This window comes from Aristolochia californica, unplaced genomic scaffold (assembly GCF_029961685.1).
Source record: "Aristolochia californica isolate CCGP_79_NKW_82.1479 unplaced genomic scaffold, dmAriCali1.0.hap1 SCAF_8, whole genome shotgun sequence".
Lineage (NCBI taxonomy): Eukaryota > Viridiplantae > Streptophyta > Magnoliopsida > Piperales > Aristolochiaceae > Aristolochia > Aristolochia californica.
In genome coordinates this window covers 10013853-10085941 of record NW_027182279.1, presented here as the reverse complement: position 1 = coordinate 10085941, position 72089 = coordinate 10013853, and the positions used below count along the sequence as shown (strand labels likewise).

General features: G+C 33.9%; 2 protein-coding genes and 1 pseudogene across 2 annotated transcripts; 2 read left to right on the top strand and 1 right to left on the bottom strand.

Moving 5' to 3' along the window:
• The first annotated feature begins 35015 nt into the window (after window positions 1–35015).
• On the top strand, window positions 35016–35738 carry LOC137938299 (uncharacterized). The gene has a single exon (XM_068783279.1). It carries the CDS (start codon window positions 35016–35018, stop codon window positions 35736–35738), a length of 723 nt encoding a protein of 240 aa, XP_068639380.1.
• Window positions 35739–40210: 4472 nt separating this feature from the next.
• Window positions 40211–40714, top strand: LOC137938297 (uncharacterized). The gene has a single exon (XM_068783278.1). It carries the CDS (start codon window positions 40211–40213, stop codon window positions 40712–40714), a length of 504 nt encoding a protein of 167 aa, XP_068639379.1.
• A 9973-nt stretch (window positions 40715–50687) lies between these two features.
• Window positions 50688–64473, bottom strand: LOC137938296 (uncharacterized; annotated as a pseudogene).
• Window positions 64474–72089: the final 7616 nt, after the last annotated feature.

Below are 72089 nucleotides of genomic sequence, written 5' to 3'. Positions count from 1 at the left end.
TAATTTTTTCTACTCGAAATTTTTTTATCATTAGGTCATTGGTATCTTCAACATGTTTCGGGCATGCATATCCATATTTAAAACATGTTAGGATGAATTAGAAATCTCTTTTTATAAAATTCCACCAAGCTATTAGGGGATGTAATAGTGAAATTTCCCAAACATGGATAACAAAACATTGGTGTTCATTTTTAGTACATGAAATAATTTTCTTCACTTAAATTTATTATAGTTTTCAATTTTTTACAAACATAAACTCTTAAATTTTCATTTTGTTTTGATCTATTTGCCTTGTCTTTTTGTTTACGAGAAAAATGGGTGAGTGAAAACTCAAGTTTGGATTTGAAAAAAAATTGAACATCCAAAATGGAAATGCACAAATGCTAAGAAAGATAATTCCGAAAAGTATATGTAATTTTCAAGGATTTTAAATTCTTTTAGTTTTTTTATATATTAGGTTTTGCAATCATCGAAAAAGGGGGGATGAGGCATTTTTAACTGAGTGTTGACTCCCGAACCATAAGTCATTTCTAACAAAAATTATAGCTGTTACACATTATTAATCGATCAAAATATTTACGATGACCTATGATGGTTTGGTTCGCTTTTTTTAAATAGGCAAAAACTGGGTTGTTTGGCTCTGGTAAATATCCCAGCGCACGTTAACTTGAGAATTAAATTTTTTCTACACCTTGAAATTTTTGGAGCATTAGGTGATTTGCATCTTCAACATGTTTCAGGCATGCATATCCATATTTAAAACATTTTTGAATCAATTAGAAATATCTTTCTTATAAATTTCTACAAAGCTATTAGGGGTTGTACTATTAGAATTTGCTAAACATGGTTAACAAAACTTTGGTGTTCATTTTTAGTGCATGAAATAATTTTCTTCTCTTAAATTTATAATAGCTTTCAATTTTTTGCATACATAAACTCTAAAATTTTTATTTTATTGTGATCAATTTGCCTTATCGTTTTTCATTTGAGAAGAATGGGAGAGTGAAAACTCAAGTTTGGATTTGCAAAAAAAATCGAACATCCGAAATGGTAATGCAAAAAAGCTGAGAGAGATAATTCCAAAAAAGTATCTGTGATTTTTACGAATTTTAAAATCTTTTAGTTTTTTATATATTAGGTTTTGCAATCATCGGACAAGGAGGGGGAGGCATTTTTAACTGAGTGTTGACTCCCAAACCACAAGTCTTTTCTAACAAAAATTATAGCCATTACACATCATTAGTCGACCAAAACATTTACGATGATCTGTGATTGTTACATCCGCTTTTTGTAAATAGGCAAAAACTGGGTTGTTTGGCTCTGGTAAATATCCCATCGCATGTTAACTAGAGAATTAAATTTCTTCTACACCTTGAAATATTTGGATCATTAGCTCATTTGATTCTTCAACATGTTTCAGGCATGTATATCCATATTTAAAATATTTTAGGATCAATTAGAAATTTCTTTCTTATAAAATTCTACTATGCTATTCAGGGTTGTACTAGTGGAATTTCCCAAACTTTGGTGGATAACAAAACTTTGATGTTCATTTTTAGTGCGTGAAATAATTTTCTTCTCTTACATTTATTGTAGTTTTCAATTTTTTTGCATAAATAAACTCTAAAATTTTCATTTTGTTGTGATTTATTTGCCTTATCTTTTTGTTTACGAGAATAATGGGAGAGTGAAAACTCAAGTTTGGAAAATCCAAAATGAAAATGCACACATTCTGAGAGAGATAATTCCGAATAGTATCTGTGATTTTTAAGGATGTTATACTCTTTTAATTTTTATATTTTAGGTTTTGCAATCATCGGAAAAGGGGGGTGAGACATTTTTAACAGAGTGTTGACCCCCAACCATAAGTCATTGACCGATTAGCCTTATCTTTTTGTTTACGAGAAAAATAGACGAGTGAAAACTCAAGTTTGGATTTGAAAAAAAAATTGAACATCCAAAATAGAAATGCTCAAATGCCGAGAGTAATAATTCCAAAAAGTATCTGTGATTTTTAAGGATTGTAAACTCTTTTAGTTTTTTAAATATTAGGTTTTGCAATCTTCGAAAAAGGGGGAGCGAGGCATTTTTAACTGAGTGTTGACTCCCAAACCATATGTCATTTCTAACAAAAATTATAGCCGTTACACGTACTTAATCAATCAAAATATTTATGATGGTCTATGATTATTAGGTCCGCTTTTTGTAAATAGGCAACAACTGGGTTGTTTGGTTCTTTTAAATATCCCACCCCAAGTTAACTTGATAAATAATTTTTTTCTACACCTTGAAATTTTTGGATCATTAGGTCATTTGTATTTTCAACATGTTTCTGGCATGCATGTCCATATTTAAAACATGTTTGGATCAATTAGAAATCTCTTTCTTATGAAATTCCACGAAGCTATAAATGGTTGTACAAATGGAATTTCCCAAACATGGATAACAAAACATTGGAGTTCATTTTTAGTGCGTGAAATAATTTTCTTCACTTACATTTATTATAGTTTTCAATTTTTTGCATACATAAACTCTTAAATTTTCATTTCGTTCTGATTTATTAGCCTTATCTTTTTATTTTCGAGAAAAATGGGTGAGTGAAAACTCAAGTTTAGATTTGAAAAAAAATTGAACATCCAAAATGGAAATGAACAAATGCTAAGAGAGATAATTCCGAAAAGTACCTGTGATTTTTAAGGATTGTAAATTCTTTTAGTTTTTTATATTTAAGGTTTTGTAATCATTAGAAAAGGGGGGGGGGGGGGGGGGGGGGGGGGGGGGGGGGGTAGTATTTTTAACTGAGTGTTGACTCCAGAACCATAAGTCATTTCTAACAAAAATTATAGCCGTTACACATCATTAATTGATAAAAATATTTACGATGACCTATGATTGTTAGGTCCATTTTTTTTAAATAGGAAAAAACTGGGTTGTTTGGCTCTAGTAAATATCCCACCGCATGTTAACTTGAGAATTAAATTTTTTCTACTGCTTGAAATTTTTGGATTATTAGGTCATTTGGATCTTCAACATGTTTAAGCCACGCATATCCATATTTAAAATATTTTGGATCAATTAGAAATCTCTTTCTTATAAAATTCCAGCAAGCAATTAGGGGTTGTACTAGTGGAATTTCCCAAACATGGATAAACAAACTTTGGTGTTCATTTTTATTGTTGGAAATAATTTTCTTCACTTTAATTTATTATAGTTTTCAATTTTTTGCATACATCAACTCTTAAACTTTTAGTTTTTTATATATTAGGTTTTGCAATCATCGGAAACGGGGGGGGGGGGGAGACATCTTTAACTGAGTGTTGTCTCCCAAACCATAAGTCAATTCTAAGAAAAATTATAGCCATTACACGTCATTAATCGATCAAAACATTTACGATGATCTAAGATTGTTAGGTACGATTTTTTTAAATAGGCAAAAAATGGGTTGTTTGGCTAAGGTAAATATCCTAATGCTCGTTAACTTGAGAATTTAATTTTTTCTACTGCTTGAAATTTTTGGATTATTAGGTCATTTGGATCTTCAACAGGTTTAAGCCATGCATATCCAAATTTAAAACATTTTGGATTAATTAGAAATCTCTTTCTTATAAAATTCCAGCAAGCAATTAGGGGTTGTACTAGTGGAATTTCCCAAACATGGATAAACAAACTTTGGTGTTCATTTTTATTGTTGGAAATAATTTTCTTCACTTCCATTTATTATATTTTTCAATTTTTTGCATACATCAACTCTTAAATTTTCATTTTGTTGTGATCTATTTGCCTTATCTTTTTGTTTACGAGAAAAATGGGTGAGTGAAAAGTCATGTTTGGATTTGAAAAAAAGTTGAACATCCAAAATGGAAATGCACAAATCTTGAGAGAGATAATTCCAAAAAAATCATTGATTTTTAAGGATTGTAAACTCTTTTAGTTTTTTATATATTAGGTTTTGCAATCATCGAAAAAGAGGGGGAGAGGGGGGGGGGGGGGGGGGGGGGAGACATCGTTAACTGAGTTTTGACTCCTGAACCAAAAGTCATTCCTAATAAAAATTATAGCCATTACAAATCATTAATTGATCAAAACATTTACGATGATCTATGATTGCTAGGTCCGATTTTGTAAATTGGCAAAAAGTGGGTTGTTTGGCTAAGGTAAATATCCTAATGCACGTTAACTTCAGAATTAAATTTTTTCTACACCTTTAAATTTTTCATCTTCAACATGTTTCAGGCATGCATATCCATATTTAAAACATTTTAGGATCAATTAGAAATCTCTTTCTTATAAAATTCCACCAAGCAATTAGGGGTTGTACTAGAGGAATTTCCGAAACATGGATAACAAAACTTTGGTGTTCATTTTTATTCCGAGAAATAATTTTCTTCACTAACATTAATTATAGTTTTCAATGTTTTGCATACGTAAACTCTAAAATTTTCATTTTCTAGTGATCTATTTGCCTTATCTTTTTGTTTACGAGAAAAATGGGAGAGAGGAAACTCAAGTTTGGATTTGAAAAAAAATTGAACATCCAAAATAGAAATGCACAAATGCTAAGAGAGATAATTCCGAAAATATCTGTGATTTTCAAGGATTTTAAAATCTTTAATTTTTTATATATTAGGTTTTCCTATCATCGGAAAAGGGAGGACGAGGCATATTAAACTGAGTGTTGACTCCCCGACCATAACTCATTTCTACCGAAAATTATAGTCGATACACATCATTAATCGATAATAAAATTTACGTTGATCTATGATTGTTAGGACCACTTTTTGTAAATAGGCAAAAAGTGGGTTGTTTGGCTCTGGTAAATATCCCACCACACTTTAACTTGAGAATTAATTTTCTGCTCCTTGGAATTTTTGGATCATTAGGTCATGTCATCTTCAACATGTTCTAGGCATGCATATCCATATTTAAAACATGTTTGGATCATTTAGAAATCTTTGTTTTATAAAACTCCACCAAGCTATTAGGGGTTGTAGTAGTGGAATTTTCCAAAACATGGATAACAAAATTTTGTTGTTTACTTTTAGTGCGTGAAATAATTTTCTTGACTTACATTTATTATAGTTTTCAAATTTTTGCATATATAAACTCTAAAATTTTCATTTTATTGTGATCACTTTGCCATATTTTTTTTTAATGTGAAAAATGGGAGAGTGAAAACTCAAGATTGGATTTGAAAAAAAATTGAACATCCAAAATAGAAATGCACAAATTCTTAGAGAGATGATTCCAAAAATTATCTGTGATTTTTAAGGATTGTAAACTCTTTAAGTTTTTTATATATTAGTTTTGCAATCATTGTCAAAGGGGGGGCGAGGTATTTTTAACAGAGTGTTGACTCCCAAACCATAAGTCATTTGTTACAAAAATGATAGCCGTTACACATCATTAATCGATCAAAACATTTATGTTGATCTATGATTGCTAGGTCCGTTTTTGTAAATTGGCAAAAAGTGGGTTGTTTGGCTAAGGTAAATATCCTAATGCACGTTAACTTCAGAATTAAATTTTTTCTACACCTTTAAATTTTTCATCTTCAACATGTTTCAGGCATGCATATCCATATTTAAAACATTTTAGGATCAATTAGAAATCTCTTTCTTATAAAATTCCACCAAGCAATTAGGGGTTGTACTAAAGGAATTTCCGAAACATGGATAACAAAACTTTGGTGTTCATATTTATTCCGAGAAATAATTTTCTTCACTAACATTTATTATAGTTTTCAAATTTTTGCATACGTAAACTCTAAAATTTTCATTTTCTAGTGATCTATTTGCCTTATCTTTTTGTTTACGAGAAAAATGGGAGAGTGAAAACTCAAGTTTGGAATTGAAAAAAAATTGAACATCCAAAATAGAAATGCACAAATTCTAAGAGAGATAATTCCGAAAAGTATCTGTGATTTTCAAGGATTTTAAAATCTTTAATTTTTTATATATTAGGTTTTGCTATCATCGGAGAAGGGAGGACGAGGCATATTAAACTGAGTGTTGACTCCCCAACCATAACTCATTTATACCAAAAATTATAGTCATTACACATCATTAGTCGATAATAAAATTTACGTTGATCTATGATTGTTAGGACCACTTTTTGTAAATAGGCAAAAAGTGGGTTGTTTGGCTCTGGTAAATATCCCACCACGCGTTAACTTGAGAATTAATTTTCTGCTCCTTGGAATTTTTGGATGATTAGGTCATGTCATCTTCAACATGTTCTAGGCATGCATATCCATATTTAAAAGATGTTTGGATCATTTAGAAATCTCTGTTTTATAAAACTCCACCAAGCTATTAGGGGTTGTAGTAGTGGAATTTTCCAAAACATGGATAACAAAATTTTGTTGTTCACTTTTAGTGCGTGAAATAATTTTCTTCACTTACATTTATTATAGTTTTCAAATTTTTGCATATATAAACTCTAAAATTTTCATTTTATTGTGATCACTTTGCCATATTTTTTTTTTATGTGAAAAATGGGAGAGTGAAAACTCAAGATTGGATTTGAAAAAAAATTGAACATCCAAAATAGAAATGCACAAATTCTTAGAGAGATAATTCCAAAAATTATCTGTGATTTTTAAGGATTGTAAACTCTTTAAGTTTTTTATATATTAGTTTTGCAATCATTGTCAAAGGGGGGGCGAGGTATTTTTAACAGAGTGTTGACTCCCAAACCATAAGTCATTTGTTACAAAAATGATAGCCGTTACACATCATTAATCGATCAAAACATTTATGATGATCTATGATTGCTAGGTCCGTTTTTGTAAATTGGCAAAAAGTGGGTTGTTTGGCTAAGGTAAATATCCTAATGCACGTTAACTTCATAATTAAATTTTTTCTACACCTTTAAATTTTTCATCTTCAACATGTTTCAGGCATGCATATCCATATTTAAAACATTTTAGGATCAATTAGAAATCTCTTTCTTATAAAATTCCACCAAGCAATTAGGGGTTGTACTAGAGGAATTTCCGAAAAATGGATAACAAAACTTTGGTGTTCATTTTTATTCCGAGAAATAATTTTCTTCACTAACATTTATTATAGTTTTCAATTTTTTGCATACGTAAACTCTAAAATTTTCATTTTCTAGTGATCTATTTGCCTTATCTTTTTGTTTACGAGAAAAATGGGAGAATGCAAAGTCAAGTTTGGATTTGAAAACAAATTGAACATCCAAAATAGAAATGCACAAATGCTAAGAGAGACAATTCCGAAAAGTATCTGTGATTTTCAAGGATTTTAAAATCTTTAATTTTTTATATATTAGGTTTTGCTATCATCAAAAAAGGGAGGACGAGGCACATTAAACTGAGTGTTGACTCCCCAACCATAACTCATTTCTACCAAAATTATAGTCGTTACACATCATTAATCGATAATAAAATTTACGTTGATCTATGATTGTTAGGACCACTTTTTGTAAATAGGCAAAAAGTGGGTTGTTTGGCTCTGGTAAATATCCCACCACACGTTAACTTGAGAATTAATTTTCTGCTCCTTGGAATTTTTGGATCATTAGGTCATTTCATCTTCAACATGTTCTAGGCATGCATATCCATATTTAGAAGATGTTTGGATCATTTAGAAATCTCTGTTTTATAAAACTCCACCAAGCTATTAGGGGTTGTAGTAGTGGAATTTTCCAAAACATGGATAACAAAATTTTGTTGTTTACTTTTAGTGCGTGAAATAATTTTCTTCACTTACATTTATTATAGTTTTCAAATTTTTGCATATATAAACTCTAAAGTTTTCATTTTATTGTGATCACTTTGCCATATTTTTTTTTTCTGTTAAAAATGGGAGAGTGAAAACTCAAGATTGGATTTGAAAAAAAATTGAACATCCAAAATAGAAATGCACAAATTCTTAGAGAGATAATTCCAAAAATTATGTGTGATTTTTAAGGATTGTAAACTCTTTAAGTTTTTTATATATTAGTTTTGCAATCATTGTCAAAGGGGGGGCGAGGTATTTTTAACAGAGTGTTGACTCCCAAACCATAAGTCATTTGTTACAAAAATGATAGCCGTTACACATCATTAATCGATCAAAATATTTATGATGATCTATGATTGCTAGGTCCATTTTTGTAAATTGGCAAAAAGTGGGTTGTTTGGCTAAGGTAAATATCCTAATGCACGTTAACTTCAGAATTAAATTTTTTCTACACCTTTAAATTTTTCATGTTCAACATGTTTCAGGCATGCATATCCATATTTAAAAAATTTTAGGATCAATTAGAAATCTCTTTCTTATAAAATTCCACCAAGCAATTAGGGGTTGTACTAGAGGAATTTCCGAAACAAGGATAACAAAACTTTGGTGTTCATTTTTATTCCGAGAAATAATTTTCTTCACTAACATTTATTATAGTTTTCAATTTTTTGCATATGTAAACTCTAAAATTTTCATTTTCTAGTGATCTATTTGCCTTATCTATTTGTTTACGAGAAAAATGGGAGAGTGAAAACTCAAGTTTGGATTTGAAAAAAAATTGAACATCCAAAATAGAAATGCACAAATGCTAAGAGAAATAATTCCGAAAAGTATCTGTGATTTTCAAGGATTTTAAAATCTTTAATTTTTTATATATTAGGTTTTGCTATCATCAAAAAAGGGAGGACGAGGCATATTAAACTGAGTGTTGACTCCCCAACCATAACTCATTTCTACCAAATATTATAGTCGTTACACATCATTAATCGATAATAAAATTTACGTTGATCTATGATTGTTAGGACCACTTTTTGTAAATAGGCAAAAAGTGGGTTGTTTGGCTCTGGTAAGTATCCCACCACACGTTAACTTGAGAATTAATTTTCTGCTCCCTGGAATTTTTGGATGATTAGGTCATGTCATCTTCAACATGTTCTAGGCATGCATATCCATATTTAAAAGATGTTTGGATCATTTAGAAATCTCTGTTTTATAAAACTCCACCAAGCTATTAGGGGTTGTAGTAGTGGAATTTTCCAAAACATGGATAACAAAATTTTTTTGTTTACTTTTAGTGCGTGAAATAATTTTCTTCACTTACATTTATTATAGTTTTCAAATTTTTGCATATATAAACTCTAAAATTTTCATTTTATTGTGATCACTTTGCCATATTTTTTTTTTATGTGAAAAATGGGAGAGTGAAAACTCAAGATTGGATTTGAAAAAAAATTGAACATCCAAAATAGAAGTGCACAAATTCTTAGAGAGATAATTCCAAAAATTATCTGTGATTTTTAAGGATTGTAAACTCTTTAAGTTTTTTATATATTAGTTTTGCAATCATTGTCAAAGGGGGGGCGAGGTATTTTTAACAGAGTGTTGACTCCCAAACCATAAGTCATTTGTTACAAAAATGATAGTCGTTACACATCATTAATCGATCAAAACATTTATGATGATCTATGATTGCTAGGTCCGTTTTTGTAAATTGGCAAAAAGTGGGTTGTTTGGCTAAGGTAAATATCCTAATGCACGTTAACTTCAGAATTAAATTTTTTCTACACCTTTAAATTTTTCATCTTCAACATGTTTCAGGCATGCATATCCATATTTAAAACATTTTAGGATCAATTAGAAATCTCTTTCTTATAAAATTCCACCAAGCAATTAGGGGTTGTACTAGAGGAGTTTCCGAAACATGGATAACAAAACTTTGGTGTTCATTTTTATTCCGAGAAATAATTTTCTTCACTAACATTTATTATAGTTTTCAATTTTTTGCATACGTAAACTCTAAAATTTTCATTTTCTAGAGATCTATTTGCCTTATCTTTTTGTTTACGAGAAAAATGGTAGAGTGCAAACTCAAGTTTGGATTTGAAAACAAATTGAACATCCAAAATAGAAATGCACAAATGCTAAGAGAGACAATTCCGAAAAGTATCTGTGATTTTCAAGGATTTTAAAATCTTTAATTTTTTATATATTAGGTTTTGCTATCATCAAAAAAGGGAGGACGAGGCATATTAAACTGTGTGTTGACTCCCCAACCATAACTCATTTCTACCAAAAATTATAGTCGTTACACATCATTAATCGATAATAAAATTTACGTTGATCTATGATTGTTAGGACCACTTTTTGTAAATAGGCAAAAAGTGGGTTGTTTGGCTCTGGTAAATATCCCACCACACGTTAACTTGAGAATTAATTTTCTGCTCCTTGGAATTTTTGGATCATTAGGTCATTTCATCTTCAACATGTTCTAGGCATGCATATCCATATTTAAAACATGTTTGGATCATTTAGAAATCTCTGTTTTATAAAACTCCACCAAGCTATTAGGGGTTGTAGTAGTGGAATTTTCCAAAACATGGATAACAAAATTTTGTTGTTTACTTTTAGTGCGTGAAATAATTTTCTTCACTTACATTTATTATAGTTTTCAAATTTTTGCATATATAAACTCTAAAATTTTCATTTTATTGTGATCACTTTGCCATATTTTTTTTTTATGTGAAAAATGGGAGAGTGAAAACTCAAGATTGGATTTGAAAAAAAATTGAACATCCAAAATAGAAATGCACAAATTCTTAGAGAGATAATTCCAAAAATTATCTGTGATTTTTAAGGATTGTAAACTCTTTAAGTTTTTTATATATTAGTTTTGCAATCATTGTCAAAGGGGGGGTGAGGTATTTTTAACAGAGTGTTGACTCCCAAACCATAAGTCATTTGTTACAAAAATGATAGCCGTTACACATCATTAATCGATCAAAACATTTATGATGATCTATGATTGCTAGGTCCGTTTTTGTAAATTGGCAAAAAGTGGGTTGTTTGGCTAAGGTAAATATCCTAATGCACGTTAACTTCATAATTAAATTTTTTCTACACCTTTAAATTTTTCATCTTCAACATGTTTCAGGCATGCATATTCGTATTTAAAACATTTTAGGATCATTTAGAAATCTCTTTTTTATAAAATTCCACCAAGCAATTAGGGGTTGTACTAGAGGAATTTCCGAAACATGGATAACAAAACTTTGGTGTTCATTTTTATTCCGAGAAATAATTTTCTTCACTAACATTTATTATAGTTTTCAATTTTTTGCATACGTAAACTCTAAAATTTTCATTTTCTAGTGATCTATTTGCCTTATCTTTTTGTTTACGAGAAAAATGGGAGAGTGAAAGCTCAAGTTTGGATTTGAAAAAAAATTGAACATCCAAAATAGAAATGCACAAATCCTAAGAGAGATAATTCCGAAAAATATCTGTGATTTTCAAGGATTTTAAAATCTTTAATTTTTTATATATTAGGTTTTGCTATCATCGGAAAAGGGAGGACGAGGCATATTAAACTGAGTGTTGACTCCCCAACCATAACTCATTTCTACCAAAAATTATAGTCGTTACACATCATTAATCGATAATAAAATTTACGTTGATCTATGATTGTTAGGACCACTTTTTGTAAATAGGCAAAAAGTGGGTTGTTTGGCTCTGGTAAATATCCCACCACACGTTAACTTGAGAATTAATTTTCTGCTCCTTGGAATTTTTGGATCATTAGGTCATTTCATCTTCAACATGTTCTAGGCATGCATATCCATATTTAAAACATGTTTGGATCATTTAGAAATCTCTGTTTTATAAAACTCCACCAAGCTATTAGGGGTTGTAGTAGTGGAATTTTCCAAAACATGGATAACAAAATTTTGTTGTTTATTTTTAGTGCGTGAAATAATTTTCTTCACTTACATTTATTATAGTTTTCAAATTTTTCCATATATAAACTCTAAAATTTTCATTTTATTGTGATCACTTTGCCATATTTTTTTTTTATGTGAAAAATGGGAGAGTGAAAACTCAAGATTGGATTTGAAAAAAAATTGAACATCCAAAATAGAAATGCACAAATTCTTAGAGAGATAATTCCAAAAATTATTTGTGATTTTTAAGGATTGTAAACTCTTTAAATTTTTTATATATTAGTTTTGCAATCATTGTCAAAGGGGGGGCGAGGTATTTTTAACAGAGTGTTGACTCCCAAACCATAAGTCATTTGTTACAAAAATGATAGCCGTTACACATCATTAATCGATCAAAACATTTATGATGATCTATGATTGCTAGGTCCATTTTTGTAAATTGGCAAAAAGTGGGTTGTTTGGCTAAGGTAAATATCCTAATGCACGTTAACTTCAGAATTAAATTTTTTCTACACCTGTAAATATTTCATCTTCAACATGTTTCAGGCATGCATATCCATATTTAAAACATTTTAGGATCAATTAGAAATCTCTTTCTTATAAAATTCCACCAAGCAATTAGGGGTTGTACTAGAGGAGTTTCCGAAACATGGATAACAAAACTTTGGGGTTCATTTTTATTCCGAGAAATAATTTTCTTCACTAACATTTATTATAGTTTTCAATTTTTTGCATACGTAAACTCTAAAATTTTCATTTTCTAGAGATCTTTTTGCCTTATCTTTTTGTTTACGAGAAAAATGGTAGAGTGCAAACTCAAGTTTGGATTTGAAAACAAAATGAACATCATAAATAGAAATGCACAAATGCTAAGAGTGACAATTCCGAAAAGTATCTGTGATTTTCAAGGATTTTAAAATCTTTAATTTCTTATATATTAGGTTTTGCTATCATCAAAAAAGGGAGGACGAGGCATATTAAACTGAGTGTTGACTCCCCAACCATAACTCATTTCTACCAAAAATTATAGTCGTTACACATCATTAATCGATAATAAAATTTACTTTGATCTATGATTGTTAGGACCACTTTTTGTAAATAGGCAAAAAGTGGGTTGTTTGGCTCTGGTAAATATCCCACCACGCGCTAACTTGAGAATTAATTTTCTGCTCCTTGGAATTTTTGGATCATTAGGTCATTTCATCTTCAACATGTTCTAGGCATGCATATCCATATTTAAAACATGTTTGGATCATTTAGAAATCTCTGTTTTATAAAACTCCACCAAGCTATTAGGGGTTGTAGTAGTGGAATTTTCCAAAACATGGATAACAAAATTTTGTTGTTTACTTTTAGTGCGTGAAATAATTTTCTTCACTTACATTTATTATAGTTTTCAAATTTTTGCATATATAAACTCTAAAATTTTCATTTTATTGTGATCACTTTGCCATATTTTTTTTTATGTGAAAAATGGGAGAGTGAAAACTCAAGATTGGATTTGAAAAAAAATTGAACATCCAAAATAGAAATGCACAAATTCTTAGAGAGATAATTCCAAAAATTATCTGTGATTTTTAAGGATTGTAAACTCTTTAAGTTTTTTATATATTAGTTTTGCAATCATTGTCAAAGGGGGGGCGAGGTATTTTTAACAGAGTGTTGACTCCCAAACCATAAGTCATTTGTTACAAAAATGATAGCCGTTACACATCATTAATCGATCAAAACATTTATGATGATCTATGATTGCTAGGTCCGTTTTTGTAAATTGGCAAAAAGTGGGTTGTTTGGCTAAGGTAAATATCCTAATGCACGTTAACTTCAGAATTAAATTTTTTCTACACCTTTAAAATTTTTCATCTTCAACATGTTTCAGGCATGCATATCCATATTTAAAACATTTTAGGATCAATTAGAAATCTCTTTTTTATAAAATTCCACCAAGCAATTAGGGGTTGTACTAGAGGAATTTCTGAAACATGGATAACAAAACTTTGGTGTTCATTTTTATTCCGAGAAATAATTTTCTTCACTAACATTTATTATAGTTTTCAATTTTTTGCATACGAAAACTCTAAAATTTTCATTTTCTAGTGATCTATTTGCATTATCTTTTTGTTTACGAGAAAAATGGGAGAGTGAAAGCTCAAGTTTGGATTTGAAAAAAAATTGAACATCCAAAATAGAAATGCACAAATGCTAAGAGAGATAATTCCGAAAAATATCTGTGATTTTCAAGGATTTTAAAATCTTTAATTTTTTATACATTAGGTTTTGCTATCATCGGAAAAGGGAGGACGAGGCATATTAAACTGAGTGTTGACTCCCCAACCATAACTCATTTCTACCAAATATTATAGTCGTTACACATCATTAATCGATAATAAAATTTACGTTGATCTATGATTGTTAGGACCACTTTTTGTAAATAGGCAAAAAGTGGGTTGTTTGGCTCTGGTAAATATCCCACCACACGTTAACTTGAGAATTAATTTTCTGCTCCTTGGAATTTTTGGATCATTAGGTCATTTCATCTTCAACATGTTCTAGGCATGCATATCCATATTTAAAACATGTTTGGATCATTTAGAAATCTCTGTTTTATAAAACTCCACCAAGCTATTAGGGGTTGTAGTAGTGGAATTTTCCAAAACATGGATAACAAAATTTTGTTGTTTATTTTTAGTGCGTGAAATAATTTTCTTCACTTACATTTATTATAGTTTTCAAATTTTTGCATATATAAACTCTAAAATTTTCATTTTATTGTGATCACTTTGCCATATTTTTTTTTATGTGAAAAATGGGAGAGTGAAAACTCAAGATTGGATTTGAAAAAAAATTGAACATCCAAAATAGAAATGCACAAATTCTTAGAGAGATAATTCCAAAAATTATTTGTGATTTTTAAGGATTGTAAACTCTTTAAGTTTTTTATATATTAGTTTTGCATTCATTGTCAAAGGGGGGGCGAGGTATTTTTAACAGAGTGTTGACTCCCAAACCATAAGTCATTTGTTACAAAAATGATAGCCGTTACACATCATTAATCGATCAAAACATTTATGATGATCTATGATTGCTAGGTCCGTTTTTGTAAATTGGCAAAAAGTGGGTTGTTTGGCTAAGGTAAATATCCTAATGCACGTTAACTTCAGAATTAAATTTTTTCTACACCTTTAAATTCTTCATCTTCAACATGTTTCAGGCATGCATATCCATATTTAAAACATTTTAGGATCAATTAGAAATCTCTTTCTTATAAAATTCCACCAAGCAATTAGGGGTTGTACTAGAGGAATTTCCGAAACATGGATAACAAAACTTTGGTGTTCATTTTTATTCCGAGAAATAATTTTCTTCACTAACATTTATTATAGTTTTCAATTTTTTGCATACGTAAACTCTAAAATTTTCATTTTCTAGTGATCTATTTGCCTTATCTTTTTGTTTACGAGAAAAATGGGAGAGTGAAAGCTCAAGTTTGGATTTGAAAAAAAATTGAACATCCAAAATAGAAATGCACAAATGCTAAGAGAGATAATTCCGAAAAATATCTGTGATTTTCAAGGATTTTAAAATCTTTAATTTTTTATATATTAGGTTTTGCTATCATCAGAAAAGGGAGGACGAGGCATATTAAACTGAGTGTTGACTCCCCAACCATAACTCATTTCTACCAAATATTATAGTCGTTACACATCATTAATTGATAATAAAATTTACGTTGATCTATGATTGTTTGGACCACTTTTTGTAAATAGGCAAAAAGTGGGTTGTTTGGCTCTGGTAAATATCCCACCACACGTTAACTTGAGAATTAATTTTCTGCTCCTTGGAATTTTTGGATCATTAGGTCATTTCATCTTCAACATGTTCTAGGCATGCATATCCATATTTAAAACATGTTTGGATCATTTAGAAATCTCTGTTTTATAAAACTCCACCAAGCTATTAGGGGTTGTAGTAGTGGAATTTTCCAAAACATGGATAACAAAATTTTGTTGTTTATTTTTAGTGCGTGAAATAATTTTCTTCACTTACATTTATTATAGTTTTCAAATTTTTGCATATATAAACTCTAAAATTTTCATTTTATTGTGATCACTTTGCCATATTTTTTTTTTTATGTGAAAAATGGGAGAGTGAAAACTCAAGATTGGATTTGAAAAAAAATTGAACATCCAAAATAGAAATGCACAAATTCTTAGAGAGATAATTCCAAAAATTATGTGTGATTTTTAAGGATTGTAAACTCTTTAAGTTTTTTATATATTAGTTTTGCAATCATTGTCAAAGGGGGGGCGAGGTATTTTTAACAGAGTGTTGACTCCCAAACCATAAGTCATTTGTTACAAAAATGATAGCCGTTACACATCATTAATTGATCAAAACATTTATGATGATTTATGATTGTTAGGTCCGATTTCTTTAAATAGGCAAAAAGTGGGTTGTTTAGTTTTTGTAAATATCCCACCACACGTTAACTTGAGAATTTAATTTTTTCTTCTCCTTGAAATTTTTTGATCATTAGGTCATTTGCATCTTCAACATGTTTCATGGATGCATATCCATATTTAAAAGATGTTAGGATCAATTAGAAATCTCTTTCTTATAAAATTCCACCAAGCTATTAGGGGTTGTACTAGTGGAATTTCCTAAACATGGGTAACAAAACTTTGGTGTTCATTTTTTCGAGCGTGAAACAATTTTCTTCACTAACATTTATTATTGTTTTCAATTTTTTGCACACTCAAACTCTTAAATTTTCATTTTGTTTTGATATTTTTGTTTACAATAAAAATGGGAGAGTAAAAAATAGGTGTTTGGATTTTTTAAAAAATTTAACTTCCAAAATGGAAATGCACAAATGCTGGGAGAGATAATTCCAAAAAGTATCTGTGATTTTTAAGGATTGTAAACTCTTTTGATTTTTTATATATTAGGTTTTGCAATCATTCGGAAAAGGGGGGGCAAGGAATTTTTAACTGGGTGTTGACTCCCAAACCATAAGTCATTTCAAACAAAAATTATAGCCGTTAGACATCATAAATCGATCAAAACATTTACGATGATCTTTGATTGTTAGGACTGCATTTTTTAAATTGGCAAAAATGGATTGATTGCCTCTTGTAAATATCCCACCGCATGTTAACTTGAGAATTAATTTTTTATACTCCTTGAAATTTTTGGATCTTTCGGTCATCTGCATCTTCAACAAGTTTTAGGCTTGCATATCCGTATTTAAAACATGTTAGAATCAATTAGAAATCTCTGTCTTATAAAATTCCACCAAGCTATTAGGGGATGAACTAGAGGAATTTCCTAAACATGGATCACAAAACTTTGGTGTTCATTTTTAGTGCGTGAAATAATTTTCTTCACATACATTTATAGTACTTTTCATTTTTTTGCATACTTAAACTCTAAATTTTTCATTTTGATGTGATCTATTTGCCTTATCTTTTTGTTTACGAGAAAAATTGGAGAGTGAAAACTCAAGTTTGGATTTGAAAAAAATTGAACATCCAAAATGGAAATGCACAAATACTGAGAGAGGAAATTCCAAAAAAGTATCTGTGATTTTTAAGGATTGTAAACTCTTTTAGTTTATATATAAGGTTTTGCAATCATCGAAAAAGGGGGGCGAGGCATTTTTAACTGAGTGTTGACTCCCAAACCACAAGTCATTTCTAACAAAAATTATAACCATTACACATCCTTAATCGATCAAAAAATTTATGAAGATCTTTGATTGTTAGGTCAGCATTTTTTAAAAAGGCAAAAACTAGGTTGTTTGGCTCAGGTAAATATCCCACCGCATGTTAACTTGAGAATTAATTTTTTTTACTCGAAAATTTTGGAACATTAGGTCATTTGCATCTTCAACATGTTTCAGGCATGCATATCCATATTTAAAACATGTTAGGATCAATTAGAAATCTCTTTCTTATAAAATTCCACCAAGTTATTAGGGGTTGTACTAGTGGAATTTCCCAAACATGGATAACAAAACTTTGGTGTTCATTTTTATTCCGAGAAATAATTTTCTTCACTTACATTAAGAATAGATTTCAATTTTTTGCATACATAAACTCTTAAATTTTCATTTTGTTTACGAGAAAAATAGAAGAGTGAAAACTCAAGTTTGGATTTGAAAAAAAAATGAACATCCAAAATGGAAATGCACAAATTATGAGAGAGATAATTCCAAAATGTATTTGTGATTTTTAAGGATTGTAAACTCTTTTTGTTTTTTATATATTGGGTTTTGCAATCATCAAAAAAGGGGGAGCGAAGCATGTTTAACTGAGTGTGGACTCCAACACCATAAGTCATTTCTAACAAAACTTATAGCCGTTACACATACTTAATCGATCAAAACACTTATGATGATCAATGATTATTAGGTCCACTTTTTGTAAATAGGCAACAACTGGGTTGTTTGGCTCTGATAAATATCCCACCGCATTTTAACTTGAGAATTAATTATTTCTGCTCTTTCTTATAAAATTCCACCAAGCTATTAGGGGTTGTACTAGTGGAATTTTCCAAACATGAATAACAAAACGTTGGGGTTCATTTTTATTGCGTGAAATATTTTTCTTCACTTACATTTATTATAGTTTTCAATTTTTTGCATACATAAACTCTAAAATTTTCATTTTGTTGTGATCTATTTGCCCTATCTTTTTGTTATGAGAAAAATGGGAGAGTGAAAACTTAAGATTGGATTTGAAAAAAAATTGAACATCCAAAATGGAAAAGCACAAATTCTGAGAGAGATAATTCCAAAAAGTATATATAATTTTTAAGGATTTTAAACTCTTATAGTTTTTTATATAGGTTTTGCAATCATCGGAAAAGGGAGGGGGGGAGTCGTTTTTAACTGAGTGTTGACCCCCAACCATAAGTCATTTCTAACAAAAATGATAGACGTTACACATCATTAATTGATCAAAATATTTATAATGATCTATGAATTCTTGGTCTGATTTTAGTAAATAGGCAAAAAATGGGTTGTTTGGCTCTGGTAAATATTCCACCACACGTTAACTTGAGAATTTAATTTTTTCTACTCCTTGAAATTTTTGGATCATTAGGTCATTTGCATCTTCAACATGTTTCAGGTATGCATATCCATATTTAAAACAGGTTTGGATCAATTAGAAATATCTTTCTTATAAAATTGCACCAAGCTTTTTGGGGTTGTACTAGTGGAATTACCCAAACATCATAACAAAACTTTGGTGTTCATTTTTAGTGCATGAAATAATTTTCTTCATTTACATTTATTATAGTTTTCAATTTTTTGCATACATAAACTCTAAAATTTTCATTTTGTTGTGATCGATTTGCCTTATATTTTTTTTACGAAAAAAACGGGTGAGGGAAAACTCAAGTTTGGATTTGAAAAAAAATTCAACATCCAAAATGGAAATGCAAAAATGCTGAGAAAGATAATTTCAAAATGTATACATGATTTTTAAGTATTGTAAACTCTTTTAGTTTTTCGTATATTAGGTTATGCTATCATCGCAAAAGGGGGTGGGGAGAGGGATTTTAACTGAGTATTGACTCCCAAACCATAAGTCATTTCTAACAAAAATTATAGCCATTACACATCATTAATCGATCAAAACATTTACGATCATCTATGATTGTTAGGACCGCTTTTTGTAAATAGGCAAAAAGTGGGTTGTTTGGCTCTGATAAATATCCCACCGCACGTTAACTTGAGAATTAATTTTTTTTGTTCCTTGGAATTTTTGGATCATTAAGTCATTTGCATCTTCAACATGTTTCAGGCTTGCATATCCATATTTGAAACATGTTAGGATCAATTAGAAATCTCTTTCTTATCAAATTCCACCAAACTATTAGGGGTTGTACTAGTGGAATTTTCCAAACATGGATAACAAAACTTTGGTGTTCATTTTTAGTGCGTGAAATAATTTTCTTCCCTTACATTTATTATAGTTTTCAATATTTTGCATACATAAACTCTAAAATTTTCATTTTGTTGTGATCTATTTGCCCTATCTTTTTTATTATGAGAAAAATGGGAGAGTGAAAACTCAAGATTGGATTTGAAAAAATATTGAACATCCAAAATGGAAAAGCACAAATTCTGAAAGAGATAATTCCACAAAGTATCTGTGATTTTTAAAGATTTTAAACTCTTTTAAATTTTTATATATTAGGTTTTGCCATCATCGGAAAAGGGGGGGGGGGGGGGGGGGGGGGGGGTCGCGTGGAATGTTTAAGTGAGTGTTGACCCCCAAGCATAAGTCATTTCTAACAAAAATTATAGTCGTTACACATCATTAATCGATCAAAACATTTACGATGATATATCCCACAACACATTAATTTGAGAATTTAATTTTTTCTATTCCATGAAATTTTAGGTGATTTGTATCTTCCACATGTTTCAGGTATGCATATCCATATTTAAAACATGTTCGGATCAATTAGAAATCTCTTTCTTATAAAATTCCACCAAGCTATTAGGGGTTGTACTATTGGAATTTCCCAAACCTGGATCACAAAACTTTGGTGTTCATTTTTAGTGCGTGAAATAATTTTCTTCTTTTAAATTTCCTGTAGTTTTCAATCTTTTTTCATACATAAACTCTAACATTTTCATTTTGATGTGATCTATTTTCCTTATCTTTTTGTTTACGAGAAAAATGGGAGAGAGAAAACTCATGTTAGGATTTGAAAAAAAATTGAACATCGAAAATGGAAATGCACAAATGCTGAGAGTGATAATTCTAAAAAGTATTTGTGATTTTTAAGGATTGTAAACACTTTTATTAGGTTTAGCAATCATCGAAGAAGGGGAGGTGAGGCATTTTTAACTGAGTGTTGACTCCCAAACCATAAATCATTTCAAACAAAAATTATAGCCATTACACATCATTAATCGATCAAAACATATGTGATGATCTATGAATATTAGATCCGCTTTTTGTAAATAAGCACCAACAGGGTTGTTTTGCTATGGTAAATATCTCACCGCACGTTCACTTGAGAATTAAATTTTTTCTACAACTTGAAATTTCTGGATCATTAGGTCATTTGCATCTTCAACATGTTTCAGGCACGCATATCCATATTTAAAACATGTTGGGATCAATTAGAAATCTCTCTCTTATAAAATTCCACCAAGTCATTTGACACCCGAACCATAAGTCATTTCTAGCAAAAATTTTAGTTGTTTCAAATCAATAATCGATAAAAACATTTAAAATGATCTATGATTTTTAAGTCCGTTTTTGTAAATAGGCAAAAACTGGGTTATTTGGCTTTGGTAAATATTCCACTGCGCGTTAACTTGAGAATTAATTTTTTTCTACACCTTGAAATTTTGGGATCATTAGCTCATTTGCATCTTCAACATGTTTCAGGCATGCATATCCATATTTAAAACATTTTAGGTTCAATTAGAAATTTCTTTCTTATAAATATCCACTAAGCTCTTTGTGGTTGTACTAGTGGAATTTCCCAAACTTTGTTGGATACCAAAACTTTGATGTTCATTTTTAGTGCGTGAAATAATTTTCTTCACCTACATTTATTGTAGTTTTCAATTTTTTGCATACATAAACTCTAAAATTTTCATTTTGTTGTGATCTATTTGCCATATATTTTTTTTTTTCGAGAATAAAGGGAGGGTGAAAACTCAAGTTTGAATTTGAAAAAAAATTGAACATCTGAAATGGAAATGCACAAATGCTGAGAGAGATAATTCCAAATAGTATCTATGATTTTTAAGGATAGTAAACTCTTTTAGTTTTTTATATATTAGGTTTTGCAATCATCGAAAAACTGGGGGTGAGGCATTTTTAACTGAGTGTTGACTCCCAAACCATAAGTCATTTCTAACAAAAATTATATCTGTTACACAAACTTATTCGATCAAAACATTTATGATGATCTATGATTGTTAGATCCGTTTTTTTGTAAATAGGTACCAACAAGGTTGTTTGGCTATGGTAAATATACCACTGCACATTCACTTAAGAATTAAAAATTTTCTTCACCTTGAAATTTTTGGATCATTAGGTCATTTGCATCTTCAACATGTTTCAGGTGTTCATATCCATATTTAAAACATGTTAGGATTAATTAGAAATCTCTTTCTTATAAAATTCCACCAAGCTATTAGGGTTTGTACTAGTGGAATTTCCCAAACGTGGATAACAAAACTTTGGTGTTCATTTATAGTGCGTGAAATAATTTTCTTCACTTATATTTATTATACTTTTCAATTTTTTGCATAAATAAACTATAAAATTTTCATTTTGTTGTGATCTATTTGCCAAATCTTTTTGGGAGAGTGAAAACTCAAGTTTGGATTTTAAAAAAAAAATTGAACATCCAAAATGGAAATGCACAAATGCTAAGAGAGATAATTCCAAAAAGTATCTGTGATTTTTAAGGATTGTAAACTCTTTTATTTTTTTATATATTAGGTTTTGCAATCAATGCAAAAGGGGGGCTGAAGCATTTTTAACTGAGTGTTGTCTCCTAAACCATAAGTCATTTCTAAAAAAAATTATAGCTGTTACACATCATTAATCGATCAAAACATTTATGTTGATCTATGATTGTTAGGTTCTATTTTTGTAAATAGGCAAAAACTAGGTTGTTTGGCTCTAGTAAACATCCCACCGCACGTTTACTTGAGAATTTAATTTTTTATACTCCTTAAAATTTTTGGATCATTTGATCATTTGCCTCTTCAACTTTTTTGAGGCATGCGTATCCATATATAAAACATTTAGGATCAATTAGAAATCTCTTTCTTATAAAATTCCACCAAGCTATTAGGGGTTTTACTAGTGGAATTTCCCAAACATGGATAAAAAAACTTTGGTGTTCATTTTTAGTGCGTGAAATTATTTTCTTCACTTACATTTATTGTAGTTTTCAATTTTTTGCATACAAAACTCTAAAATTTCCATATTTTTGTGATCTATTTGCCGTATCTTTTTGTTTACGAGAAAAATGGGAGAGTGAAAACTCAAGTTTGGATTTTTAAAAAAAATTGAACAACCAAAGTGGAAATGTAAAAATGATGAGAGAGATAATTCCAAAAAGTATTTGTGATTTTTAAGTATTTTAAAATATTTTAGTTTTTTATATATTAGGTTTTGAAATCATTAGAAAAGGGGGGTGAGGCATTTTTAACTGAGTGTTGTCTCCCAAACCATAAGTCATTTCTAACAAAAATTATAGCCGTTACACATCATTAATCGATCAAAAAATTTATGATGAGCTATGATTGTTAAGTCCGCTTTTTGTAAATAGGCAAAAAGTGGGTTGTTTAGCTCTGGTAAATAACCCACCGCACGTTAACCTGAGAATTTAATTTTTCTACTCCTTTTAATTTTTGGATCATTAGGTCATCTTCATCATGTTTCAGGCATGCATATCCATATTTAAAATATGTTAGGATCAATTAGAAATCTCTTCCTTATAAAATTTGTTTGGGACAACAAAACTTTGGTGTTCATTTTCAGTGTGTGAAATAATTTTCTTCACTTATATTTATTATAGTTTTCCATTTTTTGCATACGTAAAATTTTAAATTTTCATTTTGTTGTGATCTATTTGCCTTATCTTTTTGTTTACGAGAAAAATGAGAGAGTGAGAACTCAAGTTTGGATTTCAAAATAAAATGGAACATCCAAATTGGAAATGCACAAATGCTGAGAGGGATAATTCCAAAAAGTATCTACGATTTTTAAGGATTGTAAACTCTTTTTTTTTTATATATTAGGTTTTACAATCATCGGGAAAGAGGGGGCGAGGCATTATTAACTAAGTGTTGACTCCCAAACCATAAGTCATTTATAACAAAAATTATAACCGTTGCACATCATTACTCGATCAAAACCTTTACGATTATCTATGATAGTTAGGTCCACTTTTTGTAAATAGGCAAAAAGTGGGTTGTTTGGGTTTAGTAAATATCCCACCGCAAGTTAACTTGAGAATTTAATTTTTTCTACTCCTTGAAATTTTTTTATCATTAGGTTATTTGCATCTTCAACATGTTTCAGGCATGCATACACATATTTAAAACATATTAGGATCAATTAGAAATATCTTTCTTATAAAATTCCACCGAGCTTTTAGGGGTTGTACTAATGGAATTTCCCAAACATGGATAGCAAAACTTTGGTGTTCATTTTTAGTGCGAGAAATAATTTTGTTCACTTAAATTTATTATATTTTTCAATTTTTTGCATTCATAAACTCTAAAATTTTCATTTTGTCGTGCTCTATTTTCCTTATCTTTTTTTTTACGAGGAAAAAGGGAGAGTGAAAACTCAAGTTTGGATTTGAAAAAAAATTGAACATCCAAAATGTAAATGCACAAATGCAGAGAGAGAAAATTCCAAAAAGTATCTGCGCTTTTTAGGGATTGTAAACTCTTTTAGTTTTTTATATATTAGGTTTTGCAATCATCCAAAAAGGGGAGGCGAGGCATTTTTAACTAAGTGTTGACTCCCAAACCATAAGTCTTTTCTAACTAAAATTATAGCCGTTACAGATCATTAATCGATCAAAATGTTTACGATGATCTATGATTGTTAGGTTAGCTTTTTGTAAATGCGCAAAAAGTGGGTTGTTGGCTCGGTTGAATATCCCAATTTTTACATCATTAGGTCACTTGCATCTTCAACATGTTTCAGGTATGCATATCCATATTCAAAACATGTTAGGATCAATAACAAATCTCTTTCTTATAAAATTCCAAGCTATTAGGTGTTGTGCTAGTGGAATTTCCCAAACAAGGATTAAAAAAACTTTGGTGTTCATTTTTAGTGCTTGAAAATTTTTTCTTCACTTACATTTATTAAAGTTTTAAATTTTTTGCAGATATAAACTCTAAAATTTTCATTTTTTTTAATCTATTTGCCTAATCTTTTTTTTTACAAGAAAAAGGGACAATGAAAACTCAAGTTTTGATTAGAAAAAAAATTGAATATCCAAAATGGAAATGCACAAATGCTGAGAGAAATAATTCCAAAAAGTATTTGTAATTCTTATGGATTTTAAACTCTTTTAGTTTTTTATATATTAGGTTTTGCAATCATCGGAAAAGGGGGGGTTGAGGCATTTTTAACTGAGTGTTGACTCCCAAACCATAAGTCATTTCTAAGAAAAATTATAGCCGTTACACATCATTAATCGATCAAAACCTTTACGATGATCTATGATTTTTACGTCAGCTTTTTGTAAATAAGCAAAAAGTGGGTTGTCAGGCTCTGGTAAATATCCCACCGCACGTAAATTTAATTTTTTCTACTCTTTGAAATTTTGGGATCATTAAGTCATTTGCATCTTCAACGTGTTTCAGCCTTGCATATCCATATTTAAAACATGTTAGTATCAATTAGAAATCTCTTTCTTATAAAATTCCAAGCTATTAGGGGTTGTACTAGTTGAATTTCCCAAACATGGATAACAAAACTTTGGTGTTCATTTTTAGTGCATGAAAAAAAAATTGCATACATAAACTCTAAAATTTTTATTTTGTTGTGATCTATTTGCCTTGTCTTTTTGTTTACGAGAAAAAAAGGGAGAGTGAAAACTCAAGTTTTGATTTGAAAAAAAATTGAACATCCAAAATGGAAATGCACAAATGCTGAGAGAGATAATTCTAAAAAGTATATGTGATACTTGAGGATTATAAACTCTTTTAGTTTTTTATATTAGGTTTTGCAATCATCGGAAAAGGGTGGGTGAGGCATTTTTAATTGAGTGTTGACTCCCAAACCATAAGCCATTTCTAACAAATTATAGCCATTATACATCATTAATTGATCAAAACCTTTACGATGATCTATGATTGTTCGGTCCACTCTTTGTAAAAAGGCAAAAAGTCGGTTGTATGGGTCTAGTAAATAACCCACCACTCGTTAACTTGAGAATTTAATTTTTTCTACTCCTTGAAATTTTTGGATCATTAGGTCATTCGCACCATCAACATGTTTCAGGCATGCATATTCGTATTTAAATCAGGCTAGGATCAATTGGAAATCTCTTTCTGATAAAATTCCACCAAGGTTTTGTACTAGTGGAATTTCCCAAACATGGACAACAAAACTTTAGTGTTCATTTTTAATGCGTGAAATAATTTTCTTCACTTAAATTTACTATAGTTTTTAATTTTTTGCATACATAAACTCTAAAATTTTCATTTTGTTGTGATCTATTTGCCTTATCTTTTTGTTTACGAGAAAAAAGGGAGAGTGAAAACTCAAGTTTGGATTTGAAAAAAAATTGAACATAAAAAATGAAAATGCACAAATGCAGAGAGAGATAATTTAAAAAAATATCTATGATTTTTATGGGTTGTAAACTCTTCTAGTTTTTTATATATTAGGTTTTGCAATCATCGAAAAAGGGGGGTGAGGCATTTTTAACTAAGTGTTGACTTCCAAATCAAAGGTCATTTCTAACAAAAATTATAGCCGTTACACATCATTAATCGATTAAAATATTTAAGATGATCTATGATTGTTAGGTCAACTTTTTTTAAAAGCGCAAAAATTGGGTTGTTTGGCTCGATTGGATATCCTACCACACATTAACTTTAGAATTTTATTTTTTCTACTCTTTGAAATTTTTGGATCATTTGGTCATTTGCATCTTCAACATGTTTCAGGCATGCATATCCAGATTTAAAACATTTTAGGATCAATTAGAAATCTCTTTCTTATAAAATTCCAAGCTATTAGGGGTTGAACTAGTGGAATTTCCCAAACATGGATAACAAAACTTAGGTGTTCATTTTTAGTGTGTCAAAAAAATTTCTTTACTTAAATTTATTATAGTTTTCAATTCTTTACATACATAAACTTTAAATTTTATTTGCCTAATCTTTTTGTTTACGAGAAAAAAAGGAGAGTGAAAACTCAAGTTTGGATTTCAAAAAAAAATTGAACATCCAAAATGCAAATGCACAAATGCATAGAGAGATAATTCCAAAAAGTATCTGTGAGTTTTAGGCGTTGTAAACTCTTTTAGTTTTTTATATATTAGGTTTTGCAATAATCGGAAATGGGGGGGGGGCATTTTTATCTGTGTGTTGACTTCCAAACCTTAGGTCATTTCTAAAAAAAATTATATCCATTACACATCATTAATCGATCAAAACCTTTACGATGATCTATGATTATTAGGTCCGCTCTTTGTAAATAGGTAAAAAGTGGGTTGTTTGGGTCTGGTAAATATCCCACCACACGTTTACTTGAGTGTTTAATTTATCCCACCACACGTTTACTTGAGTGTTTAATTTTTACTACTAGAAAATTTTGGATCATTAGGTTGTTTGCATCTTCAACATGTTTCAGCCTTGCATATCTATATTTAAAACATGTTAGTATCAATTAGAAATCTCTTTCTTATAAAATTCCAAGTTATTAGGGGTTGTACTAGTGAAATTTCCCAAACACGGATACAAAACTTTGGTGTTCATTTATAGTGAGTGAAAAAAATTTCTTCACTTACTTTTGTTATAGTTTTCAATTTTTTTCATATATACACTCTAAAATTTTCATTTTGTTGTGATCTATTTGCTTTATCTTTTTGTTAACGAGAAAAAATGGAGAGCGAAAACTCAAGTTTGGATTGGAAAATAAATTGACCATCCAAAATGGAAATGCACAAATGCAGAGAAAGATAATTCCAAAATGTATTTGTGATTTTTAGGGATTGTAAACTCTTTTAGTTTTTTATATATTAGGTTTTGCAATCAACAGAAAAGGGAGGCGAGGGATTTAAACTGAGTGTTGACTGTCAAACCATAAGTCAGTTCTAACAAAAATGATAGCCGTTACACTTTAATAATCGATCAAAACCTTTATGATTATCTATGATTGTTAGGTTAGTTGTTTGTAAATGGGTAAAAAGTGGGTTGTTCGGCTCTAGTAAATATCCCGCCGCAGTTTAACTTGAGAATTTAATTTTTTCTACACCTAGAAAATTTTGGATCATTTGGTCGTTTGCATCTTCAATATGTTTCAGGGATGCATATCCATACTTAAAACATGTTAGGATATATTAGAAATCTATTTCTTATAAAAGTCCAAGATATTAGGGGTTGTAATAATGGAATTTCCCAAACATGGATAACAAAACTTTGGTGGTCATTTTTAGTGGGTCAAAAAATTTTCTTCACTTACATTTAAAATACTTTTACATTTTTTGCATAGATAAACTCTAAAAATTTTATTTTGTTGTGATCTATTTTCCTTATCTCTTTGTTTACGAGAAAAAAGAGAGTGAAGAGTCAAGTTTGGATTTGAAAAAAAATTGAACATCCAAAATGGAAATGCACAAATGTTGAGAGAGATAATTCCAAGAATGTTGAATTTATGGAAAATTGAAATACTTCATTGACTTCAATAACTTGTTGTAATCAGAGTACATGAACCTCTATTTATAATAGAGGAAGGTTGTAGAGTCCAATTACAATAAAACTACCCTTGTCCCAATTACACCCAAACTCTGACACTTAAGGTAAGTCTACCCTTTCATCCAAGTATCACTTAACTTCATAAAATATAATTCCAGAAGATAAATAATCTGATGTATTTCGGTCTCAGCCATCTGGCCGAACTAAATACTGTTTCTCCTGTTTTTCCAGAATGATCATTGACTCTTCAAAGATCTCCTTATAAAAAGAACATACTGAGGATTGGATGAATATGTAAGAAAATGAACTTACGTATCTTTCTTTTGATATATATATTTATCCTTATAAAGTCTCTTTATTTATAGCAACAAATACCTCGGAATTTGAAGCTTGTTGTTGCCGCTCGAACCTCTTTTTCAATCTGACCATTGTTGCTTCAAATATCAATTTCTCTTTGTAGATAACTAAGATAAAAAATTGGTTGAATAGGTAAAAGAATAGACTTACAGATATTTCTTTTGATATACATTTCACCATATAAAGTCTAATTCTTGATAGGAAAAAAACCTCGGAATTCGAAGATTGTTGCTGCTGCTGCTCGAACCTTTTTTCAATTTGCCCTTTTCTCATTCAAATATCGATATATCTCTGTAGATAACTCCGATTGAAACAAATCCTTTTTATTCGGAAAGTAGACTCAAATATCTTTCCGTAAATATATATATTTCAATATGAAAACTACGTATAAAGGTGAAAATCTCAAATAAAACTACTGGTGTAGGGACTGAAAAAAAAATAACTACGAACCTACACCTAGGGTTTAGGGTTTAGAGAAAAGGATCACATTACCTCCGTGAGTTGACCAAGTCAACTCACATAACCTTCTCTGATACCATGTTGAATTTATGTAAAATTCAAATACTTCATTGACTTCAATAACTTGTTGTAATCAGAGTACATGAACCTTTATTTATAATAGACGACGTTTGTAGAGTCCAATTACAATAAAAATACCCTTGTCCCAATTACACACAAACTCTAACACTTAAGATAAGTCCTAACTTAATTAGGTAACTCAATATTGATAAAAGACAAATATAATTTAAGCTAAAACTCTTCATGGTCGTGACCCTAAGATAAAGTTACTTTTGTGAGTCCTTCTTGAGCTTCCAACTGATGTGAAAAGGATGCCAGCTCTTGGTAATCATTGTGGGTCCTACTTCTTATGTGCTTGGGCCCATCTTGTGGGCTTTCCTTGGTCATGTGGCCCATCTTATAATAATCTTACATATGTGGGTTTTCCTTGGTCGTTTGGGCTTGATCTTATCTTCCAACAAAGAAGTATATGTGATTTTTAAGGATTATAAATTCTTTTATTTTTTTATATATTAGGTTTTACAATCATCAGAAATTGGGGGCATGGAATTTTTAACTCAGTGTTGACTCCCAAACCATATGTCATTTCTAACAAAAATTATTGCCATTATTCATCATTAGTCGATCAAAACCTTTACGATGATCTATAATTGTTAGGTATGCTTTTTTTAAATGGGAAAAAAGTGGGTTGTTTGGCTCGGGTGTATGTCCCACTGCACGTTAACATGAGAATTTAATTTTTTCTACTCCTTGAAATTGTTTGGTCAGTAGGTCATTTGCATCTTCAACATGTTTCACGTATGCATATCCATATTTAAAACATGTTAGGATCAATTAGAAATCTCTTTCTTATAAAATTCCAAGTTATTAGGTGTTGTGCTAATGGAATTTACCAAACATGGATAACAAAAACTTGGTGTTCATTTTTAGTGTGTTAAAATTTTTTCTTCACTTACATTTATTATAGTTTTCAATTTTCTGCATATATAAACGCTAAAATTTTTATTTTGTTGTGATCTATTTTCCTTATCTTTTGGTTTACGAGAAAAAAAGGGAGAGTGAAAACTAGAGTTTGGATTTGAAAAAAAATTGAACATCCAAAATGGAAATATATGTTATGGGCTGGTATGGGCTGGCCCATAACACGACCCTAGTATGGGCTAGGCAGTTATGGTCCTGGGTTGAGTACCTATGTCTTCCGCTCCTAACAGGCCGGTCTTTTGGGTAGTATTGGCTAGGTGCTTAACATTTGGTATCAGAGCTAGCGCTCGATCGCGAGTTCGAATCCCGATGGGCGCAGAGGCTGGATTAAGCGCACAAAGGCGTGAATACTGATAGGTCCTCATGTAATCCTTGGGTCGGGTCGGTGTCGGTGTGCCGCCATGGTCGTCGGCTCGCGATGGGGGGTGTGGTGTTATGGGTTGGTATGGGCTGGCCCATAACACGACCCTAGTATGGGCTAGGCAGTTATGGTCCTGGATTGAGTACCTATGTCTTCCGCTCCTAACAGGCTGGTCTTTTGGGTAGTATTGGCTAGGTGCTTAACAATACACAAATGCTGAGAGAGATAATTCCAAAAAGTATCTGTGATTTTTAAGGATTGTAAACTCTTTTAGTTTTTTATATATTAGATTTTACAAAAATCAAAAAAGGGGGGGGGGGGGGGGGGGGGGGGGGAGGGATTAGGGATTTTAGCTGAGTGTTGACTCCCAAACCATAAGTCATTTCCAACAAAAAAATTTAGCCATTACATATCATTAATCAATCAAAACCTTTATGATGGTCTATGATTATTAGGTCTGCTTTTTGTAAATGGGCAAAAAGTGGGTTGTTTGGTTCGGGTGAATATCCTACTGCACGTTAACATGAGAATTTAATTTTTTCTACTCCTTGAAATTTTTTGGTCATTAGGTCATTTGCATCTTCAACATGTTTCAGGCATGCATATCCATATTTAAAACATGTTAAGATCAATTAGAAATCTCTTTCTTATAAAATTCCAAGCTATTAGGTGTTGTGCTAGTGGAATTTCCCAAACATGGATAAACAAAACTTTGGTGTTTATTTTTAGTTCGTGAAAAAGTTTTATTCACTTACTTTTATTATAGTTTTCAATTTTTTGCATACATAAACTATAAAATTTTCATTTTGTTGTGGTCTCTTTTCCTTATCTTTTTGTTTAAGAGAAAAAAAAGGAGAGTGAAAACTCAAGTTAGGATTTGAAAAAAAAAAGAACATCCAAAATGCAAATGCACAATTGCAGAGAGTGATAATTCCAAAAAGTATCTGTGATTTTTAGGGATTGTAAACTCTTTTAGTTTTTTATATATTAGGTTTTGCAATCATAGGAAAAGGGGGCCGAGGTATTTTTAACTTAGTGTTGACTCCCAAACCATAAGTCATTTCTAACAAAAATTATAGCCGTTACACATCATTAATCGATCAAAACCTTTACGATGATCTATGATTGTTACGTTAGCTTTTTGTAAATAGGCAAAAAGTGGTTTGTTTGACTCTGGTAAATATCCCACTGCACGTTAACTTGAGAATTTTATTTTTTCTACTCCATGAAATTTTTGGATCATTAGGTCATTTGCATCTTCAACATGTTTCAAGCATGCATATCCATATTTAAAACTTGTTAGGATCAATTAGAGATCTCTTTCCTATAAAATTCCACAAAGCTATTAGGGGTTACACTAGTGGAATTTCCGAAACAAGGATAACAATACTTTGGTGTTCATTTTTAGTGCATGAAATAATTTTCTTCACTTACATTTATTATAATTTTCAATTTTTTTGAATACATAAACTCTAAAATTTTCATTTTGTTGTGGTCGATTTCCCTTATCTTTTTTTTAACAAGAAAAAATGGGAGAGTGAAAACTCAAGTTTGGATTTGAAAAAAAATTGAACATCCAAAATGGAAATGCACAAATGTTGAGAGATATAATTCCAAAACGTATTTGAGATTTTTAGGGATTGTAAACTCTTTATGTTTTTTATATATTAGGTTTTGAAATCAACGGAAACGGGGGTGGGTAGGCCTTTTTAACTGAGTGTTGACTCCCAAATCATAAGCCTTTTCTAACAAAAATTATAGCTGTTACACATCATTAATTGATCAAAACCTTTACGATAATCTATGATTGTTAGGTCCACTTTTTGTAAATAGGAAAAAAGTAGGTTGTTTGGGTATGGTAAATATCCCACCGCATATTAACTTGAGAATTAAATTTTTTCTACTCAAAATTTTTGGATCAATAGGTCATTTGCATCTTCAACATGTTTCAGGCATGCATATCCATGTTTAAAACATGTTAGGATCAATTAGAAATCTCTTTCTTATCAAATTCCAAGCTATTAGCTACTAGTGGAATTTCCCAAACATGGGTAACAAAACTTTGGTGTTCATTTTTAGTGCATGAAAAAAATTTCTTCACTTACATTTATTATAGTTTTCAATTTTTTGCATACATAAACTCTAAAATTTTCATTTTGTTTGATCTTTTTGCCTTATCTTTTTGTTTACGAGAAAAAAGGGAGAGTGAAAACTCAAGTTTGGATTTGAAAAAAAATTGAACATCCAAAATGCTAATGCACAAATGCAGAGAAAGATAATTCCAAAAAGAATCAGTGATTTTTAGGGATTTTAAACTCTTTTAGTTTTTTATATATTAGGTTTTGCAATCATCGAAAAAACCTGGGTGAGGCATTTTTAACTGAGTGTTGAATCTCAAACCATAAGTCATTTCTAACAAAAATTATAGCCGTTACATCATTAATCAATCAAAACCTTTACGATAATCTATGATTGTTACGTCAAATTTTTGTAAATAGGCTGAAAGTGGGTTGTTTGGCTTTGGTAAATATCTCACCGCACGTTAACTTGAGAATTTAATTTTTTCTAATCCTTGAAATTTTTGGATCATTAGGTTATTTGCATCTTGAACATGTTTGAGGCTTGCATATCCATTGATGTGAACGAAGGATGGTTATACTCTGTTATATTGTGGGACCCACCATGAGGACGTGGGTTGGATATTCTCTATTACAATGTGGAACCGACTATGGTGGCACAAGCTGGTGGGAACCACCATGAGAATGTGGGACCCCAAGAAGAGTCCTCATGAGTTAGAATTTTAGTTATATTAGATCTCTAGTAGATTATGTTATCTTTTCAAGATATGCTTATCTTAGAGAGATAGAGTTTGAGTTATGTTAGAATTCTAGTATACATGGAGTTATCTTATTATGATTGGTTTATCTTTAAGAGTTAGAATTTGATTGTAATTAGGACTCTACCACATCCTCCATTATAAAAAGGGGACTTGTACACGAATTTGAAATTTTTTTTATCATTATTGATATTGAGAAATTATTCTTCTTGAGTTCTTGAAGGAACTTTTCGAACTTATCAAGGTTTTTTCCTATGGTGTTCAAACCGACTTATCAAACGGATTTTCCATCCCCATTTGTGGCGTCTTCACCATACCAACGTTCTTGCTTTGCTAAGCAATGGGTTGTGGTTTTCCATCAAACTTGAAAGGTCTTGGGGACGATTACCAGATTTGGTATCGGGTTTCGTCACGGGTTGACGTGGTTCGTATCAGTTGGTATCAGAGCTTTGGTTAATCAGGTTTGCCTTTCTTTATCTTTTTTTATTTTTTTCAAAAAAATCCAAAAAAATAAAAGAAGCCCCACTGTTTAGCCATTGCCGAGAAGGAAGAGAAAAAAAAGAAAAAAAACGAACGATTGAAGCTAGTGGTTGTCGATAAGGAGAAAAAAAAAGTAGCAGAGAACGATTGATTTAGCCTTGAGCGAGAAGGAAGAGGAGAAAAAAAAGAGAAAAAAGCTAGACTGTTTCTCTGTTCGTGCCGTTGCCGAAGAAGGAGGTTCTTCTGCGCCGTTGCCGAAGAAAAAAAAATGAAGAAATAAAGATGACATTGCTGTTGAGGCTCACGAAAGAGAAGGAGTGGAGTTTAGCTGCTCTCTGTTCGTGCATTGCCGAAGAAGTAGAAGTCTTCACGACGTCGTAGCTGGAGAAGAAGCTCTTTTCAGCGCCTTTACAGAAGAATACAAAGAAAAAAAAATTATGCTGATGAAGACGACGGCCTCTAAGCATGTCGGATTATCACGAAGCTTTTGTGAAGCAAGACTGACGTTCATTTATTGTCGAAAAACCACTGGGGATGCGGTCTTTGGTCTCAGTGCATGAGGAAGACGAAGACTATCTCGGTGCCCTGAGAAAGACAAAGACTGCTCTGTTTGGTGCCGTGAGAAAAAAAGATGACAGTCTCCCACCATACTTGGTGCCGTGAAGGAAGGATCAGCTGTTGACAAGGATTCCGAACTTACCGACGCCCGTGCTATTTGGAATCAGCAGAAGGAAGAAGGTTGCCGATTAAAATTTTTCTGAACTAAGCGACACCCGTACTGTTCAAGATTGGGAAAAGGAAGAAGGTTGCTGATTAAAAAAATTTCCTAAGTTAGGAAAAGTTTAATCAGCGCCGGGTCACACCTCTTCAACTCAGAGAGCTATGAGTTTCACGCCAGATAGAGGCGACTGAACCGAGTCAACCCAGGCCAACTCGGTTCGGGCCCACTCGGGTAAAAAAAAAAAAAAGGAGTAATGGACCAATTTTTTTTCCATATTATTCTAACCTTCTTTGAAGATTTTTAATCATGTCACATGATCAAGAGATTCCATCATCCTGTGTTCCGAATTTTCAATTGCAAGCATTAATGGGGGAGATGAGATGGATGATGAGGGAGGAGTTAAAAGAAATACATGGGAGGTTGGACAGGGCAGAAAAGTGAGCACGACGGGTACAACTATCATTTGTTCCGAATATCCCAAGGAGGAACAAGTTGTACCAAAGGGAAGTTGAGGATATGGGCAAACTTGACGATTTCGAGGAGTATGATAAGATGTAAATGGCCAGCCATAGGAGATATGACCGAAATTGAGAAGCTAGGAACCAGGTAGATAACAACTTGGGAAATATGAAGATGAAAATTCCTACGTTTCAAGGAAGAAGTGATCCTGAAGTATACCTCGAGTGGGAAAAGAAGATGGAGTTGGTTTTTGATTGTCACAACTACTCCGAATTCAAGAAGGTAAAACTCACTACAATTGAATTTACTGATTATGCTATTGTGTGGTGGGACCAGTTGCCCATCAACAGGAGACGGAATGGACAACGTCCTATTGAAAATTGGGATGAGATGAAGAAAGTGATAAGACAACGATATGTGCCAAGTCATTACTATCGGGATCTATACCTCAAGCGGCAAGGTCTCAATCAAGGTAACCGAAGCCTTTATGATTATTATAAAGAGATGGAGATGGCTATGATTAGAGCCAATGTGGACGAGGATCGGGAGGCAACAATGGCTAGATTTTTGAATGGGTTAAACCGAGAGATTGCAAACAAAATCGAGATACACCATTATGTGGAATTGGATGATTTGGGGCATATGGCTATCAAAGTTGAGAGACAACTTAAGAGGGGTGGTATACGGCCAAGACCGGCTCCACATAATTCAAGTACAACACCTTGGAGGTCAAGCTACCCAAATAAAGAAGAAACTTCATCCACCTTCATGGCCAACCACGAGCCCAAAATAGACACCACTACCATGGATTATCAAGGTAAATCAGCCCCAATTTTGACTCATTCTAATGAGATTAAATGTTTCAAATGTCGGAGAAGAGGACACATAGCTAGCTAATGTCCAAACCAGCAAGTTATAATGATCCAAGAAAATGGTGAAATTGATTCCGAAGATGAAGCTGATATAGATGACATGCCACCATTGGAGGACGCTCCCTTCAGAGTTGAGGAGTTCGGAGCAGATAATGGTGAGATGCTGTTATGGACTCGATAGCCGATTGAGTCATCCAAAGGCGACGCGGTTGAAGGGCGACACAGACCACTCAATTAATTAGAACTTATGTTTGGTTTATTTCAGAAATTACTAAGAACTTATGTTTGAATTATTTCCGCTCATTGAGCGTGTAAGCCATAATGGCACTTTTGTAAAACTATTTTGGTCCTCAGCGAACAGCTTAAGAGGAGCAGCAGAAATGAAAATGGGTATGTCGATTTGAAAATAGAATAGAGTTAAGGTTCTCCTCCGATGAACCTAGGTTACAGACTCCCTCAGAACCGTAGGTTACAGTCTCCCTCAGAGCCGGGTTATCATCTACCCCCTTCATCCATTTCCGAGCACTCTTCTTTTCCCCTTCTCTCTCATCATTCACCCAGAATTCAGAAACATAGGCAGGCCAGGACGTCAATAACACCCTGGTGCTGAACCTGAGCTGGATGCAGATCTCTCCTTCCATCATTGGTATCAGAGTGGGGAAATATGGGAGAGACGTCACGCTAGGAAGAGTGGTTTGAAAGGTTCGGGGAAAAAATGCAAGTCAAGCAGGACGAAGCAGAGGGTCGCTTGGCAACCCTGCTGGACAGTAGGATCTCTTCAGTCTCTCAAGTGTTCTCTCAACAAATGGATGAGCTCACAACCCTGATCCGAAGGATACCCACTCCAAATGGGGGACGTATAGAACACAATGGATAGGGGGGACATTTTAGTCTGAAGGGAGGACGTCCAGAGCATACTGGCCCAAGCAATGGCACCATTCCCAGGTACACTGAAATGGATTTTCCAGTCTATGATGGGTCAGAGGACCCTTTAAGTTGGTTGTACCGATGCAGTATTTTTTTCCACACCAACGTACTGCTGCAGTAGACAGAGTTGGGTTGGCCGCCTTCCACATGCTCGGCGAAGCGCAAGTGTGGGGCCACCAACTCAAAAAGGAACATCCAGGCATTGGTTGGGAAGACTTTACAGAATTGTCCACCATTCTGTTTGGGCCACCCACCCACACCAACCCTCTGGGCGATCTCATTCTCTTAAAATAGACCGGCAGTGTAGCCGATTACCCGAAATTATTTCAGGATAGGTTAGCCTGAGCTAGCAACATCATCCGAGTGGATCAACATGTTAGCTTCTTCACAGCCGGGTTAAATGAGGCCCTGAGGTTGGAAGTAGAGCTCCTCGTCCCCTCAGATTTTACACGAGCTATGAATTTAGCTCGAGCCTTAGAGGCCAAAAACAAGTTTCACAACAGAAAGCCAATGTGGCCAACCGGGAAACCCAACTCAGGAGGATCCTCCACAACCTCCCAATGGCGCAGCAATGCTTACACACCTCCTCCTTCCACCCAAAAACCCACCATTCACAAAAAAAATATCCAGAGCATAAATGGAAGCCTGGAAAGAAAAGGGGTTATGCTTTAATCGTGATGAACACTATATATTCGGGCACCACTGCAAGATACTCTTTTGGATAGAAATGGAAGAGGAAGAACATGAAGACCAACCAGTTGAACACATTGATACAGAGGAACCGGCTGTATCTTTACACTCCATCACAGGCATTCAGACCACCACAACAATGCAGGTCTGTGCTTTGGTTGGCAACCAGCCACTAGTAGGTCTAGTGGACTCAGGCAGCAGGCACAATTTTATCAGCATCATAGCAGCCAAGTATTTGCAACTTCCGGTGCAATCCCAGCCAACCACTTCAGTGACCATTGCCAATGGTGAAATAGTGTCGACCTATGGGATCAGCAAGTCTGTCCGGTTTACCATTGCTGGTCATACTTTGTCAACAAATTGTTTTATCATTCCCCTAGCTGGTTTTGATTTAGTTCTAGGCATTAAGTGGCTCCAGACATTAGGGCCGATCTTATGGGACTGTGCAACACTTACAATGAGCTTTGAACTGCACAACCACAGAATCACACTTTAGGGCCGTCATACCGAAGGTTCAGCACAACTTCATAGCATCTAGCACCTGCATCCCACAGCAACCACGTTGGAATTACTGCTGGATGAGTTTACAGATCTCTTTCACCTACCCAACAACCTTCTGCCAGTGCGCCACTGTGACCACAAAATCCGGTTGAAGGCTAGCTCTGAGGTGGTGGTGGTGCGACCATATAGATACCCCCACCCATAAAAAGATGAGATTGAAAGGCAATGCGCTTTCATGCTAGACAAAGGCCTCATAAGACCGAGTACCTCTCCCTTCTCGTCGTTTGTCATGTTGGTGAAGAAGAATGATCACACATGGCGGTTTTGTGTTGATTACCTAGAATTAAATTCCAAGACCATTAAGGACAAGTTTCCAATTCCGGTGGTGGATGAGTTACTAGATGAACTCCACGGGGCCAAATTTTTCACCAAGCTCGACTTGCTGTCCGGCTATCATCAAGTCAAAATGTATCCTCTAGACATAGAGAAAACAGCCTTCTGCACTCACCATGGACATTTCGAGTTCATTGTCAAGCTCTTCAGCCTATCCCATGCGCCATCCACATTTCAGGAATTAATGAATGAGGTATTTCGTCCCTATCTCATAAAATTTCTTCTTGTTTTCTTTGACGATATCTTGATTTTAAGTAAGAGTTGGGTGCAACACCTCCAAGACCTGCGTCTGGTCTTCAGCCTCCACCAGACTCATCAACTATATTTGAAGCGCTCCAAGTGCTCCTTGGGTCAGCCACAGGTGGCCTATTTGGGTCATGTGATTACAGCAATTAGAGTTACTATGGATCCCACAAAAATAGAGGCGACACTGCAGTGGCCACCACCCCGAAATGTTGCTGCCTTACGAGGTTTTCTGGGCTTAGCAGGGTATTACAGAAAGTTCATCCAGAATTATGCACACCTCGCAGCGCCCTTATCAAACCTGCTGCGCCGTAACACCTTCCTCTGGACTGATGCAACAGAGACCTCATTCCACTGGCTCAAGCAAGCTCTAGCTTCAGCATTGGTACTTCAGCTGCCAAATCTTGAAGACGTGTTTGTGCTGGAATGTGATGCATCCGGCAGCGGTATTGGGGCAATTCTTCATCAATCCCAGCACCCCATTGCATACTTCAGCCATCAGCTAGCCCTCCACCATCATAAATTGCCAGCCTACGAAAGAGAATTAATTGGGTTAGCAAAGGCCGTACAGCACGGGCGACCATATTTGTGGGGCCTCTTTTTTCTCATCCGCACTGATCACTCCAATCTAAGGTTCTTGTTGGACCAACGCATATCCAACCCACCACAACAACACTGGATAAGCAAGCTCATGGGATTCAATTTTACCATCGAACACAAACCTGGTCCCTTGAACCCAGCCACGGACGCTCTCTCCCGTCGTTCAGACGAAGCACTGCAAATTGCAGCCATCAGCCAACCCACACCTCTATTGCTAGAATCCAAACGTCAGAAGCACCAATCCACTACAGAATTACAGCCACTATCTCAAAGAATTACAGCAGGCCAGATGGCGTCTCATTGGTCCATCCAGGATCAGCTCATCCTGTACAAACGGCTCATCTACCTCCTGCATTCATCTCCCTTGGTGCTGAGTATTTTATCAGCTTACCATGACAGAACGCATGAGGGGCTCCAAAAAACTTTACAGAGGATACGCAGTGATTTTTATTGGGCCGGGTTGAAGTCTAACGTTGCAGATTCCAGTGCAACAAGGCTGACCATTTGTCTCTGGCTGGGGTACTTCAGCCCCTCGACCTCCCCACTTAGGTATGGTCCGACCTCTCTATGGATTTTATTGAAGGCCTTCCGCGAGCAGTGGGGAAATCCATACATTTTTTCGTGGTTGACTGCCTTTCCAAGTATGCCCACTTCATGCCCATGGCCCATCCGTATACAGCAGCCACAGTCGCCCAAGTTTTTTTTTGACAATATTATGCATCTCCATGGCATTCCCGAGTCCATTGTTAGTGATCAGGATGTGATCTTTACCAGTCACTTATGGAAGGACCTCTTCCAATTATGTGGCAAGAAACTCAAATATTATTTGGCCTACCACCCTCAAACTGATGGTCAGACAAAAGTAGTGAACAGAACCATCGAGATGTATGTACTGTGCCTTGTGGGGGACAGCCCCAAGAAATGGGTTCAACGCATTAGTTGGGCAGAGTATTGCTACAACACTTCATTTCATACAGCCTTACAGGAGACACCCTTCAAAATTCTCTATGGCAAGGATCCCCCCCCCGTTTGCTCTCATATACAAAAGGGTCCACCCGAATGGATGCACTTGATCACGCCGTGCAAAGTAGAGATTAGTTGTTAGCAAATGCACTAGACCACCTACGAAAAGCTCAGGCTCGCATGAAGCTCCAGTATGATCAGAACCATCGGGATGTGAAGTACCTTCCAGATGACTTTGTCTGGCTCCGTCTCCAGCCATATCGCCAACACTCCATTTCCGGTATGCGCCACAAGCTTTCCCCCATGTACTTTGGGCCCTTCCGAATTCTGCAGCGAGTGGGACACAATGCCTATCAGCTCCAACTAACCCTAGAGTCCCAACTCCATGATATTTTCCATGTTTCCCTTATCAAGCCTCAGTCCATCCTTGCACTACCACCGATAGAGGACGGTAAGGTCTCTTTCACTCCGATCAAAATTCTGAAGACTCGGCAGCTCGCAGATAGCACCCAGATTTTGGTTCAGTGGTCACATAGTGATCCTACATACGCCACTTGGGAAGATCTACAGGTGTTCCAGCACGTGTATCCTTCATTTGAGCTTGAGGACAAGCTCTGTTCCCAAGGGGGGAGTGATGTTATGGACTCGATAGCCGAACGAGTCATCAAAAGGCGACACGATTGAAGGGCGACGCAGATTAGAACTTATGTTTGGTTTATTTCAGCAATTATTTAGAACTTATGTTTGAATTATTTCAGCTCATTGAGCGTGTAAGCCATAATGGCACTTTTGTAAAACTATTTTGGTCCTCAGCGAACAGTGTTAAACACCTAGCCAATACATCCCAAAAGACCGGCCTATTAGAACCGAATGGTATAAGTACTTAACCCCAGAACCATAACATCACACTCCACCTTCGCGAGCCGATGTCCACGGTGGCATAACACTCAATGACAGGGGATAGGTCAAGATCCCATAATCCCTTATGCCCACCAAATTCGGGGCTCGCGACACCCGTGCCAGGGCACTCCCCTCGGGGATTCGAACTTGCGACATGGGAGCCCGCTTTGATAGCAAATGTTAAGCACCTAGCCAATTAATCCTAAAAGACCGACCGGTTAGGAGCTGAAGGCATAGGTACTTAACCCCAGGACCATAACAAACAACTTAAGAGGAGCAGAAGAAATGAAAACCGGTGTGTCGAATTTGAAAACAGAACAGGGTTAAGGTTCTCCTCCGACGAACCTAGGTTGCAGACTCCCTCAGAGGCGGTTTATCATCTACCCCCTTCATCCATTTCCGAGCACTCTTCTTTTCCCCTTCTCTCTCATCATTCACCCAGAATTCAGAAACATAGGCAGGCCAGGACCTCAACATCACCCTGGTACTGAACTTGAGTTGGACGCAGATCTCTCCTTCCGTCGGATTACTCGGTCCATGGTCAGAGACCATAACAGATGCTTGGACTAGTCACACGACGTGCATTAAGCTTGCCAGCTAAAGAAGAGGAAGCAGAAGTACATCGGGAGAATATCTTTCACACTCACTGCTACGTGAAAGACAAGGTATGTAGTGTTATTATCGATGGCGGTAGTTGCACTAATATTGCTAGTACTTCCATGAATGAAAAACTAGGGTTCAAAACTCTTAGACACCCTCGTCCATACATGCTGCAATGGTTGGGGTTACGACACAGGTTGTTGTACCATTACAAATCGATAAATATGAGGATGAAGTAATGTGTGATGTGGTACCAATGCAAGTTGAACATCTCCTCTTAGGAAGACCGTGACGATTTGACAAACGTGTGCAACATGACGGCTTCACCGGAGGTGTACTCATTCATGCACAATCAACAGACAATCACTCTAGTTCCGATGACACCGAAACAAGTATATGAGGATCAAGTGAGGTTGCAACAATTGAGAAAGGCCTACCCTGGTGAGGATTTGAGGACAAATCCTTCTCAAGAGAGGGGGAATGATGTGAACAAAGGATGGTTATACTCTGTTATATTGTGGGACCCACCATGGTGGCACAAGTTGATGGAACCCACCATGAGGACGTGGGCTGGATATTCTCTATTACAATGTGGGACCGACCATGGTGGCACAAGCTGGTGGGACCCACCATGAGAACGTGGGCCCCAAGAAGAGTCCTCAAGAGTTAGAATTTTAGTTATATTAGATCTCTAGTAGATTATGTTATCTTTTCAAGATATGCTTATCTTAGAGAGATAGAGTTTGAGTTATGTTAGAATTCTAGTTTACATTGAGTTATCTTATTATGATATGTTTATCTTTAAGAGTTAGAATTTGAATGTAATTAGGACTCTACCACGTCCTACATTATAAATAGAGGACCTGTACAGGGATTTGAAAACTTTTTGATCATTATTGATATTGAGAGATTATTCTTCTTGAGTTCTTGAAGGAACTTTTCAAACTTATTAGGGTTTTTTCCTGTGGCGTTCATACCAACTTATTAAACGGATTGTCCATCCCCGTTTGTGGTATCTTCACCATACCAAGGTTCTTACTTTGCTAAGAAATGGGTCACGGTTTTCCATCAAACATGAAAGGTCTTGGGGACGATTACCAGATTTGGTATCGGGTTTCATCACGGGTTGACGTGGTTAGTTTCATCCATATTTAAAACATGTAAGTATCAATTAGAAATCTCTTTCTTATAAAATTCCAAGATATTAGGGGTTGTACTAGTGGAATTTCCCAAACATGGATAACAAAACTTTGGTAGTAATTTTTAGTGGGTGAAAAAAATTTCTCGAGTTACATTTATAATAGTTTTCAATTTTTTGCATACATAAGCTCTAAAATTTTCAGTTTGTTGTGATCTATTTGCCTTATCATTTTGTTTACGAGAAAAAAGAGAGTGAAAACTCAAATTTCGATTTGAAAAAAAAATTGAACATCCAAAATGGAAATGCACAAATGCTGAGAGAGATAATTTCAAAAAGTGTCTGTGATTTTTAAGGATTGTAAACTCTTTTAGTTTTTTATATATTAGGTTTTGCAATCATTGAAAAAGGGGGCGAGGGATTTTTAACTGAGTGTTGACTCCCAAACCATAAGTCATTTCTAACAAAAATTATACCCATTATGCATCATTAATCGATCAAAACCTTTACGATGATCTTATATTGTTAAGTCTGCTTTATGTAAATGGGCAAAAAGTGGGTTGTTTGACTCGGGTGAATATCACACTACACATTAACATGAGAATTTAATTTTTTATATTCCTTGAAAATTTTGGATCATTAGGTCATTTGCATCGTCAATATGTTTCAGCCTTGCATATCCATATTTAAAACATGTTAGTATCAATTATAAATCTCTTTCTTATAAAATTCCAAGCTATTAGGGGTTGTACTAGTGGAATTGTCCAAACATTGATAACAAAACTTTGGCAGTCATTTTTAGTGGGTGAAAAGAATTTCTTCACTTAAATTTATAATAGTTTTCAACTTTTTACATACATAAACTCTAAAATTTTCATTTTGTTGTGATCTATTTGCCTTATCTCTTTGTTTATGAGAAAAAAGGGAGAGTGAAAACTCAAGTTTGGAATTGAAAAAAAATTGAACATCCAAAATGGAAATGCACAAATGCTGAGAGAGGTAATTCCATAAAGTATCTATAATTTTTAAGGATTGTAAACTCTTTTATTTTTTATATAATAGGTTTTGCAATCACCGAAAAAGGGGGCGCGAGGGATTTTTAACTGAGTGTTGACTCCCAAACCATAAGCCATTTCTAACAAAAAGTATAGCCATTATACATCATTAATCGATCAAAACCTTTATGATGATCAATGATTGTTAGGTCTACTTTTTGTAAATGGGCAAAAATTGGGTTGTTTGGCTCTGGTGAATATCCCACTGCACAATAACATGAGAATTTAATTTTTTCAACTCCGTGAAATGTTTTGGTCATTAGGTCATTTGCATCTTCAACATGTTTCTGGCATGCGTATCCATATTTAAAATATGTGAGGATCAATTAGAAATCTCTTTCTTATAAAATTCCAAGCTATTAGGTGTTGTGCTAGTGGAATTTCCCCAACATGGATAACTAAAACTTTGGTGTTCATTTTTAGAGCATGAAATAATTTTCTTCACTTACATTTATTTTAGTTTTCATTTTTTTCCATACATAAACTCTAAAATTTTCATTTTGTTGTGATATATTTGGCATATCTTTTTGTTAACGAGAAAAAAAGGAAGAGTGACAACTCAAGTTTGGATTTGAAAAAAAATTGAACATCCAAAATGGAAATACACAAATACTGAGAGAGATAATTCAAAAAATTATCTGTGATTTAAAAGGATTGTAAACTCTTTTATTTTTTTTATATATTAGGTTTTGCAATCATCGGAAAAGGGGGGCTAGGCATTTTTAACTGAGTGTTGACTCCCAAATCATAAGTCATTTCTAACAAAAATTATAACCATTACACATAATTAATTGATCAAAACCTTTATGATGATCTATGATTGTTAGGTCCGCTTTTCGTAAATAGGAAAAAAGTGGGTTGTTTGGGTCTGGTAAATATCCCACCGGACGTTAACTAGAGAATTTAATTTTTTCTACTCCTTGAAATTTGGATCACTAGGTCATTTGCATCTTCAACAAGTTTCAGGCATGCATAGCCATATTTTAAACATGTTAAGATCAATTAGAAATACCTTCTTATCAAATTCCACCAAGCTATTAGGGGTTGTACTAGTGGAATTTCCCAAACATGGATAACAAAACTTTGGTGTTCATTTTTAGTGCGAGAAATAATTTTCTTCACTAACATTTATTATATTTTTTAATTTTTTGCATTCATAAACTTTAAAATTTTCATTTTGTTGAGATCTATTTGCCTTATCTTTTGGTTTAGGAGAAAAAAAGGAGAGTGAATTGAACTTTCAAAATGCAAATGCACAAATGTTGAGAGAGATAATTCCAAAAAGTATCTGTAATATTTTGGGATTGTAAACACTTTTAATTTTTTATATATTACGTTTTGCAATCATCGAAAAGAGGGGGGGAGGGGGGGGGGGCATTTTTAATTGAGTGTTGACTCCCAAACCATAAGTCATTTCTAACAAAAATTATAGCCGTTACGCATCATTAATTGATGAAAACATTTACGACGATCTATGATTGTTAGGTCAACTTTTTGTAAATGCACAAAAAGTGGGCTAGTTGGCTCGGTCGAATATCCCACCGCACGTTAACTTGAGAATTTAATTTTTTCTTCTCAAAATTTTTGGATCATTAGGTCATTTGCATCTTCAACACGTTTCAGGCATGCATATCCATATTTAAAACATGTTAGGATCAATTAGAAATCTCTTTCTTATCAAATTCCAAGCTATAAGTGGTAGTACTAGTAGAATTTCCCAAACATGGATAACAAAACTTTGGAGTTTTTTTTTTAGTGCGTCAAAAAAATTTCTTCACTAACATTTATTAAAGTTTTCAATTTTTTGGATACATAAACTCTAAAATTTTCATTTTGTTGTGATCTATTTGCCTTATCTTTTTGTTTACGAGAAAAAAGGGTGAGTGAAAAATCAAGTTTGGATTTGGAAAAAAATTAAACATCCAACCTGCAAATGCACATATGCAGAGAGAGATAATTCCAAAAAGAATATGTGATTGTTAGGGATTGTAAACTCTTTTAGTTTTTTATATATTAGGTTTTGCAATCACTGGAAAAGTGGAGGGGGGGGGGGGGGGGGGGGGGGGGGGGGGGGGGGGGGGGGAGAGGGGGACATATGTTGTAAACTAAGTGTTGACTCCCCAACCATAAGTCATTTCTAAAAAAAATTATAGGTGTTACACAACAATAATCGATCAAAACCTTTACGATGATCTATGATTGTTATGTCAGCTTTTTGTTAATATGCAAAAACTTGGTTGTATGTGATATGAACCACGTCAACACGTGACGAAACCCGATACCAAATCTGGTAATCGTCCCCAAGACCTTTGAAGTTTTTATGGAAGCCATGACTCGTTGCTTAGCAAAGCAAGAACCTTGGTATAGTGAAGATGCGACAAACAGGGATGGACAATCTGCTTGATATTTCATTTTGAACGCCACAGGAAAAACCTTGATAAGTTCGAAAGTTCCTTCAAGAACTCAAGAAGAATAACTCTCAATTATGAATAAAATCGAAGGTCCTCAAATCCGTTTACAAGTCCTCTATTTATAATGGAGGACATGGTAGAATCTAGATAGAATAAACCCTTTCTCTAATTACATTCAATTAAAGAAAACTACTTACGGTAACTTGATGTAAATAGAATCCTAATATAATGCAAACAAGATCTTCCAAGATATGTTGCCAACTCGTGGATATCCTTTCGGATCCCACAAGATCTTCTAACCACCTGCCCTTGTAGGATAGATTTCCAACTCGTGTTTATCCTTGTGGGTCCCACAAAATCTCATGGTGGGTCCCACCAGCTTGTGCCTCTCCATGGTCGGTCCTACATTATAGAAGAGTAAATCTTGCCCATGTCTTCATGGTGGGTCCCACTAGCTTATGCCTCCATGGTGGCTCCCACAATATAACAGAGTAAAACCAACCTATGTAGGTGGGTCCCACTAGATTGTGACTCCATTGAGGGTCCCATAATATAACAGCGTAAAAAGTGGGTTGTTTGGCTCTGGTAAATATTCCACCGCACGTTAACTTGAGAATTTAATTTTTTCTATTCTTTGAAATTTTTGGATCATTAGGTCATTTGCATCTTCAACATGTTTCAGCCTTGCATATCCATATTTAAAACATGTTAGTATCAATTAGAAATCTCTTTCTTATAAAATTTCAAGCCATTGGGGGTTGTACTAGTGGAATTGTCCAAACATGGATAACAAAACTTTGGTAGTCATTTTTAGTGGGTGAATAAATTTTCTTCACTTACATTTTTAATACTTTTCAATTTTTTGCATACATAAACTCTAAAATTTTCATTTTGTTGTGATCTATTTGCATTATCTCTTTGTTTATGAGAAAAAAGGGAGAGTGAAAACTCAAGTTTGGCTTTGTAAAAAAATTGAACATCCAAAATGGAAATGAACAAATGCTGAGAGAGATAATTCCAAAAAGTATCTGTGATATTTAAGGATTGTAAACTCGTTTATTTTTTATATATTAGGTTTTACAATCATCAGAAAAGGGGGGAGGGGGGGGCAGGGGGAGGCGGTTTTAACTGTGTTGAGTCCCAAACTATAAGTCATTTCTTACAAAAATTATAGCCATTACGCATCATTAATCGATCAAAACCTTTAGAATGATCTATGATTGTTAGGTCTGCTTTTTGTAAATGGGCAAAAAGTGGGTTGTTTGGCTTGGAATATCCCACTACACGTTATAAATGAGAATTTAATTTTTTCTACTCCTTGAATTTTGTTGGTCATTAGGTTATTTGCATCTTCAACATGTTTCAGGCATGCATATCCATATTTAAAACATGTTGGGGTCAATTAGAAATCTCTTTCTTATAAAATTTCAAGCTATTAGGTGTTGTGCTAGTGGAATTTCCCAAACATGGATAACAAAAACTTTGGTATTCATTTTTATTGTGTGAAAAAAAAATTCTTCACTTACATATTATAGCTATAAATTTTTTGCATACATAAACTCTAAAATTTCCATTTTTTTGTTGTCTATTTGCCTTTTCTTTTTTGTTTGCGAAAAAAAGGGGAGAGTGAAAACTAGGGTTTGGATTTGAAAAAAAATGAACATCCAAAATGGAAATGTACAAATGCTGAGAGAGATAATTCCAAAAAGTATCTGTTATTTTTAAGGATTGTAAACTCTTTAAGATTTTTATATATTAGGTTTTGCAATCATCGGAAAAAGGGAGTGGGCGGGGGGGGGGGGGGGGCGCGAGACATTTTTAACTGAGTGTTGACTCACTAACCATAAGTCATTTCTAACAAAAATTATGGTCGTTACACATCATTAATCAATCAAAACCCTTACGATGACTTGTGATTGTTATGTCAGCTTTTTGTAAATAGGCAAAAACTGGGTTCGTTTGAATCTGGTAAATATTCCACCACACGTTAACTTGAGAATTTAATTTTTTCTACTCCTTGAAATTTTTGGATCATTAGGTCATTTGCATCTTCAACATGTTTCAGCCTTTCATATCCATTTTAAAAACATGTTAGTATCAATTAGAAATCGCTTTCTCATAAAATTCCAAGCTATTAGGGGTTGTACTAGTGGAATTTCCCAAACATGGATAACAAAATTTTGGTGTTCATTTTTGTGCTTGAAAAAATTTTATTCACTAACATTTAATATAGTTTTCAATTTTTTGCATACATAAACTCTAAAATTTTCATTTAATTGTGATCTATTTGCTTCTGTTTTTTTATGAGAAAAATGAGAGACTGAAAACTCAAGTTTGGATTTGAAAAAAAATTGATCATCCAAATAGGAAATGCATAAATTCTGAGAGAGATAATTCCAAAAAGTATCTGTGATTTTTAACGATTGTAAAATCTTTTAGTTTTTTATATATTAGGTTTTGCAATCTTCGGAATAGGGGGGCGAGGCATTTTTAATAGAGTGTTGACTCCCAAACCAATAGTCATTTCTAACAAAAATTGTAGCCATTACACATCATTAATCGATCAAAACCTTTATGGTGATCTATTATTGTTACTTCCACTTTTTGTAAATAGGAAAAAAGTGGGTTGTTTGGGTTTGATAAATATCCCACTGCATGTTAACTTGAGAATTTAATTTTTTGTACTCCTTGAAATTTTTGGATCATTAGGTCATTTTCATCTTCAACATATTTAAGGCATGCATATACATATTTAAAACATGTTAGGATCAATTAGAAATCTCTTTCTTATCAAATTCCACCAAGCTATTAGGGGTTGTACTAGTGGAATTTCCCAAACATGGATAACAAAACTTTGGTGTTCATTTTTAGTGCATAAAATAATTTTCTTCACATACATTTATCAAAGTTTTCAATTTTTTACATACATAAACTCTAAAATTTTCATTTTGTTGTGATCTATTTGCCTTATCTTTTTGTTTACGAGAAAAAAGGGAGAGTGAAAACCCAAGTTTGAATTTCAAAAGAAATTGAACATCCAAAATACAAATGCACAAATGCAGAGAGAGATAATTCCAAAAAGTATTTGTGTTTTTAGGGATTGTAAACTCTTTTAGTTTTTTGTATATAAGGTTTTTCAATCATCGGAAAAGGGGGGAGAGGCATTTTTAACTAAGTGTTGACTCCCAAACCATAAGTCATTTCTAACAAAAATTATAGCCGTTATGCATCATTAATCGATCAAAACGTTTATGATGATCTATGATTGTTAGGTCAGCTTTTTGAAAAATGTGCAAAAAGTGGGTTGTTTGGCTCGGTTGAATATCCCACCGCACGTTTAACCTGAGAATATAGCTTTTTCTACTCCTAGAAATTTTTGGATCATTAGCTCATTTACATCTTCAACATGTTTCAGTTTTGCATATCCATATTTAAAAGATGTTAGGATCAATTAGAAATTTCTTTCTTATCAAACACCATGCTATTAGGGGTTGTACTAGTGGAATTTCCCAAACATGGATAACAAAACTTTGGTGTTCATTTTTAGTGCGTGAAATAATTTTCTTCACTTACATTTATTATAGTTTTCGATTTTTTGCATATATAAACTCTAAATTTTTCATTTTGTTGTGATCTATTTGCCTTATCTTTTTGTTTACGAGAAAAAAAAGAGAGTGAAAACTCAAGTTTGGATTTGAAAAAAAATTGAACATCCAAAATGCAAATGCACAAATGCAGAGAGAGATAATTTCAAAAAGAATCCGTGATTTTTAGGGATTGTAAACTCTTTTAGATTTTTTATATATTAGGTTTTGCAATCATCGGAAAAGGGGGGGAGGAGGTGTGGGAAGGTGTGAGACATTTTTAATATAGTGTTGACTCCCAAACCATAAGTCATTTCTAACAAAAATTAAAGCCGTTACACATCATTAATCGATCAAAACCTTTACGATGATCTATGATTGTTACATCAACTTTTTGTAAATAGGCAAAAAGGGGGTTGTTTGACTCTGGTAAATATCCCACCGCACGTTAACTTGAGAATTTAATTTTTTCTACACATTTAAATTTTTGGATCATTAGGTGATTTGTATCATCTTCATGTTTTAGTCTTGCATATAGATACGCACCATGCCAACCTGTGACGAAACTCGATACCAAATATGGTAAATGTCCCCAAGACCTTTCAAGTTTGGATGGAAAATCAAAGATGCCACAAACGGGGATGGAAATTTGTTTGATAAGTCGATGAACACCACAAGGAAAATCCTTGATAAGTTCGAATAGTTCTGGCAAGAACCCAAGGAGAATGTTTTTCATTCAAAATGACGAACGTTCAAAAACTGTTTTAGAAGCCTCTATTTATAGTGGAGGCCCAAAACCCTAATTACATTCATTTAAGAAAGACTTATGGAAACCCTAACTCATGGCCCACATGCTCTTCCTCAATGAACATGTGTGGTTGGGCCCTCTTCCGGATCAACCTTGATGAGCGAAATCAGCTTTTGATCCCCTTCCTTCATGTCCACACTCGCTTCTTGTTGCATAACACTCTAGACTAAATTATTCATCATGTCTTTGCATCTTTTAGCTTGTGCCCTCGTCACTGGACCAACTGGAACTTGAGTTGGTTCATGAGTATTCCTTGTAGGCTTGATGTCCTCATCATTCCCCTCTTCTTGAGAAGGATTTGCCCTCAAATCGTCACCTACATCAAAAGGACTCAAATCAGCAATATTGAATGTAGCACTAACATTATATTCACCCGGTAAGTCATGTCTGTAAGCATTGTCATTGATCCGTTCTAGCACTTGAAATGATCCATCTCCTCAGGGCAACAACTTAGAATGTCTTTGTGCTGGAAATCTTTCTTTCCTCATATGTAACCACACCCAATCACCGCCTCAAAAATGAGCTTGGGACGTCCTTGTTAGCCTACTTGATGTATTGTTCGGTTCTCCTCTCTATGTTGGCCCGGACCCGCTCATGGAGTTGCTTCACAAATTCTGCCTTCTGCTTACCATCTAGGTTCATATGCTCAGAAACTGGTAAAGGTGATAAATCCAAAGGAGTTAAAGGATTAAAACCATAAACAATTTCAAACGGTGAGTACTGAGTAGCAGAATGGATGGTACGATTATAAGCAAACTCAACATGTGGTAAACAATCCTCCCAAGTCTTAATGTTCTTACCAATGCAGCCCTCAACAAAGTAGATAAAGTCCGATTAACTACCTCTGTTTGACCATCGGTTTGACGGTGAGAAGTAGTAGAAAATAGAAGTTTCGTACCTAGTTTGCCCCATAAGGTCTTCCAAAAGTAGCTCAAGAACTTAGCTTCCCGATCTGACACGATTGTTCGAGGCATGCCATGTAGCCGGACAATCTCCCTAAAGAACAAATCTGCAACCTGAGAAGCATCATCAGTCTTATGACAAGGAATAAAATGGGCCATCTTAGAAAATTGATTTACAACCACAAAAATTGAGTCCCTCCCACGTCAATTCCTAGGTAAACCCAAAACAAAATCCATAGAAATATCAATCCAAGGCGAACTGGGAATAGGTAGGGGGGTATAAAGTCCATGTGGCTGAACCCTTGATTTCGCTTGCCTATAAGTGACACATCTACCACAAATTCTCTCAACATCCCATTTCATGTGTGGCCAATAGAAGTGCTCCTGCAAAATAGCTAGAGTCATAGAAACTCCAAAGTGTCCCATTAAACCCCCACTATGGGATTCTCGAACTAACAAATCTCTCATTGAACAATTAGGCATACAAAATATTTTCTCTCGAAACAAGAAACCTTCATGCCAATAGAACTTACCAGCTGCAGAATTTTAACAAGCAGTAGAAATTTCACCAAAAATGTGGTCATCTGGATAAAGTTCCTTAATGTGCTCAAAACCAAGAAGTTTAGCATCAAGAGTAGAGATTAAGGCATACCTGTGTGAAAGTGCATCCGCAACCACATTTTCCTTACCTTGTTTATACCGAATGACATAAGGAAAAGTTTCAATGAACTCAACCCATCGAGCATGTCTCTTGTTCAGCTTCCATTGACCTTTCAAATGTTTCAAAGATTCATGATCTGTACGAATTACAAACTCCTTTGGCCATAAGTAGTGTTGCCATGTCTCTAATGCTCGAATCAAGGCATACAACTCTTTGTCATAAGTGGGGTAATTAAGTGTAGCCCCGCTTAGCTTCTCGCTAAAGTATGCAAGTGGCCTTCCTTCCTACATCAACACAGCTCCTATGCTTACACCAGAAGCATAACATTCAATTTCAAATGTTAGAGAAAAATCACATTCTTTCACGAACATCCTGTAAAAACTAGCAAGTCCATGAAAACTTTGAACATTACTTACATTGGAGGGTGTCGGCCACTCTTGGATGGCTTTGATCTTTTCTTCGTCAACCTCAATACCTTTATTGCTCACAAAAAAACCAAGAAAAACCATCTTATCAGAGCAGAAAGTACACTTTTTGAGGTTAGCATATAACTTCTCCTTTCTAAGCACTTCCAAAACAGATTGCAAATGAGAAACATGATCATGTAAATTCTTGCTATAAATGAGAATATCATCAAAATAAACAACAACGAATTTACCAATGAAAGCACGCAAAACATGATTCATTAAGCACATGAAAGTACCAGGTGCATTAGTTAATCCAAATGGCATAACTAAGCACTCATACAATCCATATTTGGTTTTAAAAGCGGTCTTCCATTCATCTCCTTCTTTCATTCGTAGTTGATGATACCCACTCTTAAGATCTATCTTTGAAAACAAATAAGATCCATGCAACTCATCCAACATATAATCTAAATGAGGAATATGATGTCGATACTTTACCGTTATGTTGTTGATGGCTCTACAATCAACACACATCCTCCATGTTCCATCCTTCTTTGACACTAGAATCACCGGTGCAGCACGAGGACTCATGCTTTCTCTCACGTGCCCTTTCTCCATCAATTCTTCAATTTGCCTTTGAAGCTCTTTCGTCTCCTCCGGGTTGCTCCTATATGTTGGTCGGTTTGGAATGGATGCACCGGGAACGAAATCAATTTGGTGTTCAATCCCTCGAAGAGGTGGTAACCCATGTGGTACCTCCTCGGGAAACAACTCCTCGAACTACTGCAAGAGAGAAACAACAACACTAGGCAGCACAGTGTCAAGTGGGTTAGTGTTTAAAAGAGCCTCCTTGTACATGAATACAATCATTGGCCGTCTTGAAATCATTGCTTGCTTAACCGCACTCATTTTTGCATAGAAATTGCCTTCTTTTCTTTCTACTTTTTCCTCTCTGGCCGTGTCTCTTGGTTTTCTCTCTATTTTTTTCTCACTGGTCTTGTCTCTTTCTTTTCTCTCTATTTTTTTCTCATTCTCACTATGCACATCCTCACTTTTTTTTGTACTCTCATTCTTTTGATCCCTCAATTTCTTTTGATCACTCAATTGTTGCAACCTCACTTGATCATCATATATTTTCTTTGGGCTCAACGGAGCTAGAGTGATTGTCTGCTGATTGTGCAAGAATGAGTACTTATTGGTGAAGCCGTCATGCTGCACACGCCGATCAAATTGCCATGGTCTTCCTAAAAGTAGGTGTCCAGCTTGCATGGGAACCACATCACACAATACTTCATCCTCTTATGTATCAATCTGAAATGGTACCACAACCTACTTTATGACCTTTATTTCACCACTATCATTCAACCACTGCAACTTGTATGGACGAGGGTGCTTAAGTGTCGTGAGCCCTAACTTTTCAACCATAGAAGTACTAGCAATGTTAGTGCAACTACCACCATCAATAATAACACTACATACTTTGTCTTTCACGTGACAATGAGTGTGAAAGATGTTCTCCCTCTATACTTCTTCTTTCTATTCTTGAGCTTGCAAGTTTAAGTCTCTTGTGTGCGACTAATGCAAGCAACTCGCCATGATCGGCCCCGACCTCCTCATCTCCGATGGGCACGTCCTCCAATGGTGGCATGTCAACTAGATCATCTTCATTTTCGGACTCAATCTCACCATTGTCCCATATCACCATAATTTTCTTATTCGGGCATTGACTAGCTATGTGTCCTCTCCCTTGACATTTAAAACATTTGATGTCACTAGAACGGGTTGAAGGAGGGACTGATTTACCTTGAGAGGTCGTGGTAGTGGTGGCTGTCTTGGGCTCTAGTTTGGCCTTGAAGGTGGATGAAGTTTCTTCCTTCTTTGGGTAGTTTGATCTCCAAGATGTTGTACTTGAACTCTGTGGAACTGCTCTTGGCCGTGTACCACCCCTTTGAAGTTGCCTCTAAACTTTGATAGCCATGTGCACTAAATCTTCCAACTCTACATAACAATCTCCCGATTTAACCCATTTAGAAATCTGGCCATTGTAGCCTCCCTATCCTCTTCCACATTAGCTCGAATCATTGCCATTTCCATCTCCTTATAATACTCATCAACACTTCAGTTCCCTTGATAGAAACTTTGCAGCTTGCGATAGAGATCCCGGTAGTAATGACTGGGTACAAACCGTCGCCTCATTACCCTCTTCATTTCATCCCAACTGTCAATAGGACATTCTCCATTCCGTCTCCTATTGATGTCCAACTGATCCCACCATACAATAGCATAATCTGTAAATTCAATGGCAGCTAATTTTACCTTCTTTAAGTCGGAATAATTGTGACAATCAAAAACCAATTCCATCTTTTTTTCCACTCATGGTAGGCTTCAAGATCACTCTTTCCTTGAAAAACAGGAATTTTTAGTTTGATATTCCCCAAATTACTATCTACCCGGTTCCTAGCTTCTCTATCCCGACTATATCTGCTATGGATGCCACTTCCATTCCGTTAGACTCCTCCAAATTGTCACCTTCAAATTCGCCCATATCCTCTACTTCCCTTCGAGGCCGCCTGTTCCTCACTGAGGTGTTTGGAACCAGTAGAGACTACAACCTTTGTGTCCCCTCTTCTAACCTTTCCAACCTCACCTGCATGCCTTCCATCTCTGCCCTCATCATCCGTCCCATCTCCCCCATTAATGCTTGCATTTGTAGCTTCGAAAGACCAGCCGATGGGCTCTCTTCATTTGAATTTTTCTCTTGAATAAGCGACATGATTTTGACTTTGCAAATAAGGTCAGACACACACAAAAATATATGCAAAGAAAAGGAACCTCACTACACTCCCTTACCAATCCACTTGTATTCTTCTTTGAGTTGTTTGGGAACTAATCAAACAAGAATAAGGAATTCCAACAGCGAATCAATCGAAAACAAACCAAACGAATCACAACGGAAACAAACCAAACAAATTCAGAATGGAAAAAAACCAAACAAATTCAGAATGGAAACAAACCAAATGAAACAGCACTAAAAATAGACCCAAATGACACAAATTTTTACCCGGAATGTGTTGAATTTTTACACTCAAGCGTGGGGTTTTGGAAAAAGAGGTTCTCAAATTAAACAAAAAAATAAAAGAGCGGTTTTGGTACTCTTTTTTTTTGTTTTTTTTTTCATGATCCTCGACACTTTCTTCATTTCTTTCTTTTCCTTTTGTTCTTCCTTTCTTTCTTTTCTAAATAAACACACTGGAATATGAAACGAGTCTCAAGATAGAGTAATTCGGAAACCCCTTTTTTTTTTTTCTTGGCAATGACTAAAATAGTCATTCTTCTTTGTTTTTTTTTTGTTTTTAAACACTGGACTCAAACACTAATACTACAAAAATGACAGAAATCAAGACAACGAAAATAGGATAGAAATCAAGAAAGACAAGAATAACAATCTGGCCAATTTTTTTTTATTATAGCTGAAATACATAAACAAAGAAAAGGAGGGAAAAAAATAGATAGGCATAATGGAAACAAAAAGGATAGACAAACCTGAGAAACCAAAGCTCTGATTACCAACTGATACGAACCACGCCAACCTGTGATGAAACCCGATACCAAATATGGTAAATGTCCCCAAGACCTTTCAAGTTTGGATGAAAAATCGAAGACGCCACAAATGGGGATGGAAATCCTTTTGATAAGTCGATGAACGCCACAAGAAAAATGCTTGATAAGTTTGAATAGTTCTGGCAAGAACCCAAAGAGAATGTTTTTCACTCAAAATGACAAACGTTCAAAAACTGTTTTAGAAGCCTTTATTTATAGTGGAGGCACGAAACCCTAATTACATTCATTTAAGAATGACTTAAGGAAACCCTAACTCGTGGCCCACATGCTCTTCCTCAAAGCACATGTGTGGCTGCTGGGGCCTCTTTCGGATCAACCTTGATGAGCGAAATCAGCCTTTGCTCCCCTTCCTTCGTGGCCACACTCGCTTCTTGTTGCATAACTCTCTGGACTAAATTATTCATCATGTCTTTGCATCTTTTAGTTTGTGCCCTCGTCACTGGACCAACTGGGAACTTGAGTTGGTTCATGAGTATTCCTTGTAGGCTTGATGTCCTCATCACATATCCATAGTTAAAACATGTTAGTATCAATTAGAAATCTCTTTCTTATAAAATTCCAAGCTATTAGGGGTTGTACTAGTAGAATTTCCCAAACATGGAAAATAAAACTTTGGTATTCATTTTTAGTGGGTGACAAAATTTTCTTCACTTACATTTATAATAGTTTTCAATTTTTTGCATACATAAACACTAAAATTTTTATTTTGTTATGATCTATTGGCCTTATCTCTTTGTTTATGAGAAAAAAGGGAGAGAGAAAACTCAAGTTTGAATTGGAAAAAAAAGTTGAACATCCAAAATGGATATGCACAAATGCTGAGAGAGATAATTCCAAAAAGTATCTGTGATTTTTCAAGCTTGTAAACTCTCTTATTTTTTTATATATTAGGTTTTGTAATCATCAGAAAAGGGGGCAGCAAGGGATTTTTAACTAAGTGTTGACTCCCAAACCATAAGTCATTTCTAACAAAAATTATAGCCATTACACATCATTAATCGATCAAAACCTTTACGATGACCTATAATTGCTAGGTCTGCTTTTTGTAAGTAGGCAAAATATGGGTTGTTTTGCTCGGTTGAATATCCCACCGCACATTAACTTGAGAATTTAAGTTTTTCTACTCCTTGAAATTTTTGGATCATTAGGTCATTTGCATCTTCAACATGTTTCAGGCATGCATATCCATATTTAAAACATGTTAGGATGATTTAGAAATCTCTTTCTTATCAAATTCCAAGCTATTAGGGGTTGTACTAGTGGAATTTTCCAAACATGGATAACAAAACTTTGGTAGTCATTTTTAGTGGGTGAGAAAATTTTATTCACTTACATTTATAATAGTTTTCAATTTTTTGCATGCATAAACTCTAAAATTTTTATTTTGTTGTGATCTATTTACCTTATCTCTTTGTTTACGAGAAAAAAAAAGGGAGGGTGAAATCTCAAGTTTGGATATGAAAAAAAATTGAACATCCAAAATGGAAATGCACAAATGCTAAGAGAGATAATTCCAAAAAGTATATGTGATTTTTAAGGATTTTAAACTCTTTTAGTTTTTTTATATATTAGGTTTTGCAATCATCGAAAAAGGGGGGGGGTTGGGATTTTGTAAGTCATTTCTAACAAAAATTATAGCCATTACGCATCATTAATTGATCAAAACTTTTACGATGATCTATGATTGTAAGGTCTGCTTTTTTTAAATGGTAAAAAAGTAGGTTGTTTGGCTCGGGTGGATATCCCACTGCACGTTAACATGAGAATTTAATTTTTTCTACTCCTTGAAATTTTTTGATCATTAAGTCATTTGCATCTTCAACATGTTTCTGATATGCATATCCATATTTAAAACATGTTACGATCAATTAGAAATCTCTTTCTTATAAAATTCCATGCTATTAGGTGTTGTGCAAGTGGAATTTCCCAAACATGGATAACAAAAATTTTGATGTTCATTTTTAATGCTCGAAAAAATTTTCTTCACTTACTTTTATTATTGTTTTCAATTTTTTGTATACAAACTCTAAAATTTTCATTTTGTTGTGATCTATTTTCCTTATCTTTTTGTTTACAAGATAAATGGGAGAGTGAAAACTCAAGTTTCTATTTGAAAAAAAAATGAATATTCAAAATGGAAATGCACAAATTCAGAGAGATAATTCCAAAAAGTATCTGAGATTTTTAAGGATTGTAAACTCTTTTAGTTTTTTTATATATTTGGTTTTACAATCATCGAAAAAGGGGGTGCGATGCATTTTTGATTGAGTGTTGACTCCCTAACCATAAGTCATTACTTAAAAATATTGTTACACATAATTAATCGATCAAAACCTTTACGTTGATATATGATTGTTACGTCAGCTTTTTGTAAATAGGCAAAAAGTGGGTTGTTTGGCCTTGGTAAATATCCCACCGCATGTTAACTTGAGAATTTAAGTTTTTCTAATCCATGAAAATTTTGGATCATTAGGTCATTTGCATCTTCAACATTTTTCAGGCATGCATATCCATATTTAAAACAAGTTACGATCAATTAGAAATCTCTTTCTTATAAAATTCCATGCTATAACAAAAACTTTGGTGTTCATTTTTAATGCTCGAAATAATTTTCTTCACTTACATTTATTATAGTTTTCAATTTTTTGCATACATAAACTCTAAAATTTTCATTTTGTTGTGATCTATTTACCTTATTTTTTAGTTTACGAGAAAAATGGGAGAGTGAAAACTCAAGTTTCGGTTTGAAAAAAATTGAACATCCAAATGGAAATGCACAAATTCAGAGAGAGATAAATTCAAAAAGTATCTGAGATTTTTAAAGATTGTAAGCTCTTTTAGTTTTTTTACATGTTAGGTTTTGCAATCATCATAAAAGGTGGGGAGGGGGGGGGGAGGCATTTTTGACTGAGTGTTGACTCCCAAACCATAAGTCATTTCTAACAAAAATTATAGCCATTACACATAATTAATCAATCAAAACCTTTATGTTGATCTATGCTTGTTACGTCACCTTTTTTTAAAAAGGCAAAAAGTGGGTTGTTTGGCTCGGGTAAATATCCCACCGCACGTTAACTTGAGAATTTTATTTTTTCTACTCGAAAATTTTGGATCATTAGGTCATTTGCATCTTCAACATGTTTTAGGCATGCATATCCATATCTAAAGCATGTTAGGATCAATTAGAAATCTCTTTCTTATAAAATTCCACCAAGCTATTAAGGGTTGTACTTGAGGAATTTCCCAAACATGGATAATAAAACTTTGGTGTTCATTTTTAGAGCGTGAAATAATTTTCTTCACTTACATTTATTATAGTTTTTTATTTTTTGTAAACATAAACTCTAAAATTTTCATTTTTTTATGATGTATTGGCCTTATCTCTTTGTTTACGAGAAAAAAGGGAGAGTTAAAACTCGATTTTGGATTTGAAAAAAAATTGAACATCCAAAAATGCAAATGCAAAGAGAGATAATTCCCAAAAGTATCTCCGATTTTTGGGAATGTAAACTCTTTTAGGTTTTTATATATTAGGTTTTGGAATCATCTGAAATAGGGGGTGAGGCAGTTTTTAACTGAGTGTTGGCTACTTAACCTTAAGTCATTTCTAACAAACATTATAGCCATTACGCATCATTAATTGATCAAAATATTTATGATGATCTATGATTGTTAGGTCAGCTTTTTGTAAATGCGCAAAAAGTGGGTTGTTTGGCTCGGTTGAATATCCCACCGCATGTTAAGTTGAGAATTTAATTTTTTCTACTCCCTCAAATTTTTGAATCATTAGGTCATTTGCATCTTCAACATGTTCTAGGCATGCATATCCATATTTAAAACATGTTAGGATCAATTAGAAATCTCTTTCTTATCAAATTCTAAGCTATTAGGGGTTGTACTAGTGGTATTTCCCAAACATCGATAACAATACTTTGGTGTTCATTTTTAGTGCGTCAAAAAAATTTCTTCACTTACATTTATTATAGTTTTCAATTTTTGGCGTACATCAACTCTAAAATTTTCATTTTGTTGTGATCTATTTGCCTTATCTTTTTGTTTATGAGAAAAAGGGGACAGTGAAAACTCAAGTTTGTATTTGAAAAAAAATTGAACATCCAAAATGCAAATGCACAATTGCAGAGAGAGATAGTTCAAAAAAGAATATGTATTTTTTAGAGAATGTAAACTCTTTTAGTTTTTTATATATTTGGTTTTGCAATCATTGGAAAAGGGGGGGCGAGGCATTTTTAACTCAGTGTTGACTCCCAAACCATAAGTCATTTCTAACAAAAATTATAGCCATTACGCATCATTAATCAATCAAAACCTTTACGGTGATCAATGATTGTTAGGTCTGCTTTTTGTAAATGGACAAAAAGTTAGGTTGTTTGGCTCGGGCGAATATCCCATTGCACGTTAACATGAGAATTTAATTTTTTCTACTCTTTAAATTTTTTTGGTCATTAGGTCGTTTGAATCTTCAACATGTTTAAGGCATGCATATCCATATTTAAAACATGTTAGGATCAATTCGAAATCTCTTTCTTATAAAATTTGAAGCTATTACGTGTTGTGCTATTGGAATTTCCCAAACATGGACAACAAATACTTTGGTGTTAATTTTTAATGCGTGAAATTTTTTTCTTTATTTACATTTATTATATTTTTCAATTTTTTTTCAAACATAAACTCTAAAATTTTCATTTTGTTGTGATCTATTTGCCTTATCTTTTTTATTACAAGAAAAATGGGAGAGTAAAAACTCAAGTTTGGATTTGAAAAAAAGTTGATCATCCAAAATGGAAATGCACAAATGATGAGAGAAAAAATTCCAAAAAGTATATGCGATGTTTAAGGATTGTAAACTCTTTTAGATTTTTAAATATTAGGTTTTGCAATCATCGGACAAGGGGAGCGAGGCATTTTTAAGTGAGTGTTAACTCCTAAACCATAAGTCATTTCTAACAAAACTTAAAGCCGTTACACATCAATAATCAATCAAAACCTTTACAATGATCTATGATTATTGGGTCTGATTTTTTTAAATAGGTAAAAAGTAGGTCGTTAGGGTCTGGTAAATATCCCACCGCACATTAACTTGAGAATTTAATTTTTTCTACTCCGTGAAATTTTTGGATCATTAGAACATTCGTATCTTCAACATGTTTCTAGCATGCATATCTATATTTAAAACATGTTAGGATCAATTAGAAATCTCTTTCTTATAAAATTCCACCAAGCTATTACGGGTTGTACTAGTAGAATTTCCCAAATATGGATAACAAAACTTTGGTGTTCATTTTTTGTACGTGAAATAATTTTCTTCACTTAAATTTATTATAGTTTTCATTTTCTTGCATAAATAAACTCTAAAATTTTTATTTTGTTGTGATCTATTTACCTTATCTTTTTCTTTACGAGAAAAAAGGGAGAGTGAAAACTCAATTTTGGATTTGAAAAACAAATTGAACATCCAAAATGCAAGTCCAAAAATGCAAAGAGTGATAATTCCCAAAAGTATCTGAAATTTTTAGGGATTGTAAACTCTTTTAGTTTTTTATATATTAGGTTTTGTAATCATTGGAAAAGGAGAGGCGAGGCATTTTTTACTGAGTGTTGACTCCCAAACCATCAATCATTTCTAACAAAAATTATAGTCGTTACGCATCATTAAATGATCAAAAAATTTACGATGATCTATTATTGTTAGGTCAGCTTTTTGTAAATGCGCAAAAAGTGGGTTGTTTGGCTTGGTTGAATATCCCACCGCACGTTAACTTGAGAATTTAATTTTTTCTACTCCTTGAAATTTTGGGATCATTAGGTCATTTGCATCTTCAACATGTTTCAGGCATGCATATCCATATTTAAAACATGTTAGGATCAATTAGAAATCTCTTTCTTATCACATTCCAAGCTATTAGCTACTAGTGGAATTGCCCAAACATCGATAACAAAACATTGGTGTTTATTTTTTGTGTGTGAAAAAATTTTATTCACTTACATTTGTTATAGTTTTCAATTTTTTGCATACATAAACTCTAAAATTTTCATTTTTTTGTGATCTAGTGTGATACGAACCACGTCAACCTGTGACGAAACCCGATACCAAATCTGGTAATCGTCCCCAAGACCATTCAAGTTTGGATGAAAACTGCGACCCGTTGCTTAACAAAGCAAGAACCTTGGTATAGTGAAGACGCCACAAACGCGGATGGACAAGCCGTTTGATAAGTCGATTTTGAACGCCAGAAGGAAATACTTGATAAGTTCGAAAAGTTCTTTCTAGAACTCAAGAAGAATAACTCTCAATTTCAATGATGATCAAAGGTTTTTAAATCCGTGTACAAGTCCTCTATTTATAATGGAGGACGTGGTAGAATCTAGATAGAATAAACCCTTTCCCTAATTACATTCAATTAAAGAAAACTACTTACGGTAAATTGATGTAAATAGAATCCTAATATATTGCAAACGAGATCTTCCAAGATATGTTGCCAACTCGTGGATATCCTTGTGGATCCCACAAGATCTTCTAACCACCTACCCTTCTAGGATAGATTGCCAACTTGTGGCTATCCTTGTGGGACCCACGAAATTGCATGGTGGGTCCCACGAAATAACAAAGTAAAACCAACCTATGTTGGTGGGTCCCACTAGCTTGTGACTCCATGGTGGGTCCCATAATATAACAGCGTAAAACCATCCTTTGTTCGCATCATCCCCCCCCCCCCCCCCCCCCCACCCCCTCTCTTGAGAAGGATTTGTCCACAAATCCTCACATGGGTCGACGTTACTCATTTGTTGCAGCCTCACTTCATCCTCGTATACTTGTTTTGGTGTCATCAGAACTAGAATGTTGGTTGTTGATTGGTGAAGCTATCATACTGCACACATTTGTCAAATTGGCACGGTCTCCCTAAGAGGAGATGTCTAACTTGCATTGGTACCACATCACACAATACCTCATCCTCCAATTTATCAATTCGTAACGGTACAACAACCTGTGTCGTAACCCTTACTTCACCACTATCATTCAACCATTACAGTATGTATGGATGAGGGTGCTTAAGAGTTGTGAACCCTAGCTTTTCAATCATGGAACTACTAGAAACATTAGTGCAACTACCGCCATCGTAATAGCACTACATACCTCTTCTTTCACATGGCAGTGAGTGTAAAAGATATTCTCCCATTGTACTTCTGCTTCCTCTTCTTTAGCTGGCAAGCTTAAGGAACCTTGTATGACTAGTCCAAGCATCTCACAATTATCTGCTCCGAACTCCTCAACTCTGATGGGGGCATCTTCCAATGGTGGCATATCATCTAGATCAACTTCGCCTTCATAACCAATTTCACCATTTTCTTGGATCATTATAACTTGCTGGTTTGGACATTTGCTAGTTATGTGTCCTTTCCCCTGACATTTGATACATTTAATCTCACTAGAATGAATCGAAAGAGGAACTGATTTACCTTGAGATGTTGTGGTACTGGTGGCTGTTTTGGGCTCATGTTTGGCCTTGACGGTGGACGGATTTTCTTCTTTCTTTGGGTAGTTTGATCTCCACGGTGTTGTGCTTGAATTCTGTGGAACTGGTTTTGGCCATATACCACCCTTCTTGAGTTGCCTCTCAACTTTGATAGCCATATACACCAAATCTTCTAATCCCATATAATGGTGTATCTCAATTACGTTAGCAATCTCTCGGTTTAAACCATTCAAAAATCTGATCATTGTCGTCTCCCGATCCTCCTCCACATTGGCTCTAATCATAACCATCTCCATCTCTTTATAATAATCATAAACGCTTTGGTTACCATGATAGAGACCTTTATAATAATCTTGGTAGTAATAACTTGGCACATATTGTTGTCTCATCACTTTCTTCATCTCATCCCAATTTTTAGTAGGACATTCTCCATTCCGCCTCCTATTGATGCACAACTGGGCCCACTACACAATAGTATAATCAGTAAATTCTATTGCAGCGAGTTTTACCTTCTTGAATTCGGAGAAGTCGTGACAATCGAAAACCAACTCCATCTTCTTTTCCCACTCGAGGTATGCTTCGGGATCACTTCTTCCTTGAAACGCAGGAATTTTCATCTTGATACTTCCCAACTTGTTATCTACCCTGTTCCTTGCTTCTCGATTCCGGTCATATCTCCTATGGCTGGCCATTGACATCCTATCATACTCCTCGAAATCGTCAAATTTGCCCATATCTTCAACTTCCCTTCGGTACAACTTGTTCCTCCTTGGGATATTCGGAATAAGTGATTGTTGCACCCGTTGTGCTCCATTTTCTGCCCTATCCAACTTCCCATGTATATATTTTAACTCCTCCCTCATCATCCGTCTCATCTCCCCCACTAATGCTTGTATTTACAGATTCGGAACACCGGATGATGAAATCTCTTGATCTTGCGGCATGATAGAAAATCTGAAAACAAGGTTACAATAACATGCAAAAGAGACTAGGTCCAATACACCTTTTTTTTTTTTACTTTGACCCGAATTGACTCACTGAGTTGACCCAGTCCGAGTTGGCCTAGGAAAACTCTCTCTTTTTTTTTTTTACCTTAGTTGACCCAGTTCGAGTTGTCCTGGGTGGACTCGGTTCAGTCAACCCGGTCCGGCACTTGGCTCACTGTGTTGAAAAGGCGTGACCCGGAGCTGATTAAATTTTCCTAACTTAGGAACAAATTTAATCAGGCAACAGTGACGTCTTCAACCTCCTTCCTTCTGCCGAATCCCGAACAGTGCGGTGCTCGGTAAGTTTGGGAAATTTGTCACCAGCTGATCTTCCCTCATGACATCAAATATTGTGGGCGACGGTCGTCTTTTTCTCTCACGACACCGAACAGAGCTGGTATTCTCCCTCACGGCACAAAAACAGAGGCAAAAGAAGGGCTTCGTCTTCCTCATGGCACAATCCTGTGGTTTTACGACGATAAACGAATGTCCGATTTGCCTTTCGAAAGGTCAGTGATAATCTGATAGGCTCAGTGGTCGTCGTCTTCGTCGGTGCAATTTTTTTTCTTCGTCATCTTCTTCGGCAACGGCACTGAACATAACTTCTCTTTCTCCGGTGACGACATCGAGAAGGCTTCTTCGGCGACAGTGCAGAGCTTATCCTTCTTCGGCAACGCACGAACAGAGAGAAAAAAAAAACTCCTCCTCCTCGGAATAGGGAAGTTCTTCGCGAGCCTCAACAACGTTTCTCTCTCTCTCTCTCTCTTTTTCTCAGCAACGACTATCTTCAGTCGTTCTTTTGCTTAAGTTTTTTTTTTGGGATTTTTTTTTGACAAAAAAGAAAGTAAACAACAAAAAAAAGGATAGGCAAACTTGGTAAACCAAAGCTCTGAGACCAACTGATACGAACCACGTCAACCCATGAAGAAACCTGATACCAAATCTGGTAATCGTTCCCAAGACCTTTCAAGTTTGGATGGAAACGGAGACCCGTTGCTTAGCAAAGCAAGAACCTTGGTATAGTGAAGACACCACAAACGGCAATGGAAATTCGTTTGATAATACATTTTGAACGCCATAAGGAAAAATCCTTGATAAGTTCTTCAGTTCTTGAGTTCTATAATTCTCAATTTCTATAATGATCAAAGGTTTTTAAATCCATGTACAAGTCCTCTATTTATAATGGAGGACGTGGTAGAATCTAGATAGAATAAACCCTTTCCCTAATTACATTCAATTAAAGAAAACTACTTACGGTAACTTGATGTAAATAGAATCCTAATATATTGCAAACGAGATCTTCCGAGATATGTTGCCAACTCGTGGATATCCTTGTGGATCCCACAAGATCTTCTAACCACCTGCCATTCTAGGATAGATTGCCAACTTGTGGCTATCCTTATGAGTCCCACGAAATCTCATGGTGGGTCCCACCAATTTCTGACTCCATGGTTGGTCCCACATTGTAGTAGAGTAAATTTTGTCGATGTTTTCATGGTGGGTCCCATTAGCTTGTGCCTCCATGGTGGGTCCCGCAATATAACAGAGTAAAACCAACCTATGTTGGTGGGTCCCACTAGCATGTGACTCCATGGTAGGTCCCACAATATAACAGTGTAAAACCATCCTTTGTACGCATCATATTGGCATTATCTTTATGTTTAGGAGAAAAAAGGGACAGTGAAAACTCAAGTGTGGATTTTAAAAAAAATTGAACATCCAAAATGCAAATGCACAAATGCAGAAAGAGATAATTCCAAAAAGAATCTGTATTTTTTAGGGATTGTAAACTCTTTAAGTTTTTTATATATTAGGTTTTGCAATCATCGAAAAAGGGGGAGCGAGGCATTTTTAATTGAGTGTTGACTCCCAAACCATAAGTCATTTCTAACAAAAATTATAGCCGTTACACATCATTAATCGATAAAAACATTTATGATGATCTATGATTGTTAGATCTGCCTTTTGTAAAATAGGCAAAAAGTGGGTTGATTGACTCAAGTAAATATCCCACCACACGTTAACTTGAGAATTTAATTTTTTCAACTCCTTGAAATTTTTGGATCACTAGGTCATTTGTATCTTCAACATGTTTCAGGCATGCATATCCACATTTAAAACATTATAAGATCAATTAGAAATCTCTTTCTTATAAAATTCCACCAAGCTATTAGGGGTTGTACTAGTGGAATTTCCCAAACATGGATAACAAAACTTTGGTGTTCATTTTTAGTGCGTGTAATAATTTTCCTCACTTACATTTATTATAGCTTTCAATTTTTTTCATAAACTCTAAAATTTTCATTTTGTTGTGATCTATTTGCCTTATCTTTTTGTTTACAAGAAAAATGGAAGAGTGAAAACTCAATTTTGGATTTGAAAAAAAATTTAACATCCAAAATGGAAATGCAAAAATGCTGAGAGAGATAATTCGAAAACGTTTCTGTGATTTTTAAGGATTGTAAACTCTTTTAGTTTTTATATATTAGGTTTTGCAATCATCGAAAACGGCGGGGCGAGGCATTTGTAATTGAGTGTTGACTCCCAAACCATAAGTCATTTCTAACAAAAATAATAGCCGTTACACAATAATTAATCGATCAAAATATTTACGATAATCTATGATTGTTAGGTCCCCTTTATGTAAAATAGGCAAAAAGTGGGTTATTTGGCTCTGGTAAATTTCCCACCACACGATAACTTAAGAATTTAATTTTTTCTACTGCTTGAAATTTTTGGATTATTAGGTCACTTGCATCTTCAGCATGTTTCAGGCATGCATATCCATATTTAAAACATGTTAGGATCAATTAGAAATCTCTTTTATATCAAATTCCACCAAACTATTATAGGTTGTACTAGTGGAATTTCCCAAACAAGGATAACAAAACTTTGGTGTTCATTTTTAGTTCGAGAAATAATTTTATTTTCTTACATTTATTATAGTTTTCAATTTTTTGTACACATAAAATCTTAAATTTTCATTTTTTTGTGATCTATTTGCCTTATCTTTTATGTTTACGCGAAAAAAGCGAGAGTGAAAACTCAAGTTTGGATTTGAAAAAAAATTGAACATCCAAAATGCAAATGCACAAATGCAGAGTGAGATAATTCCAAAAAGTATCTGATAATTTTAGAGACTGTAAAATCTTTTAATTTTTTATATATTTGTTTTTTCAATCAACGAAAAAGGGAGGGCGAGGCATTTTTAACTGAGTGTTGACTCCCTAACCATAAGCCATTTCTAACAAAAATTATAGCCGTTAACCATCATTAATCAATCAAAATGTTTACGATGATCTATGATTGTTAGGTCAGCTTCTTGTAAATACGCAAAAAGTGGGTTGTTTGGCTCGATTGAATATCCCACTGCATGTTAACTTCACAATTTAATTTTTCTACTCCTTGAAATTTTTGGATTATTAGGTCATTTGCATCTTCAACATGTTTCAGAAATGCATATCCATATTTAAAACATGTTAGGATCAATTAGAAATCTCTTTCTTATCAATTCCACCAACCTCTTAGGGGTTGTACTAGTGAAATTTCCCAAACATGGATAACAAAACTTTGGTGTTCATTTTTAGTGCGTGAAATAATTTTCTTCTCTTACATTAATTATAGTTTTCAACTTTTTGCATACATCAACTCTAAAATTTTATTTTTGTTGTGATCTATTTTCCTTATCTTTTTGTTTACGATAAAAAAAGGGCGAGTGAAAACTCAAGTTTGGATTGGAAAAAAAATTGAACATCCATAATACAAATGCATAAATGCAAAGAGAGATAATTACAAAAAATATCTGCGATTTTTAGGGATTGTAAAGGGAGGGCGAGGAATTTTTAACTGAGTGTTGTCTCCGAAACCATAAGTCATTTCAAACAAAACTTATAGCCGTTACCCATCATTAATTGATCAAAACTCTTACAATCATCTACGATTTTGAGGTCAGCTTTTTGTAAATGGGTAAAAAGTGGGTTGTTTGGCTCGGTTGAATATCCCACCGCACGTTAACATGAGAATTTAATTTTTTCTACTCCTTGAAATTTATGGATCATTAGGTCATTTGCATCTTCAATATTTTTTAGGTATACATATCCATATTTAAAACATGTTAGGATCAATTAGAAATCTCTTTCTTATCAAATTCCAAGCTATTAGCTACTAGTGGAAATTCCCAAACCTGGAGAACAAAACATTGGCGTACATTTTTAGTGCGTGAAAATTTTTTAGTCACTTACATTTATTATAATTTTCAATTTTTTTCATACATAAACTCTAAAATTTTCATTTTGTTGTGATCTATTTGCCTTATCTTTTTTTTTTACGAGAAAAAAGGGAGAGTGAAAACTCAAGTTTGGATTTGAAAAAAAATTGAACATTCAAAATGCAAATGAACAAATTCAGAGAGAGATAATTCTAAAAAGAATCTGTGATTTTGAGGGATTTTAAACTCTTTTACTTTTATATATATTAGGTTTTGCAATCGTCAGAAAAGGGGGGGGGTGAGGCATTTTTAATTGAGTGTTGACTTCCAAATCATAAGACATTTCTAACAAAAATTATAGCCGTTACACATCAATCATCGATCAAAACCTTTACAATGATCGATTATTGTTACGTCAGCTATTTGTAAATAGGCAAAAAGTGGGTTGTTTGGCTCAGGTAAATATCCCACCACACGTTAACTTGAGAATTTAATTTTTTCTACACATTGAAAATTTTGGATCATTAGGTCATTTGCATCTTCTTCATGTTTCAACCTTGCATATCCATCTTTAAAACATGCTAGTATCAATTATATCCATCTTTAAAACATGTGAGTATCAATTAGAAATCTCTTTCTTATAAAATTTCAAGCTATTAGGGGTTGTACTAGTGGAATTTCCCGAACATGGATAACAAAACTTTGGAAGTCAAATTTAGTGGGTGAAAAAATTTTCTTCACTTACATTTATAATAGTTTTCCATTATTTGCATACTTACACACTCAAATTTTTATTTTTTTGTGATCTATTTGCGTGATCTCTTTGTTTATGAGAAAAAATGGAGAGTGAAAAATCAAGTTTGCATTGGAAAAAAAATTGAAAATCTAAAATGGACATGCACAAATGCTGAGAGAGATAATTCAAAAAAGTATCTGTGATTTTTAAGGCTTGTAATCTCTTTAAATTTTATATATATTAGGTTTTGCAATCATCGGAAAAGGGAGGGGAGGGGAGGGGGGGGGGGGGGGGGGGGGGGGGGGGGGGGGGGGGCAAGGGATTTTTAACGTAATGTTGACTCCCAAACCATAAGTCATTTCTAACAAAAATTATAGCCGTTACGCATCATTAATTGATCAAAACCTTTACGATGATCCATGATTGTTAGGTCTTCTTTTTGTCAATAGGCAAAATATTGGTTGTTTGGTGAGGTTGAATATCGCACCGCATGTTAACAAGAAAATTTTATTTTTTTCTACACCTTGAAATTTTTGGATCATTAGGTCATTTGCATCTTCAACATGTTTCATGCATGCATATCCATATTTAAAACATGTTAGGATTGATTAGAAATATATTTCTTATAAATATACCAAGCTATTAGGGGTTATACTAGTGGAATTTCCCAAACATGGATAACAAAACTTTGGTGTTCATTTTTAGTATGTCAAAAAAATTTCTTCACTTACATTTATTATAGCTTTCTATTTTAGGCATACATAAACGCTTAAATATTCATTTTTTTGTGATTTATTTGCCTTATCTTTTTGTTTACGAAAAAAAAGGAGAGTGAAAACTAAAGTTTGGATTTGAAAAAAAAAATAACATCCAAAATGGAAATACATAAATGCTGGGAGAGATAATTCCAAAAAGAATCTGTGATTTTTAGGGATTGTAAAATCTTTTATTGTTTTTATATATTAGGTTTTGCAATCATCGAAAAAGGGGAGGGGGGGGGGGGGGGGGGGTCGGGGGATGCATTTTTAACTAAGTGTTGACGCCCAAACCATAAGTCTTTTCTATCAAAAATTATGGCCGTTACATATCATTAATCGATCAAAACCTTTATGATGATCTATGATTGTTACGTCAGCTTTTTGTAAATAGGCAAAAAGTGGGTTGTTTGGCTCTGGTAAATATCCCAGCACACGTTAACTTGAGAATTTAATTTTTTTCTAGTCCTTGAAAATTTTGGTTCATTAGGTCATTTTTATCTTCAACATGTGTCAGACATGCTTATCCATATTTAAAACATGTTAGGATCCATTAGAAATCTTTTTCTTACCAAATTCCACCAAGCTATTAGGGGTTGTACTAGTGGAATTTCCCAAACTTGGATAACAAAACTTTGGTGTTCCGTTTTAGTGCACGAAATAATTTTCTTTACTTACATTTATTATAGTTTTTTATTTTTTGCATACATAAACTCTAAAATTTTCATTTTGTTGTGATCTTTTTGCCTTATCTTATTGTTTAAGAGAAAAAAGAGAGAGACAAAACAAGTGTTTGGATTTTGAAAAAAAGTTGAACATCCAAAATGAATAAGCACAATAGAAAAGAGAGATAATTCCAAAAAGTATATGCGGTTTTTAGGCATTGTAAACACTTTTAGTTTTTTATATATTAGGTTTTTCAATCATTGTAAAAGGGTGAGTGATGCATTTTTAACTGAGTGGTGACTCCCAAACCTTAAGTCATTTCTAGCAAAAATTATAGTTGTTACGCATCATTAATCGATCAAAACGCTTACGATGATCTATGATTGTTAGGTCAGATTTTTTTAAATGTGCAAAAAGTGGGTTGTTTGGCTCGGTTGAATATCCCACCGCACGTTAACTTGAGAATTTAATTTTTTCTACTCCTTTAAATTTTTTGACCATTAGGTCATTTGCATCTTCAACATGTTTCTGGCATGAATATCCATATTTAAAACCTGTTATGATCAATTAGAAATCTCTTTCTTATCAAATTCCAAGCTATTAGCTACTAATGGAATTTCCCAAACATCGATAACAAAACATTGGTATTCATTTTTTGTGCGTGAAAACAATTTCTTCACTTAAATTTATTATAGTTTTCAATTTTTTGCATACATAAACTCTAATATTTTTATTTTGTTGTGATCTAGTTCCCTTATCTTTTTTTTTACGAGAAAAAAGGGAGAGTGAAAACTCAAGTTTGAATTTCAAAAAATATCTAACATCCAAATTGCAAATATACAAATGCTGAGAGATATAATTCCAAAAAGTATCTATGATTTTTAAGGATTGTAAACTCTTTTTATATATATATATTAGGTTTTGCAATCATCGAAAAAGGGGGGGCGAGGCATTTTTAACCAAGTGTTGACTCCCAAACCATATGTCATTGGAAGATGGGCTCAAGCCCACGAGCTCAAGACAAGAAGCCCACACGTCAAAGGAGTGGCATATGTGTAAAATATGGTGTTTTCCATAAAGATGGCATAGAAGTGTAAATATGTGTTCCTTTTATGTCTTTTGTTTTATC

What these genes read in the sequence shown, in the direction of transcription:
- LOC137938299 (XM_068783279.1), top strand. Translation starts at nt 35,016, where the DNA reads ATGAAAATTCCTACGTTTCAAGGAAGAAGTGATCCTGAAGTATACCTC.
- LOC137938297 (XM_068783278.1), top strand. Translation starts at nt 40,211, where the DNA reads ATGAAGCTCCAGTATGATCAGAACCATCGGGATGTGAAGTACCTTCCA.